This window comes from Atractosteus spatula, chromosome 22, assembly GCF_055471065.1.
Source record: "Atractosteus spatula isolate fAtrSpa1 chromosome 22, fAtrSpa1.hap1, whole genome shotgun sequence".
Taxonomy (NCBI): Eukaryota; Metazoa; Chordata; class Actinopteri; order Semionotiformes; family Lepisosteidae; genus Atractosteus; species Atractosteus spatula.
In genome coordinates, this window is record NC_142727.1 from 8,029,526 (window position 1) to 8,100,001 (window position 70,476).

The following is a 70,476-nucleotide window of genomic DNA, read 5'->3' on the forward strand; positions in this document are numbered from 1 at the left end:
ACAGTAGGTCTAACAAACTATGAGGCAAAACTGCTAAAGCTGATTCTTTAAAGGTCTTCAGAGTAACAGCTGAATCAGATTATGGGGGTGACTTAGGTAGTATCACCCAAAGAACAAAAGCAAAATTATAAGTGCTGTTTTGTAAAGTATCCTTTTCACCTCTGGTGTAAGACGATGTTTGATTTGTCTTTTTCCAGGCTGAATCAAACAAATGCCATCTTGGACATGTTTCCTGTGTTGCGAGAAGTTTTAAAAATGAGTATCTGGAGATTGTTGTGGTGTTGTTTTAGTGCATTAAAGATGTTTTGTGGGCAGCATGGTGGCATGTGGCACTGTCTGTGTTGCTGCCTCACAGCACTGGGGTCTGGGTTCAATTCCAGACCTGGGTCACATTCTACATGGAGTTTGTATGTTCTTCCCGTGTTCCCGTGGGATTCCTCTGGGTTCTCCGGGTTCCTCCCACAGTCCAAAAACATACTGGTAGGTTAACTGACTGGGAAAGTGTGTGTCTGCCCTGCAATGGGCTGGCATCCCACCCAGGGTGTACCTACCTTGGCCCAGTGCTTGCCAGGATATAGACCCCGGAATTGGAAGAAATGGTTAGAAAATGGATGAAATATCTTTTGGTTAAAAAAGTAAAGGTGTAGATTTGGAGCCCTGGTATTTACATAGCGTTAACATTAATGTTTTATTAGTATCATTGAAAACTATGGAAAAAGTACATATTACTAATAAAATGCTAGTCCTATTCAAACTACTCACATAAAGATCATGCATGGTGGGGGAAATGAAGTGTCTCGCACTTGTAAATGGTATTAAAGGGCAGGAACAGCAGCACAGCCAAGTTCAGCAATGCCCTCAGTATGTGCTAGTGATTCTGAGCCACGGTGATGCCCTGTAAGCGCACATGTAGTTGCATATAGAAACATTGCCATTGACATGCATCCTCACCTCCTTTTGTGTCCTACCATTGTCCATGGGAATGGCTCTCTCGTGCTTCCATTTCTGCGTACAGTTGTCACAGACCAACTATTTAAATGGGCATAAGCACCGTCCCCAAGGAAACAGACTGAATAAATCAATAAGCAATTGATACTCCTGCTTGAACAAGGCCTTTGAATGCATTTTAGATATACAGGCTGACAGAAACCAACATTAAACCATGTAACCTTCTTCCTCTTATAGTTCTCCAGTGTTAGAATGCAATGATGAGCTATAAGAACAATTTGTAAAAGTTACGTGTACTTATTGTAGGTTAATAGGATTACAGGTAAGGAAAGAAGACATAAGGATAGCTAATTTTAAACATGGTGTCCACTTGCGAGCATTTGTGAAAAGGAAAAAAGCTATGAGCTGTTGAAGAGCGGTGATCTCCTTGCGGGAGACCACCATCTACCCCAAAGCACAAAGTCAGAGGTAAAAAGTTGGTAGCAACTGGGTTCACCTGTGCAGAAATCCCCTCTCTCCCAGTCTCACATGAAGCCTGTGGAGATAAACAAAAAAATAGCAGCTCAGGCTCAGGAAAAGCAAACGATGCATTTAACATCCCGTGAAGAGCTCCATTATTCTCCGATCTAGAAAACAGATCAGTCAACACAGTGTGAGGAGGCCTGGCATACTGGGGTTTAAAGTCTAAGTGGCAGCAATGGAGTCTGGCGTTGCTTTCCTAATGGAAAGATGATATTCATAAGCTGGATTCCATGCTTGAAAGCGCTTTCTCTTCAAGGCAACTAAAACTCTGGCACTTAAGCTGTTTCCAAAACAAAGGACTGCTATTTAGCATATCAAGGACCCTGAGTGATTAAGCAATGTTCCTTTTTCTGTAGCGCAGACAGCATTTCTCTAGTTAGGGTATCAGGATAAAAAAAAATCTATTAATGGTTTAAAAATAACCATTTATGCTCTGCTTTCAGAAACCTTTCACAGCTAAAGTCGTTCGGTTAGATTTTAACATAAAAACACCAAACTTCCATGATTTAGAAAGACATTTCACAAGCTCCAATTTCTCGGGGTTAACTGATCAACTGAGATTTACGTGATGTTTGTTTCTGTCCTTACATTTATACGTTATATCGTAGCGCATTCGCCTGGCGCTGCGGCCGAAGAGCGCCCGGTTGGGGTACGCGGAAAACCGCTGATCGGTGCAGCTGACCTACTGCAAAACGGGCGTACAGTGTGATGAGATCGCCCGCATTCTTGTAAATAGTTCCCTGGTTTCACACCCGTTATACTTGTATCCAATTGCCATCCTATTCCTGTGTAGCTACCCGAATAGACCCCAGTGTGTTGCTCGCCCTTGCTTCTCTCCGGCGCTTGCTCGTTCTCTCTCACTCTCAGTCTTTTTCTGTGCTGGCGTGCGGGCTGTACCGAAGTTCAACACAAGCGCCGTTTTCTTTACTCGACGAGTGTCAGAGTCACTGAGTCCGTCCTCGCCGAACCCAGAACTATTACAATATATTTCATATATATGGTATTCCTGTGCACACTGAGCTTTATTCCTACTTTTTGTGCCCAATGTTTAAAAAATAGCAAATACAATTTACAATCCTACTTAAGAGACTATGGAGGAGAATATGCGGTTCACATCGATCACATTATTAATCTTATTTAAGTAAATGGGGCTCATTCCGGCCACATTATATGGCTTTTGATCAGACATAAAAAAAAACCAAAACCTTTGACCTGGCAAAATGCTGGAGTCGTATTTTAATGTTGGCAAATTCAACCCATCCTTGTTAATTATGCCCGGGTAACACAAATAGTAATGGTACAATGTTTTAAACGCAGTAATTTTAAAGTTGTTTAGAAGAATCGGTGAACCATATTGAGGTACTACTTCAAAGCAAAGTACTGGAATGTGAAGATCATGTGATCAGAAAAACCAACGAGGCTCTTCGACGTACGAGTGTTCATTAACAACGGTGTGTTGAAGTTTCTTCTCAGTTTATACTCTAAGAAGGCAGCAGCCCCAATTTCAGTTCCCTTACGCAGACATACACGAAGGAATTTCAGTTGGAATTAGAAGAATTGTATTAGGAAACCACTCATGATTAGACACAAGTAGCGCAGTCACTGACTGACGACAGATGAGGCCTTCAGACCTGTCAAAACATTTTATTGACACGGAGTACAACAATTTATCTTCTGCGCAAAGGTTTCCTTCAGGGCATTTTTATTAATTTGTAGGTGTCAGTGGTGGCGCGGTGTTCAAAAAGTGTTGTGTCGCCCGTGTCGTTTATCAGATTTATTTCCGCTCATGTCCAAGTCCCGTGTCGTGGGTAAATTCGTCTTCAAACACGTGACAGCTTCACAGGCTTGTGAAGGGTGCATGACAACTTCAACACATTATTTTATTAAAATGTTAATATAACGATAACTTAATTTTAATATAAGTAGACACGCCCTCGTTTTTAGATTAATATGGTGTTTTTTTTAGTGTTTAAATGTTTAATACGCGATTGGAAACGTTAATATATATACAGTATATGCAAGACGTGCCTCGGCCTTCACTTTAATTATACAGTTATCAAACGCACTTGAAAAAGGACATCGAATAAGGCCTTTTAATGCATTTAAGTTATCTAGCCAGACAGAATAAAAAATAAAACCATGTAACCTTCTTCCTCTCATAGTTTTCCAGTGTTAAAATGCAATGACAATCTCTAAGAAGAATTTGTCAAATTAAAGTGTATTCATTGTTGGTTTATAGTATTGCAGGCAAGGAAAGAATACCCAAGAATAGCTTAGAAAAACGTTACCTTATATCGACGCTCCTCAGCTCCGTAGTGTTTTCGGACGGTCATTGGCAGGAGACCGGGGCTGGACTGTTAAACTGCCAGGTCATATGCCCGTGGGAGTGGTTATATACGGCGGAATTAAGACACGTTTAGTTTCAGTAATGAAAATAGTAAACATCTAGATCATTTAGTGTTTGAAAGCACTAAAATAGACATAAGCTGGTTTGTGCTAACATTTTGGTGGATTTGAACACGGGTCGCCTTGCGCATCTGTTGTGTTATATGGACAGTTGTGGCTTAATACTTTATACTTCCGACAGTTTTCTTTTCAGCGTCACATTCGATTGAGAATCCCCATTAGCTTTAAATCCCCATTGTTTAAAAACGATTCGGTGTCTATTTCTGTTCACTGCATAAATTTACTATAGAAGTGTTTAAAACGTAAAATCCAAACGATAGTTTCGTCAGCGCCGCAATTTTGTACTGGGATTTAATGAGCCAACAGAAGCGGTGGCGTCTCGTTGCAGGAGAGCTGGAGGTCGGGGACTCGGCTGTTTACCTCACACCCGAAGAAGGCTCCACAGCCGAAACGTTGTTTCTTTTCTTCTCTTTTCAGCATGGAATAAACGTTTACTCGTTCCTTTGCAGCCTACGCATGCTGACGGAGCTACCTACTTCAACTACCTCTGCTGTTTTTTGTTTATTGGAAGCAGCAAAAGCTGCTACGACCTCCCGGTGCAGTTCAAGCACCTGGCTATTTTTCAAATGGCTCAATCATGACGTGCACACCTGTGTCGAGGGAAACCAGAGCTTCTTTTACTGTCATCCAAACAGGAACTGTGGAGAAAGGTGTATTTTAATTTCAGACAGATGGCAGTTCATTACTGTTAATGGAGCTGCCACCAGCCTTGTTACCATAAGTACTTAGTAAATTCATTAATTCGCTTTAATTATGAATAATAGAGTAATTCCTTACAGTTATATAGCGCTTTTCTGGATACTCCACCTGAAGTGCTTTAGAGGCAATGGGGACTCCCCTCCATCACCACTAGTGTGCAGCCCCATGGGGATGATGCACCAGTACTCTCACCACACACCAGCTCTCAGTGGGGTGGAGAACAGAGTGATGAAGCCAGTTCATAGGTTGGGATTATTAGGCCATGATTGGTAAAGGGCAGGGGGAAATTTGGACAGGACAAACACCCTACTACCCTGTGTAACTGTTTCCCAGACATTGTTACTGCAGTGAACAGCTGATGTTGCTTCCTGAGCTGTATGTGACAAACATGTTTGAATAAGAGTGCGCTCTTTCTTGTCCTTTCGAACACTTTCAGAAAAATGGCTCGGCAGGCTGGTCTTCAAAGATACAGCTTTATTTGCGAGAATCTAGAGTTAAAAGACACCGAGAGATGAGCAGAATTGAAGCTGAAAAGCAGCACACTGTCCAGCAGGTCATGCCGTCTCTTCTTAGGTGCTGTCGTCAACAGCCAGGGCGGAGGTCTGTAATCACGAAGCAGAAGCAGACTGTTTTAACCATGCAAAGGGGTTTTTAGGTGTGGCTTCACAAAGATCGGAAGATACAAATTTACGGGTGTGTGCATGCATGTGTTCCCACTAATTCTTCGGTTCTGTGAGCTCCTTATACAAGCAGGGCTGGTTAACTTCAACTTTTTGAAAGGATTGTTTTAATGGTTGATAATCAAGTGCTGTACAAGGTTAAAACCTCTAAGTCCACTTGTGCTTTGGGGTAGATGGTGGTATCCTGCAAGGAGATCACCACCCTTCAACACCTCGTTGCTTTTACCTTTTCACAAATGCTCGCAAGTGGACACGATGCACCGAGTGGAAAAACAAAGATGCTATTGTGTTTGGGGGAAAAACTATGTTGAACTGACCAACAGTGTCTTGCGTAGGGTTGGTCAATGCAGTGGCTGAGCCCACACCCATCCCAACCCTCTGCACTGTCCCAGGCTCTTTATTCTGTGTCCGAAGCACATGCCCCCCCCCCCCAGTGCTGTCCCATTCGGGTCCACCCATTCACCTCTGTCCCTCTGAGCGACCGAGACTGAGAGACAGCACCTTGTCTCAGCCTGGAAAACAGAAAGCACTATTTCAGAAGCTTTGCTTTCAAAAGGCAACAGCGGAATTAAAAAAAAAAAAACCTGGCGAAAGGCCAGCGGGGTGAAATCTTTGATGTTTAAAAGCCAGTCGAGTTCTTTCTCCGCGGGTCCTGCCTGTGGGTGGCTGTTCTCAGGGACGGGCCCGAGTCAGTGGACTTTCCTCAAGCCCTTACAGAGATGTAGTATGGAGACCTGAGGGTTGTTCACAACGCAGATTAGAGCAGCCCTGCAAGAGACTGGAAACACCGGATCACTACTTTATTTGCTAAGAAATTACTGGTGCTGCCTTGTAGCACTGGGAGCCTGGGTTAAATTCCTAGGGTGCTGTCTGTGTATGTTCTCGCCCATTTTCATGTGGGTTTCTTCTATGTGCTGTGGTTTCCTCCTACAGTCCAAAAAACATTCTGGTAGGTTAATAGGTTTCTGGAAAAATTGACGCTGGTATGAGCGTGTGTGTCCTGTGATGGACTGGTGTGCCATCCGGGGTGTAACCTGCCTTGCTCCTTTTGCTTGCTGGGATAGGCTTCAGCTCCCCTGTGACCCTGAACTGGTTAGAAAATGGAAGGGGGGAAGAATTCTGGTTCAAATCTCACGCAGCCTCATTTTTGAAGGTTCTAAACCACTTTTTTTCTTTTAACTGAACCTTCTTCACAGAACTTTTTTTTTATGCACCACTTTTTTTCTAGTTTCTTGATCCAACATGAGTGGATCTTAAAGACATCCTGGCGACAGTCTTAAACCCACAGCTATCGCTAATGTGCCAAGGATGAAACTTAGATACATTTTCACCTACATGTTTTGTTTTTTTTTTAAAGTATGATCTTCCCCAGATTAAAGATAAGGAGACTCTTTAAAGACTTTTTGAGTTTTTTGGGTGGTAGGATTACTGTGGGTTTGGTTTTCACACCAGCATAAGATTTTTTTTTTAGTTGCAGTTGCAAAGTATGTAGCAAAACAAAGAGCCTTTCAAAGTTATTCCTCTGCTGAACAGGCGTTACTTATCTTTTTTTTTTACAGAATGAAACACATCTGAGCCTGAAATCAATTTCCATGGGCTCAGACAGCTATCAGAGGCTATGTTAAAATGAAAGTTTCTCGGAGGCAAGGAAAAAAAAACACTAGCCAGTGAAAGCAGGGGCAATACTGGAGAACACAGCCTAAACCACATTCCCCTGTCTGACTTGTGTGCATAGCTTTCTGTGTAGCAGTAAGCTAACTTCCTTGGGAACTCGCTCTGCAATTTAATAAGGCAAATTTTACAAATGTGGTTCGGCAGTTACTTATATAAAGACGGCTGACCGGAACACAAACTGCAAAGACATTTTGGTTTAAACAAAATATTTATAATAGGATAACTAGAGCAGTTTTACTAAGATTGCTAAAACAGAATTGCACTGCTTTGTTATGAACCAGTTTGGTATGATCTCTCTATTTTAATATTTGCCTAGGAATGACAACAGCCAAGAATGAGGGGTATTATAAGGTTTATTGAGTGTTTTAAGTTGGAATAATCCTGCTTAGCTCGCTTTGCTGAGGGCTGACCCCCTGGCCAGACGAGGAGACTGGGACCCCCCCCCCCCCCCGCAGACTGAGGAGTGACCAAGGGGCAGCAGCAGAGGTGGAGCTGGGATGCAAAAGATGTATGTGAGGGAAAGAAGGGGATCCTGAATGGTATTAATACTGTTTAAGTGAGGAAATATCATGATTGATTACAAATTACAGTTAGCTGAGGGTTATTGAACTTCGGCTGTTGTCATCCCTCCCAAACGTTTGTTCTATAAACTCTAATCTAATTCCTTATATGTGGGCCCCCACATTTACTGAAGGACTACAATCGATAATTCTCTTGTGAGAAAATAAACTTTTACCTTAGCCGTCTTTGGTTCAAAGACTTCCTTTCTCTGTTCCTGGTAAAGGCATTGGTATCCCTTTATAAAAAAACCCAAGGCAAAGCAGTGACCACGATACAAAGCTATAAATCATAAGAACTGTGAACCTGCATTCTGGAGAACTGGAGTCCCTGTAAATTTTAATAAGGGGGCAGCTGCTGTCTCGACAGTGACAAGTCTGGGTCAGGACAGGCTTTTCTCTGCTTCGTCTCTCTTACTTCAACGGCTTTCTAGGCGACCTCTCAAGTTAACACAAAGGATTGCTTGCCAAGGCCCGTAAAGATGAAAGTGAAATGGAACCATCCGTTTCTTTTTCTCTCCTGCTCCTTTTACAACCTTAAGAGAACCTGCAGTGCAGTGGAGTTCATGCCGTGCTGTGGATGGTATTTTAAAATGCGAATCCCAGCTACCGGCACCCCTGTGTGGCTAGACAGAGTCTACCGCACAGGGAAGGAGTCATCTCTCTGGGGTGCTCCTCACACCCTTGGGGTCACCATGAATGCAACTACAATATGAAAGAGCAAGTGGAAGTTTATTCCATGCTGACAAGAGAAGAAAAGAAACAACGTTTCAGCTGTGGAGCCTTCTTCAGGTGTGTAGGTGTGCATGTGTCTTCACACACAGGAAAGCTCCACAGCCAAAAGGTTGTGTTTCTTTTCTTCTCAGCTTGGAATAAACCTTTTCTTGTTTCTTTCCAGCTTACACATGCTGACACAGCTACCTACTTTAACTATTATGATACAAATGTTCACATAGTGTGTAAAGGTAAGTAATTTTGAGTTTGTCGAAACTACTACATATGTACAGTGATGTTGCCTGTTACAGTATATGCATTTCTTTTTCTACTGGTAAAAACTGGATGAGTCAAATGAATGCTATATTAAAGCATAAATCACAAACTATCTCCAAGCTGCATTCCAAACCTGGAATCTTTTCCAAGGCTTGGGCCAAGGATACTGAGCCTCGAGTCCCTGGAGGCCCTTAGCATCCAAGGAAGGCCTTTAGACACTTAAAGGGGAACTGCAGTCCCAATTTCTGAGTTTTTAAATCTCGGTAAGAAAATAAATATATTGGCCGTATCGGCAAAGTTGAGAAATTCTGAATTAAGCACAAAATCGTGACCTTTATGAATGTAACGCATAGTCCATTTTGTTGCACATTCCTGGTCTCACCACGGGCGAGAACCAGAGTTTGCACAAATTACGAAGTGAAGTGGCCCTTCCTGCTCGGTAGTCACTGTAGTGACTATTGTAATACGATCTACCAGTGAATGAGTCCAGGTTGTGCAGCAGACATTTCACAGAAGTGCCCCAATGTAATCTGCATGCAGAGTTAAAAAGTAGTATTTGTCAGCAAAACCATCTCAAAGTCAAGAGCAATATTTCTATTGGATTTAAAGAGACTTAAACATGCAGGCTCGTGAATGCAATGTAATAGCACTGCACACATCACGGGACGTTTTGTTGTCTTGTTCCGAGTTGCAAAATATGGCTCTGCGCATATCTGGGAATTTAGTCTATTTTGTAATGTCAATCAGAGGTTTTACACGTTACTGTGTACATTTTACTTTCATTGTGGTTTGAAATGAATCAATGCTGATTCTTTCTAACCCCGAAATATAAAGATAGCATTGCCATTCCCCTTCAAAGATCGAGACCACGATGAAAATAGCATGGAGATATCCATGGAACAAGTAATAGGTTTATTCCATGCTGAAAAAAAAGAAGAAAGAAAACACAACGTTTCGGCCGTGGAGCCTTCTTCATAAACCCATCACTTGTTCCTTGCAGCCTACGCATGCCGACGCAGCTACCCACTTGAGATATCCATTGTCAATTAAAAAAGTTTAAGGAACATAGAAACGGACTTGTATCTATATCTAATAGTTTTGTTCTACCACAGGTTGTTTAGAAATCAGCTCTTCATTTTTCTCGAAAACAAACACCCCCACTGGATGCCTTAGTCATATATTATAAAAATAAACTGAAACTGCGATATCCATTAAGAGAAACAGGTGTTCATGTGAAGCATTATTCCCAGAACAAAAGAAAAAATACTTTTCGGTTCCACAGAACAGAAGCTAGGCTTTTTTGTGAAGCTTAATTGCATGTTGGCAAAATTAGACGTTGTGCATTACTTAATATTAAACTCAGATCTCGAGAAAACACATACTTCTAATAACTTCAGTGTGCTGACAGCACCTGTCGATGTGTCTCCTACATCTCTCCCTGTTGATGGTTAGGAAAGAAAAGCTTTGTTTTGAGATACTACTTTGCCACAAATTATCGCTCTTTAATTGGGAAGATAAAAAAAGCTCCTTTTCGTGTAGCACGATTCTAATCGTTCCTTTAGGCAGTATTCCCACGAAAATGAGTGAAGAAGACAGATTGCTTTTTAATCTGTCATCAAACAGTTCCGTTTGGGTGGCAGGGCTGCAAACAACGAATTCTTTACGTGAACTGTACAGTTAGTGTGCATATCCACCGGCTCAATTCCGTTGCCAGTACTGTGTTAACGCACCTGGATTACAAAGATTACCCAAGAATTTGTTTTCTAAGCGTCTGGTTTTCTAATGCTAGTAAAGGCTTTACGAATTAGCAATGAAAGTGTGTGTTTGTGTACTTACTGGTTACATGAAAACAAAAGGAAAAGCTTCTAAAAACCAACACGGTGACCTAGCTAGTCCTCAATATCGCAGGCAGTGCGAGAGTGCTACAAACGTCATTTATCGCCAAGAAAAAATTAAAAAGCATTCCCAAGTGTTTTTGCTTTAGAGCACTCTCCTTGCACACAGCAAAAGGGGGCACCAGAAGATGTCAATGCCTAAGCGCTGTGTTGGGACTGAGTTCGGGACAGTCGTCAGGGGCCGGCTGACAGAAATCACCCCGAAATAACCCCCTTGGCAGCCTCCCCTGGAACAAATCAGCGGAAGTGTTACTGCGTCGGCTGGCAGACTCGCTTCCAGGTGCTGCGTCGGCTTCTCCAAGAACGGTAACACAAGTAAGATCTTTAAACCTGCAGATGAGCAGACTGCATATGGGAATTTAAACATTCGGAAAAAGAGCGAGTGGGTGTTGGGAGCAAAGCGCAAGGAAGAGAGGTGGTGTGATTTTGTTCCGCGCAAAAAAAAAAAAGTTTGTGTCACGATTCGTTAAGTAAGCTTCTGTTCTCGGTGTCTGGTGCGGTTTCTGGAGTAGGAAGGGAAAAAAGAATCAGTGCAACGCAGTTTGGCTGCCTTTTTATCAGGGGAACTAAAAACAGGCGCTTCATTCTCCGGCTTATAACAACAGTCTCCCACGTTTCCTAAAGGCCTGCAATTTTTAGAACGGAATCCTATTAATGAAAAAGGCCACCTTGTTCGTGGGTCGTCCGTGCACTTCTGCTAGCGATGTTGCTCTCGCGTTTCTGATTGCCGGTGTGCTCTTAGGAGCTCTTTTCTCTTCTTCTCACCCGGCTCTGCGGAGGAGGTCCGGTCAGAGGGAGGTGTCTCGTTGGTTCTAGCTGTCTGCCTGTGAAGAAACAGATTGAAAACAAACTCCCCAGACACATCTGGAAGAAGCCCTGCATGAGCAGGGGGGTGAACCGACCAGCGAAAGAGCAACAGACTAACTCCTATAACAGTCAGAAGCACAGCCCAAAGAAAATCCAGCAAAACGCTACATGAGATTTTTTAAAAACGATCCTATACTTATTTCATAATTGATTGCATGTGGTGTTGTTGATTCATTAAATGAGGATTATTAACTGACGTTGGGGACGGATAACAGTGACAAATCGATCTCACACAGCTGTACCTAATCACCATCACCATCACACTGAACTCCACACACTGAACTCATACAGTACGCCTCCCTTCTCATTCGTCTCCACCTTGCAGCTGCCCCTGGGTTCACTGTCTGAATGGGGTTCCAGCACCGCTTTCCTCACATGTAGCTTATGATTATTATTACCAAGCTCCCTACTTCTGATTGATTTGCCTTTTACTGGTTAGCCTTCGTTGTTGTCGTTTAAGTGGTCGAATTGTTTACTCCCTTTTATACAATTGTATAATAGAGGCATTGGGCGAAATACGCAGGACAGATTTTTTTTTTAACGCACTTCTGAGGTATTGCTCTGGGTTTGTTTCTTTTCCGCCTCATGCACCTCAGTGAGTCTGTAAAGTTTCGCTTGTCGCTTTGGTTCAGGTCTCTGCCTGTGAGCTGCTGGAGCTTGCTGGACTGGGAGACCACTGCCCCCATGTGTGAGGATCTGGTTAGTGCAGCATCACCCTTGCTGGAACCGGACAGAACACACCAGCTGTGACCTTTGTGTTCAGAGCAGGCAGCTTTAATTGTATACGTCTGCTGGACGACGATCTCTACACCCTAATGAACAATGAGGCGGCAGGGAAGTGTCATGTTGATGCTGTTTGCGTGACTCAGGCTTGAGGAGGTCCAACTTTCATCCGAAATGGGCAGAGCCATAAAGAAATTATGGTCAAGACCTTTGCACCTGTTCCCATGTTTCCAAATTCTGTTAAACATTTGAATCCTAGTCTCTCCGGTGATAACACAGGGCCGTTGTGTGTGACTAATCTGAAATAAAACACTACTAGAGGTACAGGAGATAAAGTGTTTCAGTCTTGCAGAAGGGTCTGTCTCCCAACTTATGGCCAGCAGCCATATCACCCTGCAACTCACAACTGGCAGCCCACTGAAGCTCAGCAGGTGTGAGCCTGGTCAGTACCTGGATGGGAGACCTCCTGGGAAAAACTAAGGTTGCTGCTGGAAGAGGTGTTAGTGGGGCCAGCAGGGGGCGCTCGCCCTGCGGTCCATGTGGGTCCTAATGCCCCAGTATAGTGACGGGGACACTATACTGTAAACAGGCGCCGTCCTTCGGATGAGACGTAAAACCGAGGTCCTGACTCTCTGTGGTCATTAAAAATCCCAGGGTGTTTCTCGAAAAGAGTAGGGGTGCAACCCTGGCGTCCTGGCCAAATTTCCCATTGGCCCTTACCAATCATGGCCTCCTAATAATCCCCATCTATGAATTTGCTTCATTACTCTGCTCTCCTCCCCACTGATAGCTGATGTGTGGTGAGCGTTCTGGCGCACTATGGCTGCCGTCACATCATCCAGGTGGGGCTGCACATTGGTGGTGGTGGAGGGGATCCCCATTACCTGTAAAAGCGCTTTGAGTGGAGTGTCCAGAAAAGCGCTATATAAGTGTAAGCAATTATTATTATTATTAACTTCAGGAAATGCAGACAGGTATGGCTTTGTAATATTTGATTACAAAAAGAAAAATAATGTGATACTTTTTCTTAGGTGTGCAGCATCTTCAAACCTGGTTAAACAGCGCTTAAAAGTCTCCAGTAGAGCAGTTCAGAGTTGAATGTGACAGGGGGCTGCAGAAGGTCTCCTTGGAACTTGGAAGAGCTGTATTTCCTGTGACAGGAGGCCTGGCCTCTTGGCGTTTGTCTGACACTTGGCTGAGAGTGGCTAGGCGACAGTCCCAGCAGGGATTGTCACAAAAGGACTACAATGCAGAATTGTAACAGGTGTTTCTCTTGTCCAGTCCCTTTCTCTGTGGCCTAGAATCTCCCTGACTACCATCCAGGGGCTGAATCTCTTTTTAAAGGGGAACTGCCGTCCCAATTTCTCAGACCAGTTGTTACATTTCAGTAAGAAAATAAATGATGGTATTGGTAAATTTGACACATTCCGCATTAAGCACAAAATCGTGACTTCGTGAAAGTACTGTCGCGAACCCATGGTCTCACCACAGGCGAGAGTAAGAGTTTGCGAAAATGGTGTCGTGAAGGGGCCCTTCCTACTCACTAGTCAATGCGATGGAGGAGCAGATAAGTCCAGGTTGTGCAGCAGATATTTTCACTGCAGAAAAGTTCCAACATGATCCGTATGCAGATTTTAAGTTGTATTTGTGGGCAATGCCATGTTGAAGTCATGATCGATATTTCTATTGGATTAAGATAAGATTTTTATTGTCCCCTGAGGGAAATTTTTTTATGGACACACAGCACTCCTGTACATTTTAATATAATGCAAACAACAAAAAAAAAGAAAAACATTGAACATTATTCTATTACAAAAAAATAAGAAAGAGATGTGCTCACAAGCCTGCTTGTTTACAATAATAAGCCTGCTTCACGGCACCAGAAGTTCTGTTGCCTCGTTCTGAATCGCAGAACATGGCGCTGCGCAGACCTGGAAATTTAATCTGTTTTGTGATGTAAATTGGAGGTTTAACACTTTACTGCATACATTTTACTTTTATTGTGGTTTGAAATGCACTGATCAATGCGGATTCTTTCTAACCCAGAAATATAAAAAAAGCATTTCAGTTCCCCTTCATGCCCCAGTTCAGCTGAAATGCCAGGCACTTCAAAGAAAAATCTCCTCTCCTGAAAAAGGTCTTTGTTCGTGTGAACAAAGATTAAAGGGTTCTAAAACACACTTTGGAGAGATGCACACTGGCACACTATCTGTGATGTAAAATGTAAAAGTTCAGCTTGTCTTGTGTCTTCTCAACTCCTAAGGGGAAATGGTGAAGTTCTGCAGTCTGTCAATAAGATGGGCTATAGAAAATGCAGAATTGTCACTTAATCAGGGATTGGCACTTGCTCTAAGCTTTAGGAAGACTATCACTGAACGTGAGATATAAAGAACGTACCGGCAGTGAGCCGAACTTGATCTGGAATTAGGGAAACTCCAGTATTGTCTGCACTGCTAGAAAAATGTGATTGTTAATTACAACGCAGTGCCTTAAAGCTACTTATGTAATACCTGGCACCCAACACAAAGAAGAGTGAAGCAGGGATAAAGAGTGAAACAAATTATTTTAATATGAGGTCTATGCTGATTTTCTTTCCTCCTCTTTAGGTAAGTCATGATGAACGTGTTCCTCAATGTTCGGTATTATTAGGACGCTGGACGTGGTTGTTCCACTCTGGCCAGCACTTGCTTTCTATTTACGATTCCTTAATGATCTCAACGGAGCTGCGGTTCCCTAGGACATCTCATTGGAAAGCAAATTTAGTTCCCGGAGGAAGGGAAAAGTAGAACGAAATACTTGGATCTCTTTTTAAAAACAAAAAACCGTACCTGAGCCTTTTGCTCAGAAGCTTAAAAAATAGAAAAAAAATGAGGTTGGTTCAATCTTCCAGACAGACAAAATTTAAGTGCCTCCTGACTACACACGTCTGTTTTGACAGCTCACATTCCTCGTCAAAGGTAGGGGTGTCTGCGTTTTCAAGGGCCTGGGGGCATGCATCCTTTAATCACGGCTTATTTTACACAATTAGCAAGAAGATAGGTTTCTTTTCATGAGCAAAAGCAGATGTTGCCCCCTCACTCATGCTCTTTATGACATCTACAGATTTTTATTATGAACTTTTCCGATAAAGAGCCTCAGAATCTGTGCCTGGGAGCTAAAATAAAACCTTTCATTTCTTGTGATATATTTGGCTATATATCAAGCTAATGTCTTCATATCATTGTAAATGTCACACGCTGGCATTGAGTCTGTAGGTAAGCAGCTTGAGGACTTAATCACAAACTCACAGCTCACAAGCAGGTTTGAAGAATCATGTTCTGTGCAAAAGGTGTTAAAAAGAAGTTTCAAACTATATTACAATAAACATTGCACTATGTGTTACTCACATGCTTTACTTATTAACCTGGATTGTGCAGGATTTACAAAGTAATACAAGATGTATGAAAATGATAGTGTTTTGGAACTTGGAAATGGAATTTGAATGTTTTCTCATCTGAACTTTGAACTTTCCATTCTGTACATTTTACTCTTTATTCATAACGTCTTAAATTATGCAGTGGAAGAGTGTAAAACATTCTTTGACAAAAACATAAATCAATATCAATCAATATGTAATAGGAACAAGGACCTACATAGGCTGTCATTATGTCATACAGTTCAATTTAGTTTGAGTTAATTTATTACAGGTTTGTATTTTGCCTATAAAAACGTGCCCCTGATTAGTTACTATACAATTTGAACATACAAATGTTCACAAGCATCAAACAAAACAGAGAACAAAGTAAGGTCCATTTAAGGTTTCAAGATCAGAATCCTGTAAACTAACAGATTAACATTGTAACACAAAATAGCAAGGATTCAGACAACAAAACCAGACTCAATGCACACCTGTGTAGAAAAAAAACACATGATAAATGAAAATTATATCCCTGCTTCGGTATTCTTCCTGAGTTTAAAAAAATATCATAAAGTAGCTGGAGCAGGCTTGAGATGAACAGACATCCTCCTCTTTCTTCTCTGCACTCTTCAGATCTGTTTAGGTATGAAAGGAAGTGGAGTCTGTTCGCGGTTCAAGAGCAAGAGGTGGAGTAGCAGAGCTCAAGCAGTTTGCTCCAATCCCCACACGGGGGCGCAAATCACGCACTGTGACACTTCTGCAGGACTCTGCTTAGACTGCCTAGATCACTTTTGTCATGTGGTTTTAAACCATGTCCAATATTTAAAAACCACAAAAAAACATTTCTAGATAAAAGAAAGATTAAAATAAGATGATTTCACCAAACAACAACAACAACAACAACAACAACCCTCTCTTTTTTTATCAGACTAAACCGTTTGATAAAGTCAGCTACAATATATATATAAAAATGTCCTGGTGTGGACCAGTGAAATTGCCACAGTCCCAATTCCAGGATGCAGAGCTCATTTCTAACTCTTCACCACAATGCCATGGTGGATCATTCCTGTGGTTGACTAGTGACAGCACAAGCTTAAAGCTGTGTTAAACCTTTCACCTGACCAGTATCTGATGGATCCTGTTCTCATTATCAGCACACGTGGAAACAATGAAAGGTAAAAGTCAGAAAAAAGTAAAAAATAAAATAAAATAAAAGGTCCCTGAAGGCTAGGAACAGAAATGCAGTAGTAAATCACTGTAGCCGCGGTAGAAGCGGGCAGCCAAATCAGGACGGTCCTGCTCAAACCAGACATCTACAGTCTCTGTCCACAAAGGACCAGAGTGCTCGGACCTGTGTTCACAGCCACAGGCCACTCAGCCTTACTAAACTGACTAAACTGACCTGACAGCTTCCTTTCCCACATCTGGTCTCACCTGGACTGAGGTAGGTAGGATACAGGGAGTGACACACAGCAAAGGACGAACAGCACTCTTCTCTATAACAACACATGAAGCGCGGCGACCCAAACAAATCAAATCATTCAAGGAGAAAAATAAGAAAGAAATCACCCCTTGAAATTCACCTGAATCGATATTTTCTATCCTGAGTGTCAAAAACATCCTCAAGAAGTTCCTAAAAATGACATTCACCTTCCAGAAAGTGATTAAAAAACCCGCAGACGCTGGGGGACAGAAGCAGACGCGAAGAAAAGCCTTTTCAAAATGGCCAACGGCGATGATTTTCTTCTGGCGTTGACGCGTCGTTTGGCATCTTTAAAAGCCACCGAAGCAGACAAAGGTGAATCGTTGAATTCTTTTTTCGCCCTGAAAGTCCTCTCGAAGACATCCGCTCGGGGCGTCGGAGCTCCTGTACGTCCGTGGGAGGGCGGGAGCAGAGGAAGTGAGGCCGCTCAGAGCATGCCTGGTTTTGTCTCAGCAGGAAGGGGGGTTTGAACCAGCACGACGAGGCTGGAGACTGAGGAAGTACGCTTACAGACAGTCACCCCCTTCGCTCTGGACACTAAATCCCACGGCCTGCACAGCATAAGCCCCACTCTAGATGGTCTGCTTAAAATTCCCAAATCGGATCACCAGATGGGATCCCTGTGAAAATGAGCAAACAATGAGACACGGACTTGAACGCCTGAATCCCTGGTCACCTTACCCCGTCCTTAAAAGATGACGATTCCTGGCTAATTCTTCCACATCTCAAGACATTTCAAAGGACAGCAAAGAGGAAGAAGGAACCAGAGAATAAACAGATGATTAAGGTGAAGTAGGTGGATGATAGCTGGTGGGGAACTTTAAAGGCTAGAGTGAGTAAATGTTGTGGTTCCTTCACTGGAACAGACAGATACGGCTCAAGAATCTGAGCTGGAAGATTTCAGATTCGAAAAATGAATTTGGTTTCATTGTTCAAAAAAGTCGCTTTCTACATTTTTTAGGAAGATGTGCCAAAAAAACATTCTTTCTTTTTAAAAACGGACATGGGCATGTTCCTAAGATGTATTCAGTCATGAAGATGAACTATTCCCAAAGAAATATCTTAACCTGTGGAAGCAGGCGAGAATCATGAGCACAGCTGAGAATCTCAGCAAGCTCTTAAAAAATCAGAATACAATTAAATGAAACACTCAACATTTCTTCTCAAACAAAAAAACTGTCTGGCCTTTTATTAATTGATCACACTAATCAGCAGGAGGACTAAAGCACAGACGCGTGAGCAGCACCTAGGCAGCAAAAGAGAGTGACGCTCCAGCACCTCAAGAGGAGTTCTTCAAACCTGTTTGCATCACACAAGCAATCTGGCCTCTTGAGGGTCTGCTAAAGCAAAGGGTGAAATGAGAGCCTTGCAGAAGCTGTGTCGGCCAGAGCTGAGAGAACAGTGAAGCACAGAGCAATACCAGAACAGGCAGGGGTTGAGTGAGCAAATATTATGTCTCTATATCCAGCTGTGCACTGCTCAAGTCAAGAATGGTACCCTGCCATACTCCAATCAATGAGTAGGAACAGAAATATCTGCTAGTGCTAAATCAAGCAAGTGAGAAGGTGAAAATAGTCATATTTTTGAATATCTAATGTAGAACTTGTGCCTAGGATTGCACAATGGCTTGGTCTTCCTCAATTAAAGATCAATTATTGTTAGAGGAGTGCAGAAGTAATATTTTTAAATCTTTACAAGCACAAACATGAGCACACCCCTACCCGGGCAGACCCAGGCAGCAAGGGGTTGCATGATGCTTTGTCACAGCATGTTCGCGTCAGGGACCATCTTAAAAAATGTTTTTACTTGACTTAAGTGAGGACACTTTAACCAGATGATTTGTTCTAGAACATTTCTGTGTGTGGAGGTGTGTCAACCCGGAGGAAAACGGGATGAAAACGTTGTGCTGTTGCAGAGCTGGGCCTCTCTGGGGCAGCGTTATTCTGCCACGGCGGGCTGTGAGAGAGGGCTCTTCGGGCAGGTGAGAGGGTGGGCGCGTGGCGCTAGCGCTACAGCCAGGGAATCGCGTACTTACACAGCACCACGCTGGCCCGTGGGTTTGCCTACTTCTTCTTCCCTCCTAATGACATATTTTCAGTTTTTTTCTTCTGCGCCTCGTAGAACAAAAGACACACCTTTATGTTAGCATGTGAGTCACTCACATTACCTGTTCTTTCAGCCTGTTCTTTCAGTTCAGGCCAGGAGAGACATGGTCAGGTTGTTGGCTCAGACATGGAAATGTGAGTGCATTGAAAGTGGGCATAAAGAACGGTTATTGTGAAGGATTATTTAACATTTCCACATGGCAATGAGTGAGATTGGCATATATGCTGCAAAGACGCACATCACAGACATTGAACATTTACAAACCTATGGCTGTCAGCTGATTCAGAAAACGTTTTACCACCCATTTATAAATGTCAGGCTGGAACTGAAGTGCACCCACAATGCAGTTCACCTCCGCTACGCATGCGGATGTCAGGATGTGACGAACAAGGTTTTTTGTGGAACATGTCACCGCGTCGACTATGTTACGGTATAAAAATAATAGCAGAAGCCCTGACTTACCATTAATCAGGGAGATCCACATCATCTGCTGTCACAATAAAGCCTGATCCATTATTCAGGATCCCAGCCATCCCAGTCACAAACTGTTCTCCCCCCGTGAGCTCTAGCAAGCGGTACCACTACCATTAAAGCACGGACCACTAGGCTTAAGAACAGTGTCTGTCCTATGGCAGTACACGTCAGGAACAGCTAATTGCACAAATCTTCAGAATTCAGTGCACTTCTGCACTCTGCACTTTTTACTTGGCTGCCACATATCTGTTGTCCTGTGTGTTCATTGTGCTTATTGTTCTGGAATACCCGCTGTGTGTCGTTGTGCTACGCTGTGCGCGATCATTATTTATTACAGTTTTCTGTCCTGTGCACATGGTGTGAAAGTGGTGTTTATTGTACTGTGCTCATCCTGAGAGAACAGCGTGAATAAGAATCCCAATGTACATAGAACACATTAAAATCCCTCCACTCTCTATGGGTAGCAATGCTACCCAGAAAGGGTGGTCAGTGGAGCCGTTGGCCTCACTGCAGTGCGCAGGAGAGCGACGGCGGTGGCGAGGAGGGGGGGTTACCTCGGTCATGGCGTCGTCGATCTGCTTCAGCTCCTCGTAGTGGTCGCGGGAGTCGCGCAGGGGCTGCACCATGATCTCCTCGATCTGCGGGAACAGCTGCCCGGGAGCAGGCGGGACAGAAAGGACGCGGTGAGCAGGGGCAGGAGGAGCAGTTTGCCTTATGTTTTGAGGAGTTTTTTCTTAAAACCGTGGGAAGCACATGGAAGCATTTACTGCCAGTTACAGCCAGCAGAAACGACCAGCAGTCTGTGTCTGACATTTCTCTGGCGAAAGTGTTTCACTGGTAAGGAAAAGTATTTTTGACTTAATGCTGGTGCCTCTGCCAGGATGGATAAAGCTAAACCAGGCCAACGAGTCCAATCAGTATTTCTGTCCATAGTGTGAAAGTAACGTCCGCATCTGTCCCTGCCAGCTCTTGCTCCAGCACTCTGGGTAGTGTGCAGCAGGGAAAGAGGTATCCCACTGTCTTTCACGCCACGCACCTTCATGACAGTTTCGAACATGGGGATCAGGACAAACTTGATGAAGCCGATCTGCGCCGTGGGCTTGGTCACCTTGTCCCGGTCCATGAAGGGAGCCACTGGGAGCCCCTCCGACTTTTCCCGGTCACTCTGCAGAGAATCGGGAAAACAGAGTGAGATACATACAGACGATACCACGAGATGAGGCCCAAAACAGCCAAGGTGTTGTGAGCCTCTGTGTACACCAACTAACTAGTAAGACATAAATATTGCTGATGCGGAAAACTCAGGGTCTGCAGCAGATGTTCATGGTCAGAGTTCTGTGCCAGAAAAGCTTTTAAAAGCAGAAGGAGAGCATTTTTGTTGAAATGCCCTGAGCAGCACACAACCAAGGCATTAAAACATACACTATAGAATCCTAATACTCGTTCTGTACAGAAGGCAGTGTGTAGGAATAAAGGATGTCAAGATGCCAAATAGGTCACTTAACAAGTAGCACAACGAAAAAAAAACTCCCAAAAACAGACTTCAGATCCTGAGCACCCACTCTCCTTAGAGAGCACGATTTCGTATTGATGCCACTGCTGGTTAGGATTTCGACTCTGTCCCATTCCTGGTTTGAAAGTGCTCGGAAGAGAGAGGCCGCGGGAAGGAAGGTCCGTCGGGACGCACTGACCTGCATGAAGTACTCCTCCAGCAGGCAGTCCACCCAGGGCTCGGCCACCTCTGTCGGCCTCACCTCGTTGGAGATGTCACAGCACTTGATCAGCACCATCTTCAGCTGGACAGGGGAGAAGCACAACCGACCTTTTCAACCCAGCCAGGGACTGCCTCCACCCCCTGCCCTCACCTGCGTACGACCCCCTGCCAGAATATGTCTGGCATATTCGGCATCCCACTTTTCTATTACAACACGTCATGATGTAGCACTCAGTGTCCCATGACTAATACCAACTGGGAGTCCAGTGCTACCTCCTTTTAACCGTTACACAAAGACGGAGTTGAAATAAAGGATCTGGGCCGTAACTGCAAAAGGTAAAGATATTGCAAAATGTGCTCCAATGTGATTCTGTTTGCTGCAATCTTTGACCCACATAATAACACCAGCTGTCGGTACTGGATACAACAAATACTGAGTCCTGTCCTGTACGTACGCAGGTCACATGCTCCTCATTGGTGAAGTCAAAGTTGTCGACCTTCTGTTTGAAGGAGTCCAGTATCTCGCCATGCCGGGCCATGTCAGTGGCCAAGATCAGCGTGATTATGGCCTGCGAGGGCAAGTAAATAAGTAAGCTATTACACATGTACTTTTCATTGTGCTGTTCTATAACAACAATAAATCAAATCAAAAGCAGAATATTATCCACAAATCTTGGAGATCTTTGAGGAATTATTCTCAGTTCCTTTCTTTCCCGGGTGGTGTAAACATCTGTAACAGAATAAATTATGAGAAGATCAAACTGTTCATCGTCTTTAATTTAACGTTTACTTATTTTAGAAGACTGCAAAAGGGGACCCGATACAAATACAAACCACTGACAAAGTGGACCCCGAGGACTTCTTCGAAATGAAGCAGAGGACACAAATGAAAATTATGGGGAAGTGCATTTGAGAGTGCGAGAGTAAAGTGTCCTGAAAAGATTACGGAGTATTTAGTGAACATTTGGCTGAGCCCACTTGGCTGTGGGCTGACCTCCTGGCTGGGACCCCCCTGCAGGGTGAGGAGTGACCAAGGGGCAGCTGCAGAGGAGGAGATGGGGTGGAGAAGGGATGCAAAATAATGTACAGTATGTGAGGGAGAGAAGGGGATTGTGTGTAGTATTTATAGTGTTTAGGTGAGGAAATGACGTCAAGATTTATTACAAATGACTGACAGCTGAGTCTAATTGAACTTGGTTGTTACCATCCCTCCCAAAGCTTTGTTATAAATTCTACAAAGAGGCACCGCTTTACGCAAAGAGTGATGGGAGTATGTAACAAGGTGCCCAGCCAAGTTGGTGAATCCTATTGAATGAGATCTTTGGAACAATCATCTACTAACTACTAAACGGGCTAGAGGGGACAACTGGCCTTGAGCTTGTAGCTATTCTTAAGTTTTAATGTCATGTTTCCATCAAGGGAATCTTAGGAAAACGAAAGATAGCCCATTATTGGTAATGTGAATGAGAAGGGCAGTGATCGATGAGGTGCTGGGCCAGTTCCGAATGGCGGGGCTCTCTCGTGCGTTCCCAGATAGCTCTCTCCCTGGACGAGCACGCGAGCGGGCCGGCGATGGGATCCGCTGTCCCGGGAAGGAGAGGCCTGCGGAAAGACGGCTGCCCTCACCTGGCGGATCTGCTTGAAGACCTCGGGCTCCACGTTGGCGAAGATGTTGCACTCAGGCTGGGAGAGGATCTGGAAGGCCACGGCGCAGTGGTGGTTCTCCAGGGGGGAGATGTCATTGTAGCGCACGGCCAGCTCTGTCCGGGCATTGATCTGGTAACTAGAGACAGAGAGCCAGCAGGTGGGCGTGTCGCCAACGCAGGGACCTTCGGTCTGTTCACCTTTATATGACAACATATGCAAAGTTGCAGGATCACATGGATCTTCCATTTATGATACTCATCTACGACAGTCCCTCTGCAGTTTTGCAAAATAAGGAGAGTGATTTTGCCTTTCTGAAAAATACATGTAGTGAAGTCAGCACGATGACCTATCCTATGTGAATGTGCTTTTCAATGCACACTATGTAAAGCACATGTCTACATCACTGCTGGAAGGAGTGGCTCTTACTCTGTTGCTCTATTATGGATACCTCTGGGGAACAGGGCTCACATCCTAACTGGGGGGAAGGTCACCCTCACGCTGGTCAACAGAGCACGGGCACGGCTCCCTGTACTGTCAGGCCCACTCACGTGTTGTTGTAGCCTGGATGATCCAGGTCATGGCACACCGCTGCGGTCATGAGGATGCCCATGTCTGTCAAGGTCAGCTTCTCCTGGACAGTGCAAACAAGGCTTGTTTTGTTTTTTTATTCTGTGTGCGCTCCAGACATATCTGGAATCTAATTCACGCAATGACATTAAACAAATGACACATTTTCTGCTTCTAACAGACACTTTCTAACAGCAAAGTCTGGGCCTGAGCTTCCGCTTATTAAAGATATAGTGCTAAAGACAGTCTGAGAATGGCTGCATTTAGCAGGGCTGCTGAGATTAGGGTTGGGTCGTTGAGGAACTTTTGGTGCTTTGTTTCTGCATATCCACGAGAAAAAGGTTGCCTGACAATACCAGAGGTTACAAAGGAACAAGTAAAGGTTTATTCCATGGTGAAAAGCAAAGAAAAAAACATAACAACCAAAAACTTCTTTTCTTCTCTTTTCAGCATGTAATAAACCTTTACTTGTTCCTTTGAGGCCTACACATGCTGACGCAGCTACCTACTTGAACTACTTCAATACCAGAGGTTAGTCAGGTGCAAAGCCAGGGACGTTTTCTCTTATGAAATCCACCAGTATTGAAAGAAAAATAAAAAAAAATCAGCAGGAAAGCAGAACTATCTTACTGTGTTTTGGGAATGCATGTCACATGACAGCCCTCACCTGAAGATTGCACAGGTGGATCATGCCATACATCATCTGGCTGACGCAGAAGCAGTGTCTGAAGTTGTGGAAGGGGTTGTTGCGGTAATTCTCCTGAATGCTGATCTGGAACAGCACAGACACAGAGCAGAGCAGTGCACAGTGAGCCTCCCAGCCTTTCCCCCTTGCAATGAGTCCTTTCCTCTCAGCTTCAAATAAAAAAACATGGGCAAAAGAAGTGGTTTGTGCACCTATAGGCATATTTATTCTTTGAAGTCCAAGACCCTGATGAATTAGACGTCACAGAGGCTACTATCAATGAATCTCTGCAGATAGAGAACATCTTAACAAGATTTTTTCACTTGCTTTGGTGTTCTCTTGCCTCAAAGGCTTAATGACAGAAAAATGCATATTTTTTTCTCTTTAGTTCTCAGGACCAGTTAAACCGCTCTCTGCTGAAGACAAAGGCTCATACTGTAAGTGTAAGAAAGCAATCTTCAACAGTGGGACCGGGCTCCTGCTGTTGGATCAACATGAAAGACCCCTGCTTCCATGACCAAAGTCCCTCGTTCTTCTGGCTGGGTTTGCAATTCAGAGCTCACACAGTACTGGCGCGTTAAAGTTTAGCAAATTCTGAAATCGCCTCTCAGCTCCTTACCAGCCAGCGTTTGAGCGTGATGGGGTTCATGTTGAACTCCTTCACCAGGCCCAGGTCGTGATACATGTACTCCAGACAGCTCAGCATCTGAGCCGCAGGGTCCAAGCCAGCAGGGAGCGCCGTGCCATAATGTCAAAAGAGAAAAAAGAAACAAATGTCCTATCTTAGCCAAACTTTACTAGCAAAAGAGAAGGCACAAAACATGCCAGATACATAGAGAAAGCTCCCCTTTTCTCCTCCTCTTCTGAACACCCAAATGGAGAGCATAATTCTACCACTACAATACATGACACCCCTATTAGTGACAGGAAGATCTCTGAGTTTTTTTAGCCACTCATGGGAGTTACAAAGAGGGGAGTTGGGGTGTGCTATTAGGGTGTCATACAATACAAAGCCTGTCTTTCTCAAGGGAATTTAATTGAAACAGGTGCAGGAAACTTTTTTTTTAAAAAGGGGTCAATGCTTTAAGTGCAGCATGGTGGCACAGTGGTTAGCATTGTAGCATTGTTGCATTCTAGTGCTCTGGGCCCTGGGTTCAATTCTGGACCTGGGGTGCTATCTGGGTGGAGGTTTTATGTTCTGTCTGTGTTTCAAGTGAGTGTCCTCCATGTGTTCTGGTTTCATCTCCCAGTCCAAAGACATGCTGGTAGGTGAACAGGCCCCGGTGTGAGAGTGTGTGTGACCTGTGATGGACTGGCGTCTCCACTATGATGTATCCTGTCTTGTACCCATTCCTTCTGGGGATGTGCTTCAGCTTGCCAGCAGCCCTGAATTGGATTAAGTGGTCAGAAAATTGATGGATGGGACAATACTCTAGGTAAATGAGCCCTCGCCCTCCTGCCCACTCATGAATGGGTTCAACTAAAGACACAAGTGACGAAATTGTAGACAGATCAGAAATCGGGATTCTCACCTCATTGTGCTCCCAGTGCCATACGTCAAATGTTGGCTTCTTCAGCGCTTCTATGGTTTCCTGGGATAAAGTGTACTGTCGGAATAAAGAGGAAAGGAGGTCTTTAAGCAGAATGGTGTCCATCACAATTAAAGCTGAACTTACAGAGATGAAAGAGAGTTTGAATTAAAACCTAGAACCTAGAATTGGAACCGTTCTGAGAGTAAAGGACCACCTGTTTTTTTCTGATTCTACATTGAAAGGAAGAATTGCAAGACCTTCTTCTTTGTTCACGGTACAGGCTCTTCTACTGCTAGCTGGGTTTTAGGAGTGTAAGGTACTGCTTTCTCAAACTTTTTTTCTCCTCATCTCTGAGGAAGTACTTTGAGAATGTCTGAGCAGTTGCAACACCTGGATGCCAAATCCATCCCCTATCAATCCCATTCAGCTTCTGGCAGTCTACACTGGCCAAACACAAGACCCTGCGTCCTCTTTGTTTTACTCTTCGAGTCTACTTTTAAGGTACTCGCACACTGTGAGCAACTGATCAGATTTATTTGTGTGTGGAAACGTAACCTTGGAGTCAAGGAGAGGAAACGGGGGCCGTGTTTTGAAATTGTAAAGGCGCCTGTTGAGTTCTTCAGGTCACTATTAGGTACCGTGGTCAGAGGTCGTGGATAGTCTCACAGGGAGAGCTACTGGAGCTGAGCTCCTGCACGCTCAGCACTGGCTGTAGTGGATCATTCCTTTGGTTTAGAGACGGAGTCTAAACTTCTCGCGACAGTAACTGTTTCAAACTTTGAAATGCCCTTGTAGACCAGGAGTCTATAAGACATCCGAAACCCTGCAACAACTTTTCTTGTCAGTGGCCACTTAACCCCCCCCCAGTTTAATCAAGTACCATGTTGGACAGGGTGAGCCAAAGTATTGATTTATTTCTGCCCAATCCCAAAAGGAAACTAATTTAACAAACATTTCCCTCACAGATCAGTGATTCACATTTAGTCACACACATTATATACATTATATTTTTCTATGTACAAGACAAAGCAGGCACACAAGAAACACCCCAAGTTCATGTTACCTTGGGGTAACTGGGGACATCTCTTCTGGGGGTCATTTTCTTGCCATCGTCGGAAAAGTTGTATTTGCAGGGGCAGTTTACTCTGAAGCAAAGGAAACCATAGTTACATGCAATTGTTTGGATGATGCAATGAAATTTCACCTCAAGCTTTTTTTTCTACAATAAATACAACCAGATGAATGGTACCTGTATATTAGCATAGGAAATGGGGAGAGGGGAGGGGGCATTCTGTCGGCCATACAGCGAAAGATATGTGTCAGAAATGCTCTGTCAATGTTCTGGAACCTGATTCATTGGAATCCTTTAGGAGCATCTTGGAGAAGGTGTGGGATCAATGAGTTATACAGTGTGTAACCGTGCTAAGACTCCAAGCACAGCATCTGCTTCCTGCAGTAACTATCCATGTTGTCAATCACGTCCTTTTGGAATAAGCACACGCTGATCCCGGGAACCATGAAGAGATTTGAGAAATGCCTGCGACATGGACCATAATCTTTACATGAGTGAGGAGTCCATTAATGCCTCATTTAGTCTAAGTAGCTACAGTAAGTGAGCTAAGGATCTCATCCACTTGTTAAAAGAAGAGCTTTTAACAACAGGGATGGACAGTTTGGTCCATACTCCCACCACGCTTTGTTGTAAGAAGTATCTTTTCTAATCAGTTGTGGAAAAATGTGCTTCTCTCTATAGGTTATAGTATTTGCTAATGTGTCTAACAACTTTGGCAACCTTCACGGCAGCTGTAGGCTCCCTGCAGAAGAAGGAAGTCCTGCAGTAACAGCAGGAATCCCAGGTGAGTGGCTTTGCTGGGAGGGACCCGTCTGTTCAAGGAGATCCTTGTCATATTTGAGCCCTGGCAGTCCCCCCCCCCCTCCCCAGGCAAATGTAACAAAGTGTTGGAAAAAGCCATCAGAAAGCTTTTTCCAAAAAGCATGGAAGTAAAATCAATGGAAGCTACTCTAAAAATCCAATAGGGTCTCAACATTCAGAAGGGCTTGCTGCAGAGATCTGTTGCGAATAGCCAATGTCCAATCCATCTCTATAACATCTCAATGTACTACAGTATATAGTACGTATGGCTAAAAAACATGAGTTACCCTCCCTTATGTGAATATTTAAGTACTAATGCATTGGCTTTATGTTAATTACAATAACATTGATCGGCCAAAAGAAATAGCAATAATCACAAATCAGTAATCAGCTAATACAAACAACACAAATCTTTCCTCCGCATCCAGCTCGCACTTTCACTATGCTTCTATTATTAGCACGTCCCACTGTATTTAAAAGAGCAAAAAAAACTGACAGGGAGCCTGTAACGTTGTCTCCAGCCTGTCATTCTGCCAACACAGAACCTGGAGTGTTCATTATAATATAAAAACAAGACCAGCTTGACCAGCTTGGGAACTTGGGCCGACGGCAGGCAGATGCTCATTTTCTAGCTAGGTTTGTCTCAGGATCCTATCCTGCTGTGCAGCTAAAGTGAAATCTGGAGTGATCCACCTCCGGCTAGTTTTCAACCCATACTGCTCTTCTTTCATCTCAGACCCGTTCATCCATAAGCAAATTTGAGGATGTCGAGTCCCTACTGCATACTATGTGCCTGTCAGGCTTCAAGAAGAATATCGCATGCAGGTGTGAAGAAGAAAATCACTGCAGTGGACAGAGTTCAAACAGGAGTCCATAGATGCATGTCTGGTTGGATCAGCTTTCTTTCAGGAAGTGGCTGGAGAAGGTCCTTGGGTGGCCGGGGAATGGCCTATGGCCTTCCTTACACTCTTACTATCCCAGGGTTACTGCGGTCTCACCTGCCACCGCCCCTGGACGTCATCTCGTCCCGCAGCTTCTTCAGGTCGTTCTTACACTTCTCGATCTCCACCACCTTCAGCCCCTCCACTGAAACACAAGCATTGGCGCACGATGCTGAGTCCGCCTCCTTGACCTCATGGTCTCACTGCACCGTGGCCATCCAGGTCTTACTGTGCATTAATTGCCAAGCACACTCACTGATGTCACCACAGCAAAATCAGAGTAAGTCTAGTAAATCACTCAGAAACTGGGGAAAAACACAGAGGGTGTGGGAAATCCGTAATACAATACAGTACACAAGAATCTGTGGCAAAGATAATTTGCAGTATAATGCAGATGTGCACTGAGGATTTAACTGCAGCTGGAAATCTTAACATCACACGTTAACAATTCAGTCGTACACTGACAGCGCTGAATCTTTTGCTGCTATGCAATGAAGAAAAACTCACACTCCACTCTCTTCTCCAGCATCGCCAACCTGTTAGTCACCTCTGTCTTCAGCTCGTTGATCCGAAAAGCCCTGCAAGACAGACCCAGCCTTGACTAGGAAGCATCCACAATGCCAGCAGCCACTATGTTAGTCTTAATTTCAATTCTGTTTTGTTTTACTTGTAAGGCTGTGCTTAGATGTTTGCTTTCCCCTAAACCCAGTGAGCTAAAGGATCTAGATTAACCAGAGAAATGAGAAAAGCTTTAATTGTGCTGGAACTGGGTTCAAAAAGGAGTTGGGTGCAGATTCTGACATGGAAAAGAGAAGGTAAGCAGCCCTGTGCCTGGAAAGTACCAATATAAACTATGACATGGGGAATGTGTAGTCCACAAGTGGTGAGGGTGGGCACCAACATATCCTCTACGCTGACTCCAAACACTGGAGCCCCCCAAGGCTGTGTAGTTAGCCCTCTCCTCTACTCCTTATTTACCCATGATTGTGTTGCCAGACATAACTCAAACTCCATCTTAAGTCTGCGGACGATATAACAGTCATCGGCCTGATCACAGATGGTGAAGAGTCTGCGTACAGGGAGGAGGTTAAAACCCTGGCAGCATGGTGCCAGGATAACAACCTCTCTCTGAACATCAGTAAGACTAAGGAGATGATTGTGGATTATAGGAAACATCAGGAAGGAGGTCACACACCTTTCTGCATCAACAGGACTGCAGTGGAGAGGGTCAGCAGTTTTAAGTTCCTGGGAGTTAGCACAGAGGACTTAACCTGGTCTCACCACACCAACATCGTGGTCAAAACAGCACGGCAGCGCCTATTCTATCTCCGCAGGCTAAAGAAGTTTGGCATGCCGTCACATATCCAGACCAACTTCTACAGGTGCACTATTGAGAGTATCCTGACTGTCTGCATCACTGCCTGGTATGGGAACTGCTCCGCCCTGGATCGCAAAGTACTGCAGAGGGTGGTGAAGTCAGCACAGCTCATTACCGGCTGTGAGCTACCAAACATCCAAGATATCTACTCAGCAAGGACCCCAGTCATCCCAGTCATAAACTGTTTTCTCTCCTACCATCCGGTAAACGGTATCAAAGCATTCAGTCAAAGATCAACAGATTACGAAACAGCTTCTACCTCCAGGCAATAAGACTGCTAAACAGCCAAGCTGCAGTCACATTCAGCAACCACCCTAATGGTCTTTGTTAAATGGGCAGGTTACATGGACATACAGTTTTCCATTGTATTTGGCACACTGCATATTGCACTGTTTGGACATAATGTATTCCATACACCCTGAATATGCAGCAATAATATTTATATTGAGTTTTTTTAAATTCAATTTTTATTGCACTATTATTATGGAACCTTACTCTGTAACTTTTAATTTTGTGCTTTTTATTTTTATTTCCCCCTGGTGAGCTCGCAGAAAAGACATTTCATTGCCAGCAATTACTGCTGCAGGCTGTATTGTTGTGCATTTGCTAAATAAACTTTGATTGATTGATTGACTGATGTGTATGAGGGGATTTCAGAGTCATCAGGATGAAGTCTGTCACTCCTCTTATACCTTATTCACTGGTTACATGCTTCTACATCTCACATTTATCTCCAAGTCAAGGCTTTAGCTGATACTTTGAAATTAGCCTTCATCACTTTGGGCCAGTTAAGAACTCAAGTGGACTACACTCAGTGACACAGATCACAGAAGCCTCAGATTTACAGAGCCCAGGACTACTCCACTCCAGTCAGCACCAGTCCACCCCAGCTCTTCAGTAAAACCAGACCCTGCATTACATAACTGAGGCAATTAACAATGAATCACACGACTGGGGTTGGTGGTGATAATACTTTGCAGAGTAGTAGGTTGTAAGTTCCAGTGTTTGACTGACAAGGATTTAGCCTTTAATTAAGCAGGAAACCGCACTGAGGCCATCAGCATTTTGCAGGAGAGGCCCAGCTGTGGGAGGGTAGCAGGGGATGAGAAGGGTAAGATTTTATCCCCTCAAACGTTGCCGATTTCTGCCTTGAAGAAACGAATTACCTGCTGAACTGCTCGGCCACCTGAGACAGTACGTTCTGAAACATGTCCTCCTTCTCTGCGAAACCAAAGGTAAGAACCCAGAATTACATTCCAACAGAAAGTTCGGTGAATTCATTGAAAACATGCATGTGTAGTGTTTATTTTTTATCAAAACTTTATTTTGTTAAAAACTCTTCACGGGACTCATTTTAAATTTTAAAGAGCATGTGTCAGATTTTTCCTACACGTGTACCTGCGGAGAACAAGCATTAGTAAAAAATTACCTCCCAGCTGGCCACCAGATAAAGGAACAACTTTGTACAGAGAGCTGGAAAAAGAAAAAAGAAATCCCAGAATCAGTACGATTACTAACAATCAGGATGGAAACTTTGCCCCCAGCGGATGTTTTTGTCAATATTGTATAACAAAGGCTAAATCCCATTTTCTGGATTTCCAGACTCTTGGAAGAAAAAAAAAGATATTTCTCTGTTTTTAGGATGTAAATATTATTCCCCTAAGGAGACACCAATTTTAATTCTGAAGAGTGACACGTTCAAAAATGCTTGTAATTTCTTGTAAACGTCTTGTAAATGAAATTACATTTTTCTCTTGAGCAAACGTGTTAAAATGTAAAACAGTCAGTGCCACATCCACTTTGATATAAATCTGATGCATGCAGTTGGTCAGATGTATCCTTATGTACTTCAGTGCTGTTTCTTCAGCACTTTCACAGCTGTTCACAGCAGAGGTTCCTGTACTGTTTATTTCTATTAAATTTTACAGAAGAAAAATGCTGCACAAAGAAAAAAAGGCTGTTACCAGCCCATTTTTAGAAAAATCTGAGAACCGGGTTTCGTGCCAAACTAGCAGACCCCATACCTCTGAGAGTTAGTGGGCATCGTGGGGTCGATGGAGACAATGGCTCCTTCCTGGTCCACCAGCATGATCGCTGTGTTCCTGTGAAGAGAAACAGCCCAGTTCAGTGCAGGTATCCATCCAATTGCCAGTCTGCTGAACCAAGAGGCCACTTTCCATGAGCCAGATCACATTCGATCTGTGATCTTTCACAATTGCTGCACAGTCCTTGTGTTTACTTCATACTCACAACTTGGAACCTACAGTACCTGTGAGGTCAGGCTCAGATCATACAGACTTCAAAACCATAGTTTCTACTGAGACACTAAATGAATAATGTTACAAATGTTCATGGAGGAACGTTATAAAAGGGCCCTTTCACCCATCTATCAGCTAGATTCTGTTCCAAAGAATGGCAGGAAGTGTCATTATTATCTGTACATGCACAATGTTGCCTCTATGGTTGTCTTCCAGAGACACCATGTTTGAGCCTTCCATGAAGGGATGTAGACTCCCTCATGTGAAGATTTTTTAAAAGTTCCGCAAATGAAGACTAGTACTAAAGCACTCAGCAGTCTACTTTTTTGCCTCACAAGTCCATACCTGCGCTCAGTCAGAGAAATGTCACTGACCTGGGGATATTGGAAGAGGAACATAGCAGCTCCTTGATGTCACAGGGGCTGCAGTGCCGACTGAAAACAACCTGAACAGATAGAACAGAGAAGCATTAATCTGCCTGCTGCTGAGACATGCCCAAGACCCTCGTGCCCTTGATATTGAAGTGCCTGAAAGGATATTAGATAGTGTAGTAGGGTTGATCTCAAACCTGCACTAAAACAGCGATACACCAGTGAAACAAGTCCATAGCTGGAAAGGCACAGCACGCCACACCACACTGTTCCGTTATGTGATCTACAGAGGCGCACCACACACTTACAACATCATAGCTTGAGCGAGTCACTGTGACAACTTGAGGGGGAACTAACAGCTGGAGTGAGTGTGAAGGGTTAAACCACAGCTGTGACAGTACTACACATAAACCCGCACTCTCGCCAAGGCGGCAAGATTCTTCCTCCTTGCTGGTGATCAGAGGTAGAACTTCCAGCAAACCAATGATTAAAGGCTTTGCTCAGCTCTGCAGAAACAAGAGGGAAGGTCTCGTAGTCTCTAGTCCAGTTTTAGGGTTCTCAGCTCTGCTCCTGGAGAGCCCTAGTCCACCAGGGGTTAAAGGTTAATTGCTACATCATCGGTTTCTCAAGATTTGGAATGATCTCATTGTGAATACTCCTGTGATTGATTGGGTATATTATGTAATGTGGAATTCATCTGGGACCAAAATCTAAGCACGTTCACGAGGACTAGAGTTCCCTTGATTGAACAGATACCTTGCACACAAGTGTTGCCAATCTTTAGAAAAGATGACCTGAGGGAGACTTTCCAGGACCACTGTTGGACATCCCAGCACTAAAACTAGATGAGGAATAGAGTCCCGTCTAGCGCTGTTATTTTACTGAAGCAAACAACATCAATAACATCAGTAGGCGCAGAACGACAAAATGAATTAGTCATAAACTCTACCATATCCATATCAATCGAACAGAAACACCTGGGTGCCAAACAGCGCCAGATGATTTCTAATTCATTCCCCATTGGATGGAATGGCGAATATGTGAAAAAGCACCTTGCATGGAAATTGATGCTTTTGTCCTGAACTTGATAACCATTCACTGGCAGATCCAAATGAAACTGTCGGGCTGTTAGAAGTTCCTTTGAAGCCGGGTCATTTTAATTGAGCAACCAACAAGCTTGTTTTTTCTAGGTCTATGACGCTTCTAACGGTAACCGTTCACGGAAGGCAGGTTTGTGCAATTTGTGTTATGGAAATAAACATTACATTCTCTGGTCAAAGACAGCAGAGACTGAAGAAGTACGCAGATGCTTGAATACACCTATGGGAGAAGGAAGCTTGAGATAAACAATGGGCTCAGCTAAGACAAACATGGACATGCTAGCAGCAGGTGTCACAGACCCCAACTTATGTCAGCAGCACCTGTGACTCATGCACCCCCTGGTTTATTTTTAAAGCACTGATGCTACAATTGTCATGCAATGTGCAACTTCCATTAGTTTCCCACAGCAGGTGAAATAAGAAATAGGACTTATAAAGTGAGGAAAGGAAAGAACAACATAAAAAGAAAAAAAGTGAAGCAAGTCTTTAAAAGAATGCTATCCTTAAAATTTACATTACATTTATTGCACTATACCTTAATCTAATGTCTTTACACAGCTATGAGCAGAGTGTGATGATAAAAAGCTCAGATCTTGCTACCTTTCAAGGAAAAATGGTGCTCTTAGTTCACAGACATACCTGCAGTAACAGACTTGCTGTGTATTTGAATACCTTTTGTAGACACACTTCTTCTGAAGCAAATGCTTTGGTTAGAAACAGTCGCATGTGAGCAGCAGGAAAAAAAAGAGTGATGAGGGAATATGATATTTACACAAAAAAAATGGAATCAAGAAATTCATATTGCAGTACTGCAGCGGGCATTTTGGAAATAACTGAGCTTTTCAGTGGCAGAAACTGCCAGAGAGAACAGAAATGGTAAATGAACAAAATATGTATTGATAACCTCCTTCCACTGGCCTGCAGAGAACATCTTTAATCCCGTTGTCATGTTCCTCCATACAGCTGCCTGTACTTATGTTCTAATCAGCGGACACAGTGATTCTCGGCCACAGTGCAAACTTTATTTCTCGGAGAGATTGCGCCCCATCTGTTATTCTGATAGTTCCAGCTTTTGTGCATTCATAATTTAAAGTCTGCCATAACCTGTACGGTACCTCTTAGCACAGGACCTCCAGTGTGAAATAAAGTGTTCTGAAATATACCTCCCTTTTGGCTTTAAAAGGACCCGCACTGCTTTGTTTAGACACCACACTGACTGCTCCACGTGTCATGCACGACGCTTGATTTTTAAAATGGCTGCATAGAATCCGTGGATTTGGCAAAGACAGCGGCAGCATAAGTTTAAAGTATGGAGCACCAACCGCGGAAAAAACTCATTCTTACACCGTCAACAGGAGAGCTGCTTAATGGCAATTACCTTCTGGAAAGGAACATGTGAAGGTTTATTCCATGCTGAAAAAGAGAAGAAAAGAAACCGGCTGTGGAGCCTTCTTCGGGTGACTCCTGAAGGGAATGGACAAGAAGGGAGTTCTTTGGGTTGATGTGCCGAAGAAGGCTCCACAGCTGAAACATTGTGTTTCTTTTCTTCTCTTTTCAGCATGGAATAAACCTTTACTTGTTCCTTTACTGACGCAGCTCCCTACTTGAACTACATTACCTTCTGGATTTTACCGTCTACATCCAGATAGACGGTTTTGGGTGCGTAGGAGGAAGATCCAGATCCCATTTCCTCTGTTTCCCGTTCCAGCCTGGGGAATGTCCTGAGCCTCCTCTGTCCACACAACAGCGATCACCAGGGGAGGTTTTTCGAATCAGGATCTCAGACGCACGGCCTGACCCAGATCCACAGATCTCGGAAAAGCTTCAGAGAACAGGAACGACAGTGTCTATCTCTTATCAGAGCACAGCAAGTGGCTCTTTACTCCAAATTTTAAAGGGCACGAGTCAATGCAAACCGTTTTTCTCAAATAGAGCAAAAAAAACCTATGTCAAAAGTATGAATTTGCTAAAGTCTAAGAGAAAAGGTCAGGAATTCGGGCTTGCCCTTGTCTGACTGAGATGAAGGTCTTTCTAAACAGCAGTGAGAGAGGATAAAGAAAAGAAAAATCAAGATATACATATATTCAGTTGGTGGGAGGACACTAGGCAGCTCTGCAGTGCTGGAAGAGTCTGGGAATCGTGCTCGCTGTGCAGGAGACAAGCAGGTTAATTGGGTGCTTGGCTTGGAGAGGTGATTTAGCAAACTGCTTTCAAACAGGGTCACAGGTTACCATGCCAGCACTTGAATTCTCCAGAGTGCCACAAACAAACAGCAAAAATACCTCTCTCAGCTAGGTGGAGAGACAGAGAGGTATCTCCAGCAAAGTAAGAGAAACAAGACAAAATCCTTGTATTCCTTGTTGAGCTTTTTTGTTTGCTAATGTCCAGCCTCTCCCCCACCCACAGTATTTGCTGAATGTTTGAAAAGTACAAACAAGAGTTATTGGGATGAGACCATAAGAATCCAAGTTTAAAATCGATAAATCGTCTCACCTGGATCACTCTTTTGCTTGTAAGTGAAGTGATGATCTTCCCTGGGAGTTTCCTGAAAGAACCCAGGGTATGGGCTTTTACAAACAAACAGAGAGCCCAGATTGCAAGTTGTCACTTGATTTGTCCCACCTGACAGCACAGCATCCCTCACCTCTAATCAGAGCGACGCACCTGCTTAACAAAGTCATGGAGTGAGCCCAAAGTCATGGCATCATACAGCCCATAGAGCTCAAGACACAAATACTTGCACTCTGTGTTTAAAATTAATTCACTTTAAATAAACACACACATAAAAAAGTAATATCAGAACAAACTGTTTATTACTTTTAATAAATCAGCTAAATAAATTTAATACTTTGTTGCTTTTGCATTGTTGTCTGAATGAAAAACTATTGTTTTTTATTCCTATTCTTGTGTGAAAAGGTTGTAATCTTTTTGTAATTGTTTGACTCTTTTCAGTGTTTTCCTTTCTCATATAGAAAGGTCATATTCTACAGATACTTCTATTGTTTTTGTTTAAAGATAACAGTTCAAGAATTAGACTTTCAGTTTTATGTAGATATGGAGGGGATTTCTGATATTTCAAATAACACAAGACTTTTTAGTAAATTGCTGATGCTCATAACATGCATATATACAGTATATTAGCTCCTGCTTGTGTCCAAGATATTGGCACCGGAGAATAAATGATAATGAGTTTAGCTTTTTTATGTCATAACGTCATGGATATAAGGACACAAAGCTGCACCATAAAAATATAATTTGCATCGCATGCCTAAATTATGTTGCATTTCACCTACGAAACTTTTCCAGTTAATGAACAATTAAAACACTATCACCTGGTAGATTCAGTACAGTAATTTTTATGTATTTTATTACTCACCTATGTTTCTGCTCCTAAACCTACTGTAGTGTAACCCAATGAATGACTGTCACCGGAGGTGTTATGCATACCTGTGTTTTCTAAGAAACCTTCCTTTTCCCAAAGACAATGCACGGCAGAGCCTGGGATCACCAGCTGTTGAAGGCTTCATGCACAAAGCAGTTTTAAATCTTAGAATGCATTAACTGAATACAAAAGCTGGACAGTAGCAAAAAAAAGTTCAGTGTGAAGCAGAGCAGGTGGAAAGAAAGCATCCTGACCTTAGACATGCAAAGCTAAATTTTTAGCCAGCTTTTCCATTCATTTCTAATTACAAGGAGTGTGCCTTTTGAAACTGCTGGGTAATTAACTTAGCAAGCCCATTGCGAAATGACACAACCTGCCTTTTTGTAGCTTTACCTAAAAAAAAACTTGGTTCTTCATTACTTACTGCGTCTGTGATGCTGTCTTTGTCCGGCTGTGTCCTGCGGCTCACCAGGTGCAGCTGATGCCCAGCGACACATGTGAGAGGGAGTGAAGGAAGAGCCTGGCAGAATTTGAATGCGATGGCCATCGGCCGTTGCCAAGGCACGGTTGCCACGGTGAAGGAAGAGACCTGCCCCTCGCTCATTATTCTTGGGTTACTGTGAGCCAAGCACAGCGTGGTTGAATATGCACCTAAAAAAATACCTCACAAACAGTTCCAGGTGTCTGCATGCGTATGATATTTGATTTTAAATCATTAACCGCTTCAAAATACGGGCACTGTAGACTTTCTCGTTCGCAAGCTGGCAGGCCAGGTTGTTGCTGAAGCTGAGAAGTTGTGGTCACCTGATTTATCTGCTGCTTTATTTTTGATCTCGTCAAATTAAGGATTATTATTAATAAGTCATTCATCCAGCAACGTGAGTGCACACACCCTTGGAGCTGTGTACAACACAACAACACAGTTATAATCCTCTTAACAAAATGTTGGCCTGAGATACCACTATAATGAGTTTTAATCCTGGACCCCAGCACACTACAGCTGCACACTGAAGCTCTGGATATCTAATGAAGATGCTGTGTCCATTTGAAAGAGACTCCTTCTGAGTCTTTATTATACAAGGGCTCCCTGATGAAAGTCCAGTACCGTAACTGTGCTGTGTATCGGTTTATCAAAGGAATCGCTCGACTGCTGTGCCTTTCTCTGCTTTGAAGGGTTACTCTGTTCTTTTTGACACATCCCTGCCCTTTTCCTACAGTGACCAACAGTCTTGAAGCCACAAGCAAGTCTTGAACCAGCCATGCAGCGCAGGAGCAGGGCCGACTGAGGAACATGGAATTGGGGACTATCTGACAATAAAGACCAACTTGGAAAATGGTTTGGATCAGGAAAACAGAGGTGTTCTTATTGATGTATTTATGCCAATGGCATTTCAGCATTTGGGAAGAAAGAGGTGATCTCCAGAATGTGTTGCTCCTCTAGAATTAATCCATGAAAGACCAACCAGATGCATTCTAGAACTTAAAGGAATGTCCTTCTTTGACAGGCTAAAAAATTGACCCTTTTTAGACTATATAGAACTTTGTGAGGGGACCTGTTTCATGCACTCAAAACACGGATGCAGTCAACCCAGCAGACTTCTTCAGAATTAACAGTGAAACATGACACGGATGGCCAAAGTGGAACCATATGGAACTGTATTTAAAACCAAGATCAGGAGGTACTTCTTTACACAAAGGGTTGTGGGGGTATGGAACGTGCTACCTCACTAAAGCCGATACCTGAAAAAGCAACGAAATTCATGGAAAAGTTAGTTACCAAATTCAAACTCAAACCACTTTATTGGCATGACCAGTAAATTACAGTGTTGTCAAAGCAACTAACGATCAAACTCGCTAGATCGGCCAAATGACCTTCTCTCGTTTGTAACCGTTCTGACACAGTAATCATTTTGTAAAAACCAGACAGAAAATTCGCACTGCATGTGAGGACAAGACTATTCTAAACTTCGAAATGAAAATAAAACTCCCACAGTTCTGCTGCTGGAATGGGGCTGACATCCGCTGACCGCGCTACATTTTCTAAGTTCAGGGGTTCTCTGAAGTAACGCTTTTTTAGCGAAAATCAAAAATAACGACGTGCCCACAGACGAGCAACACGCCGCTGGGCTCTGGCACGCTGTGATTTGCAATTAAAGGTTGAATAAAACCGTATAACGGCCTTTCATCGATACCAAATTAATTTGCGCCTGTGTTTTTCTTTGTCTGTGTGCCGGGGGCTGCATGAAAGCACAGTTTCGCGCTCGCAGCAGCCTCTCTCAAGCGCTCTTCTGCAGGGCCTAAAAGAATGGTACCTGCACACGACACTGGATGGGTGATAATCGGGTCAGGCCGATTACTGTCACCTCCCGACGAAGGACAAGAGCCCGCGGAGAGCTCGAGGCCACAGATGGTTCAGTCAGAGAGAGGCCGTCAGCGGGGCTCTTGAAAGAGCGCGCCGCCTCCAGCCAGCCTCATTGCGGTAACCGGCGAAGCTGCTCAGAGACTACCTTTCGCCACTCCAGGCTCGTATTGAACAGATGCGCTAGGAAGATATCTTGAAAACATTTTTTTTTTTAAACAAAAGTGCCGCACGCATGCAGGGAGCAGCGCACAGTATGGCTCTGACACACGTGCGCCAGCAACACGTTAGGAGAATCCCTGAAACCTGGAAACCAGAGAGAGCTGGATCCCGTCTCCCCTCAGCCCCGCGTTGAGATCATCATTGAGCTGACCATATGTGCAGCTCTCGCACGCTTTGTGTAGTTCCTTGAACTATCTGAAAACAACGACAACGCCAAAAAAAAAGGAGATTCGCCAATAATGAATAATGACGACTGTAAGGAAGATGAGCTAAAGAACGTCTGTCTGTAAGCAAGAGTTCGTCACAGGACTAATTGATACCAATTTCCAGTTTTGACGCTTCCGATGTTATTTTAGATTGTGTTGTGACTTTCCTCAGTTCACACTGTTATGTACCATTAACCCAGATACGCAAATTGGCACAGAATGCAAACCGAGTACTTGCCCAACTGCAACATTACTCCCATGATATTATGAGTGGTTTACAGACCGGGACTAAAAAAAAAAAACAACTATGCAAAGAAATTCCCCCAGGAGCGTCTGAGGCAATGTAGCAGAAGCCCTCTGCACCTGTAAGCACGCAGGGACAAGAGAAAGCTTGTCCTGAGAGTTTAATTGAAAACCTTTGCGCTTAATACAAACCTCTTTAATTAAGTGCAGAGGAGAACAACAGCAAAAACTTCCTTCATCCTTATTCAGAAGCAGCACCATGTAATTGAAAACAAAGCCTAGGACATAAATAGAACAGTTGTTATACTCCCTAGGGCATAATTACAAGAGTACAAAATGTTATGAACATAGTCATCTATAAGCCAATCCTCTTAATGCACACAAACCTTGCCCTACCAAATCGATGCAGAAATGTACGTACTGTGGGTCTGAGCCGTCCTGTTTAATGCAGCAGAAATCCACTATGGGGTATATCCCATGATTCCTGCCACGCTACAGGAAAGACTGATGCCAGGTGACCTCACAGGAGGCATGATCGTTGGCGGATGTTTCCTGGTGCACCAGGGAAGCCAAGCGCACAAGTACACCAAGTCAGACAGCCTGAAGGCTGTACCAGCAGAAGCAGTTCCCGTCCTCCTGCTAAAAGGGCTATCCATTAATATTTAGGTAAGGCAGCATACACAGAATCATACAGACGTACGCAATAACAGTATGTGCGTACTAAACATATACATCCACATGTATGCATTTACGGATGGGTTTCCTTTTCTACTGCTGTTTATGCTTTTTTTAGAACAGGATAGTTCTTTCGGGACAAACCCCAGTGATTCTACAAGAATACTGGACGGGGTGCCACCACCACACACGTCCTGCGCCCTGGCTTCCTGTTCTTGGACAGGTTCTGCAGCCAGGGTCAGAGAGGCAGTGCGGTGGGTTATCTACGCAAGCAATGAATGCATTTCACCTTCCGAAAACAGGGCTGACTGCGCGGATTAATCAAGAGACAGAGAAACACATTTTTAGTACAATTTTAATGATAAAAGAAATACAAGGAGAGATCAGAGAGACATTAGTCATTAGAGCACTCAAGTGTTAATTATGAAGGCTTTGCCGCCACGTGTACAGTCCCTGACAACTGGGAGATGACAATATTGATGGTTTCTTCTTTGGCTCCTTTAATCTCATCCCATCTTCTCTTTGTACCATTGATGTTTTTTTCGTCCCAGCCGAGTGATGAAAGTCCCTTATTTGGTCATTTATCTGCTTGTCCTCTGTACCTCAAAGGATATCCTGTAGAGGAGGCACTGACATCAAAGCTAGATGCCTCCCCGGTCCCTTTATTTTCCCACGTGTTTTTTTTGCCGTCGTTTTATTGTTCCGTGTGTGTTAGCGAATCTTACTCCTCCACTGATCCAGCCATCAGATTTCTTTAAACCTACGAGAAATAAATGGGGGGGGAGAAAAGTTACTACTTTGTATTTTTGTTTCTCCAAAAAAAATTAGTCTGGGGGTTCCTACCCACCCTGAGACTGGCGACTCATTCTGTGAAACTTGTGCCTCACTCTCGATCCAGAGCCCTGTCTATTAAATGTTCCAATAGAAGATTACAAAGGCCCTATTTTGAAAGGTGGAGTTTGTAGCACAAGCTGAAAGGGAGGCATCTCTATTTATAAACCGGTAACCTATGTTTCCATTGTTGTGCGGCTCTAATGGCGCTGATTTTGCCCCTCTCTCCATGTAAAGCACAGGTTGTTCAAACTCTTACCCTCGCCAGGCTGATTAGAGAGCTTCTATAAACAGAACCTGGATAATTGCTCAGACTGAAATGTTCTATTTATGGGCACTGTTCTAGTATGACATAGGTTCAGTTTCCTTTATTAAAAAAGTGAAGTCATTTTATTTATTCACCTTAACTAATGTTAACTTTTCTTAATCTGCAGAGGCCGAGACTGACCGACAGGTTTAAAACAGCAATGGATGTGAAGGGGCTTTACAGATGTCGTAAAAGTCTTATGATTTTGTTTACTGATGAATTATGGCCAGTTGGAACATGATGGTGCAGTTTCAGATAGCAGCAGTGTTTTCCCTTGTCAGTACAGTACGGATTTTCAGTGAAAAACATGTTTTCATGGCTTATCTCAAAATTGCCAACAAGGTTTAAAAAACGTTACAGTAACAATAAGTTAAAAAAGCAAACGGTTTTTGTTACTGTTCAACCAACCAGGTTAAGGGGAATACAAGCCTGCATTCAGTGGATGTTACTTTTAAAATATTCAAATGGCCTCACTTGAATATGCCAAAGGAGTAACATTTACATGCAAATTGCGTGCACGCATGTGAATTGTGGAGAAACCATGCAAATTCTACACTTCTAAAAAAAACATTCCTCTGCAACACTGCCAGTGTGAACCCTGCCAGCGATCTTATGAAAGGTCTGAACCCCAATTCCCCAGACAGATACGCAGGAGGCACTTACCCTCTCTGTCTCGCGTTGCTGCCACACCACCCTCTCACCTCCTTGAACACGAGTCTACTGAGCAGCTGGAAAGAGAGCGATGTTTTAGTACTTATCAATACAAACACACCGGGCAGCACTGAGGAGGTGTGGTCAGCGCTCGGTATGCATAACTGTAAGGGTTAGATCTCAAGTGGCACCGCTGCTGTACCTTTGAGCAAGGTGCTGTCACTCAGACTGGTACAGTAAATTATGCAGATGGATTAACAGGTGCAAATACCTGTAAATGCAAGTTCTCATATCAAATATGATCTCAAAGGAAATGAATACACAACATACTATTAGCACAGCTTCACAGAACTACCTCTCCGTAGGGGAAAGCAGACCTGTGGGGCTCTGATACAAATCACGAACAACTTCCTAACGGAACAGTTCTCGATTTTAGCCCTTCCCAATGTCCTGATTATTTACAACACCTCACCTCAGAGAAAAGATGGAGCAGCACACTCTAGTAACCTACCAGGCAGGCCAAGATATCGGCAGTAATTAACATGTAGAACACGTTGTTCCAGCCGGTAGGAGAGATCAGTCCTGCTAGCAGAGGTCCCAGAGCAGCACCTGCAGTGAAACAAGGGAACTGCATTTCAGTTCAGAGCTGCAATATATCAACAGATCACAAACAAACAGTTCCCTTTGAAATGACATCCTGGTTCTGACTTCTGGGCAACTTGCCCATTCAGAAGCAGTTAAACAAGAATAAGCTTGTAACTTTCCAGCAGGCCAAAAAATCCCTTTTCCTGTGTTATGCTCAACTTTATTTGAAAATAAACGCTTTTTATCCAACAAGCACAACAACCTTAAATCCACCTGCCTCAGAGAACTCAAGTAAGCAACTAGCTTATCAGCAGTTTCACCTGGGTGCAGATACAGCCAGCAGGTCAGGTCCATGAAACTGGTGAAGCACAGGGACACTTCAGACAGCTGACTGAAGTGTCCCTGAAACTGAAAGCTAAGCCACAAAGCAGAGGAACACACTGAGGCAAACAGCCTACAATTCAAGCAGCCCTCAATCCAGTGAGCGACAACGACAGTCAGAAATAAAACCCAAGTTGTAGGCCTGTGTCCCTGCGAACGAAGGGTATTAAATTTGCGATATTCAGCCCTTTGTGCCAACCCAAAATCCACTGACCTATGGAGCCAGTTCCATCGATGATAGCGGTTACCGTCGACAACGCTTTGGAGTTCCCTCTCAGGCTTTCATGAGTTCCCTGAAGAAGAAAGTAAAGAAAGAAACTGAGCATCTAACAGTGGTTAAGTGAAGTCATCGCTGTCTGAGCTGAATGCAGGAATGCAGTCAGGACAGGACACTTTTAAGTGTGCTTTTCCTTCACAAGCCACTGTCAATCATCTGTGGCTGCCAGAGTGCTGGATTTCTTTGACTCTGTCAGCTGTTGTAATCCTCTTTGTAAACCCGCTTCTATAAAATGTATTTTCTTTGTGGTGAATCACTTCTAACTTTGATTGCTTGCAGAGAATGCAACATCAACTCTTCATTCTTCCTCCGTATTTATAAAACCACTTAGGTGGTTCTCTTGTGAAGTAGAGCACCTGAACTTTTCCTTTCAGGAGAGATACTATATAAGAAATATTTTTGGTCAACAAAATGCAAATCGCTATAGATACTGCAGGCAAGAAAAAAAACAGTGATGCATCAAGGTAGTGCCCTTTATCAGCAGAACTCACCAGGTCCGCGGACACGGCAGTGGTGATCAGGGCATAGGGGCCATTCACCAGCCCACCACACAGCATCAGCATCCCTGCAGAAGGACAAACATTCATATTGACACCACTGAAGCACCGCAGCTCACAGCAAGAAAGATCGCCATGCCACTACTCAGTCTCCCTCACATGATGGAAACAAGACGGCTCTGGGTGCACACTAACAGAGGTACGAGGAACGACCTCCAGCCCTCTCAGATGCACCAGTAGGTGTCGCTGTTCTTGCAGCGGAGCACAAGAGTCGGTGGCACTTGTAGAAACACGGCAGGTACAAGACCAAGAGACTGGCGAACCTCTGAGCAAACCCGCCTTTCCATCAACTGCCAGAACAATCTTTTCTTTTGCTACCATGCAAGTGTGCACCTGCTACATTACAAGACCAAAAAAACACTAACGAATGCACTTGCACAGAGTCCCACTTGGCTGTGGCTAAACAAGAAGGCGACAAGGTAGTCCTGTCCTGAACTCACAGTTACATACATCCGAGGTGAGAAATGTGAAGACCGTGTTTTTTTAAGGACACAAAGTCTTTGATACACAAACTAGTCTCTTACCTATTGTTGTCCCCAAACCATTCTGTCCCACATGATTGTACAGAAATAACTGGAAGAAATAAAGAAGGAAACTTACATTCTTGCCAGCCCTTAGCAGCAGAAATTTCAAAGTGCTAAACTTTTAAATCTTATATTTTTTGTCAATAGACAAGGTACATCTACAGTTCTAGTTAGGAGAATACAGACTGACAACAGCTCCAAGCTAAGGCTCACATATGGTTCCAAAAGCAGAGGAAAGTCAATCCCTCAGACTGTTCTCTTTCCTGAAGGACAGGGCCAATTTGACAGGAGAATGAAATATCTCCAGAGAAACCTGGGAAAAATCAAACATGGTAACTAAATACCTGTGTCAAGACCAGAGCTTTATTGTAAGGAGAGGCAGTTACATCTCATCTGCGTATTTCACACTGCTCCCTGAACAGGATGTCAGCAGGCCTCTCGGCTGTTCGACAGGAGCTTATCTACGGGCGAGCCGCAGTAGCGCAGCTCTCAACATGACTCACCATGGGCGCGGCCACGATGAGCATGACACAGCAGGTTGTGGCCCGACCCCCCGTGTAGTCCGAGACGACGCCGGCCAAGATGCCCCCTGTGGAAACGAGAGCAGACCCTCTGAAACCTCGAGGTCGGGGCAAGCACGAGCCGAGCTACCCTGCCCTCTCTTCACAGGGTCTTCACAGAGGGGCGAGACGGCACCCACAGAGCTCACAGTTAAGACAACCACTGGAGACAGCTTGGGACGTTTAAGCTTTTGAAAGAGAAACATGACGTCAGCAAGAAATCTTCTTCCATTCAGAAAAAGGGTTTCCAAATGGCCTTTTTTAAACCAAACCCAAATTAGTAAACCTTTTTTAGCATATACCGTACACACACTGTATGTACTGTATATATATCAAACAAAAACCACCTTTCATGGTTACGTTGTCTTTTAAAGACAGTCAGTATGAATTATGATTATGGCTAGAGCTAAATTTATATTGTTATTACTACAAGATCTAATTAATATTCAAACCCACAAGACACGGGTACATGCTGGGAGAGATACAGCATGATACAGGATAACCAGGCGAGATATAGCAAAGATTTGCAGGAATTTCTGCCATTGTACAGCAGCTTACCCAGAATTCCTCCCACGTCAAACAGCGTGGACATGTCTCCTGCAGCCTTGGCTTCAAAGTGAGCTGGAATGAGACGATGGGTACCGTGAGCTACTGCTGTTTTCTTCCAGTTAAACGAGAAACTTTTCTTCTGCTGATCATGAAGAAACAGTCAGATCTTGCTCTGCAAGCTGTCCTTACCAACATTAGCAATGTAGAGGGGCAGCCAGTAGAGGAAAGTGTAGCTGACCAGCTTGGCGAACAGCAGACACAAGGAGAACTCCACCACCCCCTGGAAATACATGAATAGAAAACGTCACACTGCAGCTATCAGTGGTGTAGAGCCTAAGAAGAACGAAAGATGACCTTTCCAGCCAGCCTTTAACAAATCACACAGGCTCGAGAGACGAGTCTTGTGGAAACGCACTGATCAGAAGTTAATCGACAGAACCTTCCTAAACCACGGTGATCACTAAAATGCACACAGTGACGAGATGTAGAGCTGGAGGCTTGGCCTCATTCTGTGGCATTACTGGTTTCATCTGCTTCTAAGGAAAAGCCTCCATATTAGTGGGTGTCCCTTCTCTTCTACAATAGATTAGACTAACTAGCCATCCATCCACTTTTGTACCACTTTATCCAATTCAGGATTGTAGGGGGTGCTGGAGCCTTTCCTGGCAAGTAATGGACGCGAGGCGGGGTACATCCTGGATGGGATGCCAGTCCATCACAGGGCAGACACACACACCAGGTACAATTTTCTTAGAAGTGAATTAACCTACCAGTGTAGGGGGGAACTGGAGCACCCAGAGGAAACCCACACAAACAGGGGGAGAACATACAAACTCCATGCAGACAGCACCCCAGGAATTGAACCCAGGACCCCAGTGCTACAAGGCATCAATGCTACCCACTGCGCCACTGTGCTGCCCTCAAACTAACTAAATAACATGATTAATGTTCTGCCCGTTTTTGCGGATATAATGAAACCAGCACTGTGCAGGTCCCGGGAGAGCCGACTCACTGGAATTCTGAGTGCACCCATGAAGCTGATAGCCTCTGGCTCCTCGTACGTGGATTCGGGGGTGACTGGCCCGTTCACTGGGCTATGTGTTGGGCTCCCGAAAATCTCCTCATTGGTGCAGCAGCTCTGGAGCAGCGGCTCCTGCTCTGGGTTGTCCTGGGTAAACACAGACACGTCAAAGGACTTTTTAAAAGCACGTTTTCCATCTTTGGGTCAGCACCTCAAGGAAACTTAAAGAGTGTACCGGAAGTGTACGTCTGGTACTTCAAAGGAACAAGTCAAACTTTTACAGTTAAAGTGGTTTTCATCACAGCTTCCAACCAAACGACATCGCCCTTGAAATGACTTCAACTGGAGGTCAGTTAGAGCTCTTGAGAATCAAAGTGAAAAACTACTGCCATCGCCCTTTTAGTGGCACACATGATGACGCCTTCAGACGAGCAACACTCTCTCAACACTCACATGATGCTGAGGAGGGTCGCAGTTCACATCCTCGGGCTCTGGAAATGAACAAGACAACGTAAAAGGGTTTAAAAGTTCAGTTTTATAGTACTGGAAAAAAGTTCAGACAGTACATCACAAACCTAAGTTTCTATTTATGCAACGTTACTGGTTACTGTAATGTTTTCTGGTTACAAAAACTCTCATTCATGCAGGAACAAGAGTGTCCCTGGAGACATTCCAGGTTTCCATTCCATTTGTTTAGAAGCAAAATCCCTAAGGGCAGACGGTCTAAGAGTGCCGGGATGCAGACAGGATATTGAGGAGAACTCACTTTCCACCAGGAAGAAGAAGCAGACCAGGCCCATGAAGCCAATGATGATGCCAGGCACGATGAAGGACATCCCCCAGGCTGAGGACACAAAGACCCCTGCAATCAAGGACCCCAGAATGTTGCCCACGGATGTGTGAGAGTTCCAGATGCCCATGATCAGCCCTCGCCTGCAGACAAAGTAAAAGGCAGAGCTGCTTATCCCCTGGACTTTTCTTCTTCACTGCCCCCTAGGGAGACAGGGCCCATGCCACCTGCCAGATATCAGAAGAAGCTCACTGAACAGCTCCTTGAGGGTTTTTCAGCATGCATAAACTGTACTAATGAAATAGCACAGTACAGATAAGAAGATTCACCATTTATTTAACTCCACAATTATAGGTGAGCAGGAAACAGCACAGGACAGGTGTGAGGTGAGTTACCTTCTCCTTTTGCCTACCACAGACCGGTAGTGCTATTTCTGTGCTATCGCTATATAACAGTGGTTTCTCAAACTGTGGTACGCGTACCACTAGTGGTATGTGGAGTGCCCCCAGGTGGTATGCCAGAAGACCCTGGAAATTTGTTGTGTGTACTGAAAAATTGGGAATTTAAAAATGTATAATTTAATTTTTAATCTGTAATTTACTTCATTAGCTTCAGAGACGGGTCTTCATATTTTCTATTTTAATAAAATTAGTTTGTGTCAAATAGGCAGCCTACGTACTTAGCTACTTTGATACAGTGTGCACTAATACTTGAGCGTTCATACTCCTCTAGAGCTTTCAGAGACGGAGCTTAGCGTCACATTCACCAGCAGAACAAGTGATCGAAAATGAATACCTCGCAAAAATCAAGTATTATGTCATGGCTGAAAGGAACAGACAACCAAGAGTAATGATGCCATCATGTACACCTGTTGAGAACGAGGATTATACATCGACCACTGACACTAGCTCTGCTGCTGAACCTGACACAGACAGCACTGCTAATAATAATAATAATTGCTTACACTTATATAGCGCTTTACAGGTAATGGGGATCCCCTCCACCACCACCAGAGCAGAGTGATGAAGCCAATTCATAGATGGGGATTATTAGGAGGCCATGATTGATAAGGGCCAATGGGAAATTTGGCCAGGACGCCGGGGTTATACCCCTACTCTTTTCGAGAAACACCCTGGGATTCTTAATGACAACAGAGAGTCAGGATCTCGGTTTTACGTCTCATCGGAAGGACGGCGCCTGTTTTACAGTATAGTGTCCCCGTCACTATACTGAGGCATTAGGACCCACATGGACCGCAGGGTGAGTGCCCCCTGCTATCCCCACTAACACCTCTTCCAGCAGCAGCCTTAGTTTTTCCCAGGAGGTCTCGCATCCAGGTACTGACCCGTCTCACACCTGCTTAGCTTCAGTGGGTTGCCAGTTGTGAGTTGCAGAGTGATATGGCTGCTAGCTAGCGTCGGAAAACGGCTACAAGGCGGTACGATCCAAATCATCTAAGTGCTCAGTGCTATTTTTATTATGTGTGAGTGTGTGCACGCGCTCATGTTGGGCATGGAGATTTTCTGTGGTTCCTACGAGAAGATGACTTGTAGGTGGTACTTGGGATGCTTTGCTTTGATCAGGGGTGGTACTTGGTCCAATAAATTTGAGAACCACTGCTCTAGAATAATTCCAGAGGTCTGTGTTTACAGTACTGTTCCCTCTATCACTGCAATCACCGCGGCTGTCTTAAACAACGTGTCTGAGATGACGACACTGCCGATGACCGAAAAAGAGAAGCACAGAGTTCCCAGCAGCCTGGGACAGGCCCTGTTGCGAAACCAGCCTCCTGCATGTGCTGCATTTATGGACACGGAGACAGAGAGAGAGATGCTGACTCAGCTGAGCTCCTTCTTACTTACTTCCCCTTTCCGAACCAGTTTCCCACACAGGTCACCACTGCCGGCCAGCCGGTCGTCTGCACCAGCCCGTTCATCACCTGGAGGAAGAGACAGCAGGCATGAGGATCTGTACCGCACCCTCGTCACCTCTCGCTAAAGAGAGCAAGCAAACCGACACAGCCTTTCCGTACTTCTCCTTTATATCTCTAGGCAGGGCCCTGCACCATGGAAATGAGCAGGATGTGCGATCCAGATACCCAGCCTGTGTCGTGGCAGCTGGCACAAAGCTGTCATAAGCACGTGACGCCTGTGCATGAAGCATGGCTGGACAGCGGGGGACAAGAGCCCTGCAGCCCTGTGGGCATCCTCGCCTCCAGACCCTCACCTGGGCGAAGACGTAGAACCAGATGCTGTGGATGTTCCAGTAGAAGCCAAGGCCGAAGAGGGCCGTGAAGAAGCCGCTGAGGATCATCCCCGAGGAGAGGTAGTAGCGCAGGGGCAGACGCTCCCCGAAGATCCCGCTGCCGGGGAGACAGATGGGCAGGGTGAGGCCGAGTGCAGCCACGCGCAGGGGCGACACTGCTAGTGCCAGCTGCACGCCGGGCAAAGACTGAGAGCCCACAGGGGGCAAGAGCTCTCCACCCTACTCTCTTAGCACCTCCCCCCCATACCTTATGAACATCCCAATGGCGTAGGCCACCAGGAAGGAGTTGTCCAGAGCCCCGAACAGCTTCTGGTAGTTGTCCTGGTCTGGGGGAGAGAAAAGGGAAAGTGAGGTTACTCATCACGTGATGATCTTTATAGAAAATCTGCAACACTGGGGGCTTGGACAGCCGTGAAATGCAAGAAAAACTCCAATGGCTGGCCCACTGATAATGAGGTAAGGAGTAGCTGCAAAAATCCATCCATCCATCCATTTTCTGACTGCTTTACAGGACGCCAGTCCATCACAGGGCGCACAGACACAAACACGCACACACTCACACCAGGGCCAGTCTTCCCAGAGGCCGGTTTACCTTCCAGTATATCTCTGGACTGTGGGAGGAAACTAGAGCACCCAGAGAAGCCCACAAGGACACGAGAACATACAAACTCCACACAGACAGCACCCTAGGTCCAGAATTAAAACCAGGCCCCAAGAGCTGTGAGGCAGGGCCCATTGGCAGCACAAATGTGCGGGAAACTACAAGCAGGACCAATAGGTGAGGATGCTGACGTTCAATGCAAGGTCAGAGCTGGACGCTAAATTCTGAACAGTAAAAACGCAGGTCAAGTCAGGGAAACCTCCGGGGTGAAGGAACAGGAGACGCTGAAGGCTGCAGTGCTCAGGACACACCAGGCCTTGCTGAGAGAACCCCCCAGTGACCAGGTGAACGACACTCAGAACACCAGCCTGAAATCACCCCGTCACGCCGTGTTAGGAGGTGCGGGTCAGAGGTCAGCCTTACCGAACGGCGCCCAGTCGCACCACGTCTCATTGTTGGAGGCGTTGAAGTCCGGCGGACGGATGACAAAGGAGCAGTTCCTGTGGAGCTCGCTCTGAGGGACAAGGGGAGAGAAGGGGAGTTAAGCCCGGCGACACGGCACGCAAGAAACTGCTCTCGAAGTGCCCCTGCTGCTCCCGCCTACAGCTGGTCTCTCACAAGGCCAAGAAACTGCGGGCTGGTCCGGCGGGGCCTCGTTACCTTGACGATGCTGATGGGCTTTCGGGACAGGTGGTAGCTGGTGTAGAAGAGGAACGTCAGGAACAGAGTGAAGCCGCGGTACCTGCACACAGAGAGGGGGAGAGGGCTTGTCAAACTCCAGGCAACCTTTTTCGCCTGCTTTGTTCATGCCGCTCTGTCTGAAATCCACAAAAGGAAAAAAGCAATCCCTCATACTCTAGTGAGACACGAAGTGGGTCGGCTGGGGGTTCGGGCACAAGGAGGACTTCACGCGCGTTAAAATGAAGCCACTCTCACAATACAGGGATATTTATACGTGAAAGTACGAGTGTTAACTCCTCTGGATGCAAAATCCACCATCAATAACACCAGTAACTTACCAAGCCTGTGCACTGCCACAGCTCATGGTTTATTAAACTGCACATTGGCTTGCAGACTGTACTTGCTGCAGGCTGAATTCCACATACCTGATTTACGATTTCTTGCAATTATCTGACTGTATGGCAGACAGGAAGTACTGGAAATACAGGACTCCGTACAGCTGAAATATAGTTACACTGTAAAAACACTGCACAAACGCTGCAGGACTCGTTGAAAATGCGCTTAGGCCTCAGAGCTGCGTTTAAAACTGCACGTTGGCTTCATGGGACTTTTTTCTTCTTCTGAAGAGCATAACTCCAGGCAATTATTCCATTATGAGTTACTAAAGAACGATAAAGCACAGCAAAGTACTACTACGACTTCTATCTCATGTCTCTACTCTACAGACTAACAACAGGAAATAGTGGTTTTCATGATTATATAAAAGTACCTAAGACGATGCTATTTGTACTTTTATCTAATACAACAGGGAAAAGTGATGATAAACATCTTGTTTAAAACACAAGCAATAAACAGCCTGCTGAACAGCAGACGTTACAAGATATGAATAGGCCTGGAATTAAGTTATTTTTTTCTATGCCTTCCTCTACATGACTAAATTTCACACAGCTGCTCTTCAGTTGTACTCTAACATTGGGCTTAGGGTTATAAACAAGAATGCCTGCCTAAAAGCAGCGCTGCTTATGTTATTAAGGGACTTTCGGTACAATTAAAATGTTGAAAGACAACTTGTTAAAACGACATGCTGGCAGACTGCCAACAGAGAGCAGCTGAGTTTTTGCATCCCAAACTTGATTTGCCTTCTTTAGTTTCGATATCACCCGACATATAAAGCATTTGCAAAGACTGAAGTCTTTTCTCTCCTGGATGAAGTCACATGCCACCCCCAAACCAAACTGGCAGCATGCACCGACGCACAACAGGAGTGAGGTCACCCGATACCAGATAGCACGCTGCAGTTGGCCTTATCTGCACCTTCGCTGCACGGTTTCTGCTACAGGAAATCCCAAATGCAATGAAGCTGAAAATCCAGTCCTGGAGTTAAAGTTTATATAAAATTGGATACATGCTTGCTTTTTATCATCGCACTGAAGCAAAAATATTCATTCATATTTTACATATTTTAAGTGCAATGAATACTTGTATGTCGGGGAGGAAATTGATAAGGTGGCTGTCTTAAGTACCGAGCTGGCCTCCAAAAGATTTATTTTTTGCTGCTTGGTTAACACAAAAATCAATCTGAAAAACAAAAAAAGCCTCAAGTAGAGACACTGTGCTAATGAAGTCTGTATTTGAGTGGCCTTCAGCGGCTCTCGCTCTGAAAGCCAGTCCACACACTGTGGGTCTCCCCTCAGATAACAGGAAGGCAGGTGACGAACAGACACAAGCTTGTCTGCGTTGTTGACCTATTTTTGACTTCCTGAGAGAGGCAAACCATTCTACCCCGACAGAAACTCTTACAAAGACACCCCTGCAAGACCAGGAGGCCCTAGCTTATAAACCAGACCTGTTCTAACACCATTTTAGCTGGTACTATCCTACCCCCCCCCCCGCCCTCTCCTCACTCAGAGCTTGGCTTTACTCTGCCGCTATAATCCCAAGAGAGGGACCAACACTGCTTTCTTCACAGCTCAATTCTGGAAACAAGGTGCCAGTCCGCCTGAGCAGAGTAAGCAAGGAGAGACGAACAGATGTGTTCTTTGTATTACACCGTGCTATGGAGAACCTTAAACACAGCCTATATTCAACTTAAAGTATTATATACTTCTACGGGAAAGATATTTAAAATTACGCTGGGTTACAGTGCCTAGTCTTCTTGGAGGCGTACAAAGATTTACAGATCTTATCTTCAGACGTCGGCAGGGGACTTTTTTCAGGTCTGCTCTTGTCTGTAACTGCGAAGAAATCCCCTGAGCTGGGACTTCGTGATTCATGACGTGCACAGAATAGAGTAAAGTATTACGACAGTAGATAAATTCTAGCTTGAACTTTATTTTCAACATGCAAAAGGTCTCGTATCATTTATTCGTCCTCGTCTGACGCTGATAACTTGTAAAACAATTACAATAAAAAAACGATGAAAACAGCGTTTACTTCACTTATTTTCAAAGCATTTCATTGTAATCCAATTTCCAGCACCAACCCAAAGCCCGACTGCAATCTCTCGGGCGCGGAACAGTGTTGCAACGCTGGTTTTGGAGCGGGGAATGTATGTTTACGAAATCTCTCGGTTAGTAGTGATTTGCGGTATTGATTTAGCCAATCTTTGTCAGACCTGCACGGATGACGTTTTGTTCTGCAGATCTTCGAATTATCAGTAAAAAAAAATGTACTTGTTAGCTCTATGGCGTTGCAATAAACCCCTTGCAGCCCCAGTTAAGATAATCTGACAATAATTACCCTTTCCCCTTCAAATATAAAGGGTCTCTTACCAGCTCTCTCTTGAAAAAGACGTGATGAGCCTGATCCCAGGCGCCAGCGAAGACCTCATTGTCACTCGATGTGCTTTGTCAGTTTTCTTCAGAATGAAAAAAATACCATCCCGGTGACATTTAAGCGCGTCAGTAGAAACACAGTATCCTTACAGTCCAAAAGCAAATTGTTACCAATGAGGCACAAGCTCGCCCAGGAAAGAGGGAATAACACAGAAATTTATAGATTATTTACTTTTGATACAAAACTTTTAAGTTGATATTGTGCGTAAATACAATTGCACGGGAAGGAGAAACTGGTAACAGCAAACTGTGTCGATTTAGTGTTGTTGATGTAAACAAAAGCGTTTAAATTTCAACACCGGCTTTTCCCTTGGCGGTTTTAAAATCCCTGCTGTTTGTGTCAAAGCAAACCTGAGATCACAACCGCACCATTTGTGCGGCGATCCACAGCTGCAATAAATAAACGAAGAACTGCATAGCCATTTAAAACGCAAAGAGGAGGTCCTTGATCCTCTTCCCTTTATCCAGCACCAAAAAAAAAGAGTTATGGAGAAAATGCCTCAAATTTCCATGATGAATTTATCTCGTCCCATGACCGTGGTCTGGAAAATCACCTGAGGGGGTCGGTAAGCTTAATTCTACCGCTATATTTTCCTTTTCGCCATCACATGATTGTTATTCTTTGCTAAAACGTTCACCGGCTCCGCGTATTTTTTCCACAAAGCTCCGGCTCCAGGCTACCGCAGGCTACGGGCTGGGTAAGCAGACTAGCATGTGACGGTGACGTCATCCCAGGCCCGGTTAACCCTCTCGGCCTCTGCAGCGAGTTGAGAGCGCCGCCTGGTACATCCACGATGAAGACAGGGCTCCGCGAGGGATGAAATTAAAGACGTCGAGTGTGTTGTCAGCAGAAAGGGATTCGATTGCATTTCAGACCCGAAAGGCCCAAGTACTTTTCTCCACAGGAGGAAACTGCTTTGCCAACGCATTTAAAAAACATCATTGTCTTTGCTACGCAGACTTAGTAAAAATTTCCGAGTGCCTAGAGAAGCAGAAGTCTGAAATCCATCACATTTGCAAGAGGTTATTGAAACATACAGAAATGCACTTAACGAGTTGGTTTAGGGGAAACCGTGACATGGTGCACTCTATACACAGATGCACAATCAAATGTTATTTCTTATGATGCCCAGCCTCGATAAAAGATAAATGTCATGGCCTCCTATTTGTATGCAGGTTTTGGTAGTTTCACTCTCTTAAACAGCATCTTGAACAGAGCTGCCCGTTATTCTATTGCTCTCTTTATTATGCTGTGAATGTACAGTATCTGGGCTGTGAAATGTCCTGTTTTATTAAAGACAGTTAAAAAAAAAATTGATACTTCATAGAAGGAACAGGTAAATGCACAGGATGCTAAAACACAGCAAGCAGCTGAGCAAACCCGAGCCTTAAGCGCTGGTTATCTGAAGCTCCTGCAACAGGACACACATAATCCCAGAACCTCTGCAAGGATCAGACTGCCATTTACAGTAATCCTTCAGATTTGTGGACAACCGTGAACAATACTGAAGTATTTTGAGTCCCTCTCACCCCAGTCTGAGTCACCTGGATGTAGCAGCTCTGAGAAACACACAGCAATTGCAGTTGCTGCAAGAACCACATAATTATAGAATTAGAGGCAAGGAGAGGGGAACGTGACATGACTTCCCATTTTGACTTAGGGAACTAAAACTGCTCAGATAAGATTCATATTTTCCACCAGACAAGGCCAGTAAGCGGGACGCTTACATCCCTACATGACAATGGTTGTAGCCGCTTAGTTATTTAGATCTAAGTTATATCCTGCCTATAGAATGAAAAGACAGAATGATGCATTTTTTAATTTTCAAACACTTTTTTAGATTTACCTTAAATATCCCTAGGTTTGCTGAAACAAAGTAGATGTACTTTACTGTATCTGCCTGTTCTCAATTTGCGTTTTAGATGATTTACCTCCTGTAAAATCTGACCTGTCTCACACCCCCAGGGTGGCTGTGTTTCCCAGATTAAGAAGCACTGCAGTAAAGGGAGTAGTTCCACGTCTTGAATTGTGTTGGTCCTATGTAAAATACATCTGCTGTTTTGTAAATATCCCTTTGGGTGACTGAGAAGCGTGACTTAGATTTTCAGATCAAGTTTGTGACACTGGGAAGAGTAAACACTTCTAGCTTCAAAGCAGAGAAGATGTGTGCCGAGGTCTGGGGAGTCCCTTAAGCAAAAACAATAGTAAAGTTGATCTAGTATGCCTAGGCAAGTTGTGGATTAAAGACTGCAAAGGAGCAGGGCAGAAAGACTCAGTAGAAGTTCACATTAAGACAGCAGTAGGAGAGAGAAAGGGGGAAAGAAAAAAGAAGAAACAAGGAGAGCAGGAAAAAGGAACAGGAGCCCAGAGGAGTTGGGACTTGAAGCTTGCGCCAGGCGAGAGCCCCTACTTCTTGATCATCCAAAACAAAACCTGACTGGACCAAAGTATTTGAACCTTATTAGAGCATGCTATTCTGCGTTTTTAGGGAACTTGGGTTTCCAGTTAGAAATGTCTTTCCTGATAAGGGTGCATTTTATGGATAGGGATATAGGCTCTCATTTATTTTGTGGCATCCAGGGTGCATAAAGAGAGATCTCACTGTAGGTTGCATTGTATTTAGTTAGAAGGCAGCTCATCTCTTGTGTGGCCTCTGTAGGCATATTAAGAATTTAGTGCTTAGTAGCAGTCTGGGGCTTTCTGGGTGACCAGAATGATAGGCCTCTGAAACACCTTGTCTGTAAATACTGTATATAATGTAACTTTTATTATTACTCCTCTCAACAAAGCTGTGGCAGAGAATAAAGAATTCACAAGCCTCTAGTTATTCCAGCCGCTCAGGTATATGGTTAGAAATCACGTACAAGTTGGGGGTTATGAATAATTGTTTCACTGACTGACTAAACTGCTTGGTCAAATCCTGAATTTCACCAGTTTCGTAACCCCCACATTTATAATAATATTTTTCAGAATATGGGAAAAGTAAGAGGCACAGGGTAAATTTGAGATATTGCTCTGTCAGATTTCTGCAATAAAAGAAAAATAAAAATTAAGCAAAAGGAGCCAACATGAGTCTACAAGGCTAACAGCTAAGAGAACAGAAAAAAATGAAAAAATATTATCATTACTAAAAGAGGGCAGAACGGCATTATCTGTTTTCACAAAAAACACTATAAGAACCACTTCTATAAAAATGATCTTCTTTTTAATAGATATTGAATTTTTGAAGATTTAAACAAAACCAACAACACAAAAGCTTTGGCAACTATTTCACAAAACACAACAAGCAAAGAATACCACCCTGATTTTAAACATTCATTAATGATGGGAATTTCTTCATCAAAATGAGTCTCATAGCTTCATATAGCTGCAAATGTGCAGATGCAGCGTTTCACTCTCGTAACAGGAGGTGTTGATACATGTGAATTGTTTTTGAGATTGTATTCTGTATTGGGTATCCTTGTGTTCACCAGTCCCTTTCACCGGACCAAACAAAAAATGACCAGCATGAAAGAAACAAAGTATTAAATTCATTTCTGCTACATGTCACGCGTCCATAGTCAGAATTCAACATTTCTAATCCACCACATTCGCAACACATATCAGGTTTACAGTAGTTTGCACTTTTAGTTGCAGTCTGTTTAGTTTAGCAATCAACAGCAGACTTTGGTCACCAAACAAAGGTGTTGTAAAACTTTCAGTGATAACAGAATTTATCTACATCTTAGTTTCCTTAACTGGCTTATGAATGTTTTCAGGTTCTGCGGCTGTTACATGAAACACATAAATAAACAGGTAATTATATATCACTCTACTACAAAACTAGAGCATTGTCCTAAGAGATGGTCAGTTCACCCACAGCACACACGGTTATGGACATCTCAACCAACCCATAAAATGCAGGTAGTTTTTTGCTACTATTTGTGGCCTGATTCACATTTCCTTTTGTTGATTTCATTTTTTATCTACCAGTTATTGCATGTGAACCGTTTGAGGCTGTCTGAAGTGACATATTAGCCAGATATGCTGTTGCTTTCATCAGCATACCAGAGGCACAGGCACCAACACTAACATCTTCTATCCCACAGCGCAGCACACTGAGGAAATGGCCTGGTCTCCTACTACTTTACAGCCCTCAGAAACAATGGGACATAACGTGGGCTTTTCCCTTACTTTTACATTTTGGTATGAAAGTGGTTATATTACATATTAAGCATGGAGACCCTTTTCCTTAACAAGCACATTGACCTTAAGTGTTCAGATGCTCTGTGAAATAAACTCCACAACCTGTTAAAGGGAAACTTAAGGAGTTTTCAACACAACTGGCCACCGGAACTCTCTAAGAGACTAAACAATTGTCTCTCAGTAGGTACTCCTTCACATGGTGTGGGCGCTCCACGATCAGTCTAGCTAACTGGCGTGATTCCTCTCCAGCTAACAGCATCAAAAAACGGCCTCTTGAGATACATGAGTCTCCTATTAATCATCCTAGAAAACAGGAACAAGGAAAAGGTAAAACTGGATGCAAACACAACTAAACTAAGACAAATTGGTTCATTAATACACGTCCGACAGTCTTTGTCCCTTCTCAATGAGGGAACTGACCATGACGTACCACCTTTTCCCAGGAGAGTTGGGACCAACAGGGGGTCACAAGGACAATGCTCTGCCATCGGACCCATTCACTGCCCTGACAACGTACATGCTGGGGGTGTTGGGAGTAGGAACCTCAAAATCGTTAAAGAAATGGTTCAGATTACAACAAAAAAGAAGGAATCTGAAATGCCGTGTCCTGCGCACTTGCCGCAGGCCGGTTTTTACTGAGACGGGCTGCAGCCCCATCCCTGCTCCAGAGTCTACTTCCTGGGGGGCTGCGCGTGCACGGAAGCGATCCTCCTTGCCGACGCTCGCTGGCCTGGGTTCGCCTCCCACAGATCACAGCAGGACAGCACCGACTGCAGCGCTCGGGCATAAGCTGGAAGGGAGGGGGGAGAAGAGGTGCAGGTTAGCTGCTGTGGGGGGGATTGACGACACGGGTCTGTTTTGGAACATTTGCCCAACCTACTCATGAGAGAGGGAATCCACTGCTTCTGATGGGCTCCATGCAAATTTAGGCTTTCACTTACCACACATGTAAGCCTGGAGATGCACTAAGATTTAAATGGGTTTCTTAGGGCAAAATGAGTTTGGAGAGGTGCACTTGCATGATTTTGTGTGTAATAGTGACTGAATTCAGATCGATGTTTTTGTGTTCTGTGAATCCTGGAATCCATTTCCAAGTGGGGCTAATTTACAGCATTCACTGTACACCTTGTCATTTGACTTTAAACACCCTCCAGTGATCAATCCAGGCCTCACAAACTCTAGCAGGGGCCAGGCTAAGTCATCTAATAAAAATATCCACATCATTACGTAATTTCACACTTACTTGCTGTTGAATCATTGAGGGAAGATTGTGTTGCACAAGATTCAGTTCATCAAATTGGTACGATTTATCACATGTACCTAAATAAAATATTTCAGTATCTCTTTTCTCTTCCAGTTAGTTTTTATCTTCACAATCACATTTCAGGAGCCAAAAACTTTTAAAAGGAAAAATAACATAATAAAATAAAAATAAAATACAAGCTTAATAGTTTAATTTTAAAGCTACAGCAGCTGCATTTTTTACACCCACTGAAAAAAGTTTTATTACCTCTGTAATAAAAAAAGTTTCATTACCGCATTGTAGAGGCAACGTTATTTTATTGCTCCTGAATGATATGTTTTATGGAATTACAGTATGTTGTCACAGTGACCAAATGTAAGGAGGAAACAGATCCGTTTAATTAAAACAGCAGCGCAGCACAACGGGGATACTCAAATTGCAGCCCATCCAATCGACTCCATGATTAAATGTGGCTACAGCCAGCTCAGACCTTGTAGCTCAATCGAAATTTAGGAAGAGCCATTGAGGAGCCGGTTGTATCAAAGTACTGCAGTATACGCAGAGTGGACTGGAAGGGCTGCAGTTTCAGTAGCTCGGCTGTGCAATACGATACAAGCTGTGTGATGGGAACCTGACAATTTAAATTGGAAGAGGTGTTAGTGGCAGCCCCACTGAAGCAGGTGTGAGCCGGGTCAGTACCTGGATGGGAGACCTCCTGGGAAAAACTAAGGCTGCTGCTGGAAGAGGTGTTAGTGGGGCCAGCAGGGGGCGCTTACCCTGCGGTCCATGTGGGTCCTAATGCCCCTGTATAGTGACAGGTACACTACACTGTAAACAGGCGTCGTCCTTCGGATGAGACGTAAAACCGAGGTCCTGACTCTCTGCGGTCATTAAAAATCCCAGGGCGTTTCTCGAAAAGAGTAGGGGTGTAACCCCGGCCTCCTGGTCAAATTTCCCATTGGCCCTTACCAATCATGGCCTCCTAATAATCCCCATCTATGAACTGGCTTCATTACTCTGCTCTCCTCCCCACTGATAGCTGATGTGTGGTGAGCGTTCTGGCGCACTATGGCTGCCGTCGCATCATCCAGGTGGGGCTGCACATTGGTGGTGGTGGAGGGGATCCCCATTACCTGTAAAGTGCTTTGAGTGGAGTGTCCAGAAAAGCGCTATATAATTGTAAGCAATTATTATTATTATTATTATTATTATAAATACAACCCCAAAAATCTGTTATTGCCTTATTCTCCCTTACAGGTTTTAGGTTTAAATGACTTCTGTACTAAATATCATGCTAGCATTGATTTGATGATCATCATAGATCACAAAAACACCTGACAGAGACCCTCAGGTATTTCCTCTGACTACGGCAGGCTTTGCGAAGCTCCAGCAAGAACTACAGAATCCACATTCCAGTAAAGGCAAGGATTTTTAAACACCTCAAGACATCTCACATGGGGTTGACTTGTTTCCGATGCTCAAACCAGCATGAGAAAGACCGAGAGAAATAGAGAGGGGGAGGGGGTCCTCCTGTTTTCGGATTTCAGCGCAGCTGGGGGGGGTGGAGTTCGTCCCTCCCTGCTCCAGATGACAACAACGGGAAGGACTGTACTTGGCCCTGACTGTACCTTTGGGGTTCCTGTAGAAGACACAGTTGTTGGCACATGTGTCGGGGTGTGTATCCCAGAAGCCGTCTCCACAACAGCAGAGAGGGGGCAGCTCAGCCTTCTCGAGCTTCATCTTCTCACTCATCTGAGCCCGCAGAGCCTCCATGAACCTGTGCCAGAGCAGAAGCGGACTCTCACTAAACCAATTTTACTTTCTGGATTTATTAGAAAACATGCCAATGACAATTCCTTTATAACCTCCACCAATCTGGAACAGCTTCCCAATATTTAGTTTTGATTTAACAGTCTAAGATGACCCATCACCCAAGACTAAACAGCAGATGTCATTTTGTTACCTTTTGAATTAGTTCATTTATTACAACATCTTTAATAACCACTTGTTAGAATGACCGAGTGCTCAATGATCAAAGAAGAGGTGCAGTTGACATGTAGCTCAACTAACCATGTTAGCATGAATAAATTAGTGCACAGCTTTGCTTCAGATGCAGGGGGAAATGCATTATCATTGCACAGTGACATTATCAAGCACAGTGCCATTCACTTTCAGATGGCTAAAGCATACCATTTGTGGTTTTAACTGAGAATCCCTAGAAACCATGCTCAGCCTTTGTGGTATCAGCCTGAAGGACTCCCAGTTGACATCAAGTAAACTACTGCTCAAGCAAGGCTACTGCATACCTCCGATACCGAGCACTTGAGTGCTTTTTTAATTAAAAGAATAAAGAACTCATTGTACCCCCTTCAATTATGTAAAGTTAAAGTTTCGGAGGACTGCTGAGGTAAAATCAATGTTAACTGATAACTTCATGACTTGATTTAACATATCAGCTGCCAGCACAAATCAAATACTAAAGGCCTTTGGAGCTCAACAAAAGCAAAGATAAAGCTGTTTTCTTGAGACAGACGTTGAGTTGTTCATGAGGTAATTATGAGGAAATCATCTGAAGCTGTGGACTTCCTAAACACTAGTAGTACGTTAAGGCAATAGAAACACAGATTAAAGCCTAATAATAAAGCATTAATAGTCTCCTATAAAAATGGGATTTGCTTCCCTATAATCTTATGCTCTGCAAATTTCCCTTTGCATTTTTCCCCTAATAAAACATTTGATAAAGACAGTTTTATGCGTTAAGTTGATGATACATCAATTTTCCATAACTGATTTCACTGTTGTAAGCTTCTCAGCTATTAAAAGGTTAAATAAGTGCATACTCAACTTATTTTATAGCACACTTGATACTGTCCTCTTAAGAAGAGTATTAACCAGTTTAGGAATAATATATCAACACCTGTGTCCAATCACGTACAGTATAACATGCCAAGTTACATTTCCACTTAAATTTCCCTGGTTGCGTTTAATTTAAAGATAATTCATAAAGGTCTTCATCATGTTATTTTAAATCCCAAATTAAAGGTTGCTGTAACTAATTTTAAATAAATTCTCTAGGTGAATAATAATAAAAAAAAATCCTCTGGAAACTGCACTCAAAGTGCTTTACAGGTATTGGGGATCCGTTCCACCACCACCAGTGTGCAGCCCCAGTATGCTCACCACACACCAGCTCTCAGTGGGGAGGAGATCAGAATGATGAAGCCAGTTCAGAGATGGGGATCATTAGGAGGCCATGATTGGGAAAGGCCAGGGGGAAGTTTGGCCACGACACTGGGGTGAGTAATAATCAGAGTTTTCTACAGGCAGGGACTGACCAGGAGGTAGTACTGATCCTCCCCATGCCAAACAACAGGGCTATGGCATCTCCTGTGACTGCTCATTTCCTGTGACTGCGTGAAGGGGTACCTGGTGACCTCCCTGTCTTTCTGTGCTTTCTCCTTCCTCTCCTTCTCCTCCTGGGCCTCCTCTTCCTCCAGCCTGAGTCGCTCCAGGACCTCGCACTCCCTCTCTGTGGGGTCTCTCCCCTCTCCTTCGGGCTCTGGCAGTCTCTCCATTCGCCTCTCCTCCTCCCTCCTCTGTCGCTCCTTGTCTGCCTTGATCCTGCAGGAGCAGAGAAGAGGCTCATGCTGAGATACTTTTCACAGACATTTGTTAATTATAACTGGAGCAACACAAAGTCTTGACTTGAAGTTCACATTTCAGATCGAGGGGCCAGGATGATGATTTGCCCATGTAGCTAGATGGTGAGAGACAAAGCAACTTACACAAAAAATAAGCATCAAACCCCTATTTTTAGTGCTGTATCTATCACAAACAAAACCATTTTCAAATGGACTATTAATATGCAGCAACCATTAATATGACTTACTTTAACTGTCTGCATTTAGTGTATATTTTTCAGTTTTACTTGTGACTCGTGTCACTGTACAGTTTAAGATTTAATAAACTATATCTCTAAATCTCTTATATCTCCATATCTTTAAAGGTTTTCTTTTCAGTTCCACCATATATACAGTATATATTGCATGCAGCTCTAGTATTCATCTATGTAAAAAGGCAGCATAATTTATCACACTGATTGTCACTCCTCCCCTCTAAGAGAAAGGGAGAAGAGAGCACGAGATAAACAGGGTTCATTGCAGAAGTTGATAAAATGCAGGGGAGGGGGTGGACACGGGTCTCTGGGATGTGTTTAATAATAATTCCTTACAATTTTATAGGGCTTCTCTGGACACTCCACTTAAAGCACTTCACAGGTAATGGGGACTCCCCTCCACCACCACCAATGACTAGCCTCCACCTGGAGGATACGAAGGCAGCCAAAGTGGTGCTATCAGTAGGGAGGCGAACATAATGATGAAGCCAATTCATCGATGGGGATTATTAGGAGGCTATGATTGGTAAGGGCGAGGAGGAAATTTGGGCAGAAGACCAGGATAACACCCCTACTCCTCTCAAGAAATGACCTGGGATTTTTAATGAACATAGAGAGTTAGGACCTCAGTTTTACATCTCATGTAAAGTTCGGCGTCTTTACAGTATAGTGTCTCCATCACTAAACTGGGACATCAGGACCCACACAGACCATACAGCGAGCACTCCCTACTGGCCTCACTAACACCAATTCCAGCAGCAGCCTTAGCTTTCCCAGGAGTCCCCCATCCAGGTACTGACCAGCCTCACACCTGCTGAGCTTCAGTGGGTTGTGAGTTGCAGGATGACTGGCTAATGTTTTTCCTTGCTCCTTAGACCTGTCCATGTAATACCGAACCAGTCCAATTCAGCGGAAGCTGTAGGGCAGATTATTGTGTAAGTACGACACTGCTGTTGAGGGGGGAAACGTTAAATACAACTGTGGATGACCCCACCTAGCAATTCTCTGCAGGTGCTCCCTGTGGCGCCTCTGCTCCTTCACCTGCTCCCTCTCCATGTCCATGAAGAGGCGGCGGTACATCAGGAACTGAGACTGACGCTGGAAGAACCAGAGATCTGCTGCTGAGGGACGATCGGGGCTTTGTTTTCAAAACTTCTCCTTAAGCTTTTGCCTTCTTATATCCCAAGCAGTATGGCATGGCACACATGGCCTGGCCACAAAGAAATACAGCTGTCATCATTCATGACACTGTGACAAACAGGACATGCAAAGCTTCCACTGACACCAGGGCTTTGTTTGCCCCTCTGAAGCAGGTGTGTTCAAGTAAAGATTTAGTAAATATAAACATTTTATGGAACATCCATGTAAAAAAAGATGCAAAGAGACTGCAGTATTAAAGCCAGAGCATACTAAATTCTGTAGGTCCTTCATTATTTAGTATTTCCTTGCTTTAGTATTTACTTGTGACCTGCAGGCATAATGGAAAAAAAAATCTTTAGCTTTACAGCATACACATAACTTTACTGATACTCAGAGAAGGAACTGAAACAACTCAATTATAAAAAAAAACATCTGTGCCTTCCGTTACTCATGCACATAGGAGAAGGAACTGAAATAGATGATCTCTTGTTATTTTTTTATATGCATTCAGCAGCACACATATTAAGGAAAATGTCAAAACCCTTCAATTGAGATCTAGTTTATATGACTTTCCTAGGCTGAATGACTGGACAGGAATATCAGGGCTATCAGCTTGTCCTCTGGTGTTAAGAGGACTGAGAGCACATGATACCTCCCTTGGATGGGACCCTGTGTTCCATTGCAGGGTTATCCCAGCACTGCTGACCCCATAGCCACAGTCGGGAATACTCTCACCTTTCAGACTCAGACTGAGCCCCTTTTTGTGAGTAATGGGGAGCTGGAGTAGTCAGGTTAGAGAGAGTACAACAGCAGTGTCCAACTCAAACCCACTCCGTCAGTCCAGAGTAAGGAGTGGAGCCTGCCTGTATTTACCTGTCTCTTGAGCTCCTCCTGATCCTCTCTGGGCCAGAGGACCTGGGTCGCTCTGTAGTCTGTGCTGAATCCCGGGCTGGGACCAGTGGGATAGGGCTCTCTCAACATCCGCTCACATACCTAAGAGACAGAGGAGAGCAAACTCGAGGGGTCACAAACAGGACTAGCAACTAGCAACACCATGCACTGCACAAGAGAGAAAGGTGGTGAGTCTAAATGTTTAAAAACTGAATTCTGTTTACATACCAGTGTTAGTTTTCCAGCTTCTCTGAAAGCTTTGAAACCCATGCATTTAAATTTGAAACTTTCCCTTTTTATTAAAGCCGGGTCATCTACAGTATGCATTTGCAAGTGACTTATTTACCACACAAAGGGAAGAGGCAAATATTTTAGCCGCTGCTGGTGGTGCTGTGTTCTGGGAGCCCTTCCAACCCGAGGATTGAGCAGATAAAAACAATCTCACACTTATTTCTGAAAGGTTTTTAGAATTGGAGTTTGTAAGTCGCAGTGCATATGGACTTGAACACCCTGTCAAGTTGCTGTTGGTAGCCGTGCCCAAGTTTATCAAGTGTGATCTAATAGCAAACTATATAAACTGCTGAGGCGCATCAAACCAAAAAAATAATTAAGAACATTGTGTGAACTGAAAGGCATGTGTGTCTGCTGGCACAGAGCCTCAGGGGACCCGGACAGCAGCCCTGTCCACTCACCTGCTGGCTCTGGAAGGTGACCGTCTTGCCACTGTGGCCCTCAGGGGGCCCTGCCTTCTGCAGGCCCAAAGGGAGATCATGCTGGCCACTCAGTGGGACCTCCTCCTCTGGCTCCTCCTCCCCTTCTCCAGCAGGGGGTGGCAGACGGGATACTGGCTTCTAGACAGTGCGAGAAAGATGCCAGCAGGTATAAGCTTCTTGCAAGGCATTTTCTACAGCTACACTCAATTTACCAGACTGAAAACTGAAAATCTCCTTGGAGCTGCACTTTGGCTGAATTTCAACTCAAAACAAACAACAAAAAGAGTATTGTGACAGTAGAAGCATAGGTCAAGTAGAATAACCAGGAGCAGCATTATTAAAATCATGGTCGCTGTATTAAATTCTTAGAAAAAGTCTTTACATCTCATTTGAAAGTAAGATTAAACTAAAGAAACAATCTAATCAGCTGGTCAGTTATATTAATTAACATGAAAAGACCTCAACAGACCACTGCAAAAGAGATCTGTGTTTTTTTGCACACACAGCAAAATGTAAGAAGGGCTGAAGGTGAGCTGTTAGATTATTGTTAGATTAAAAGAAACACCACAACAGAAGAACACTTCTCTAATCCAGGTCAGGGGAGAGAAAGTTAGAAGGAAATGAAAACTTCAGCACAAGAGCAAAGATTAAGAAATGAGACGATCACATGAGAGTGCTCTGATAGGGCACTTGGCTAGCACTTTATCAAAAACTCTTTGCAGATGTTTGCTTATATGCTTACTCAGGAAAATCTTTAGGGGAAAAGCATATAAAAAAGCTGCACTGCACTGAGCTGATGTTTCCGCAATGGCGATTCTAGTTCTATGTTTAGTTGAGTAATACCAGACGATGAAAGAGAATGCAGAATTAATTCTGTGCCCTTAATTCAAAACAAAGAGTCGGCACCCAGCATGCCAGAAAGGTTTCGGGGTGTAGACTTACATCCCTGGTTGGCGAAACACTCCAGATGCCTCCTGGGAGTTCCGATGTTAGCATCCCGGCAGAGATGGTCTGACAGGAAGCCAGTCTGCGCCTGACCTGCTTCAGCACTTTGCTGAGCTGAGAGAGACACAAAAACACATCATATTTCCTTCAGATCACATCTTCACAAGAGATTTTTGCAGCACATCATTCGCTGCGATTCTTAAACAGATGAATCACTTCATTACACCACGTATTCTGTACTAATTTTATCGTTGTGCATCTCACTCAAGACAAATTTATGAGTAACATTTGCCGAGTTACAATGCATTCAACATAAATGCTGCAAGCCACATGTGGTGGTACAGAGGTACCCTTCAGGTTCATTGTTAATACTTCCCAGGATCAGAATTTGCCCCAGGAGTCCAAACCCTGACATATTCCCTCTCTGCTCTCACCTGGTGTTCTTGTTGCTGGAAGGCACCACTGTCTGTGTCGCCAGCCCCCAGGCCCTGGGCGCTCACCCAGCGGGAACCAGGGCCGCAGATGGCCAGCTCCCCCTGGTGGTCGGAGGTACACATGGTCTTGCGGGGGGTCAGGCGCTGGGCAGCATCACATGACTGCTGGACAACTCTTCCTTCATGCTCTGCCTACAAGGCAAGTACACAGAGTCTGAAACACATCCCTGCCAGCCTGCTTCCAGCCCTCGGGCCTTAATTCTCCTCCAGAGGTTCGGGGATTTAAATAAACCAGGGCAAAGGCACTACATAAGACATGGTAAAAACATATTTTTGGGTATTGGTATTCCATACTTTTGGGTTTGGGTATTGGTATTCCATAAATCCCCTGTATATTTGTGTGTTTTGATCCATCTTTCAGCCAAGAAATACAAGTATCAAAGAACAGCTGAAGGAACACTGCCCAGTGCCTGTGGAATCGGTGTTTGTTGGAAAGGTGTGTGAACAACAGAGCCTGCAGTGTTTCGCAGGTTACATAGAAATGACAGCTAATTAACTGCAAGGAGGATGTTAGCTGTTAATTAATCGATACTGTATGTGGGTGGTCTTACCACTTCGTAGGACTTCTGCAGCTGGCGCCTCTTCCGCGCCTGGGCCTGCTGGGCCACGCGGCGCCGCACCTCGGCCTGGAACCTGCGCAGGCTCTCCGTCTTCTCCCGGCTCACTTCCGACAGCATCTCCTCCAGCAGCACGGCCTGAATCTGCCGGGCAGGGGGGGCAGGCATCACCGCGCGCCCAGCTGCGCCAACCATTTTCTCCGAGGCACAGCTCTCGGTCTCACCCAACCGGGAGCAGCTGCATCTCACTGGGTCTCAGTTCCCAGGATGACTTAAAGCTACAAACGGGCCAGATTCCTCAACCCAAATTTCTCTGCTTAAGAAGATGTTGTTGTAACCCGACTCAGAAAATGTCCAAATACTGATTCGAGAACACAACCTATTATCTTTGTGCTGTTTCAAACGATTCCTTGTAACATCATCACCAGAAGCAGTATTTCTTCATGAAAATGATAACTTCCAGAGAAATGTTCATAAATTAAACAGAGACATTGGCGCCTGAAGAAAGAAGAAATGTCTAATGGGCTTTATATGATATTGCCAGCAGCCATATCACCCTGCAATTCACAACTGACAACCCGCTGAAGCTCAGCAGGTATGAGCCTGGTCATTACCAGGAAGGGAGACTCCTGGGAAAGCTAAGGTTGCTGCTGGGGTGTTACCCCAGTGTTCTGGCTAAACTTCTCCCTGGCCTGTACCAATCATGGCCTGTTCTCCTCCCCACTGATAGCTGATGTGTGTAGAGAGTACTGGTGCATCATCCAGGTTGGGCTGCATGGGAGTCCCCATCACCTGTAAAGCACTTTGAGTGGAGTGTCCAGAAAAGCGCTATATAAGCGTATGCAATTATTATCATTATTAATTGTTCATTTGTTCTGATGACAACAATGAAAAGAGTAGCATGCTCTTATAGCACCACCTGTCGACGACTTCTCATGTAGAATAGACTCTACAGAACTGACCAGTATAGACACATCGGGGTTTATTATTATTGACTATTATTGTCAAATGAAAGCCGATTAAGTCACTAAACACGTCTCTTCGGAAGCGCTGAACGCGACTTTTCCATGATGCCCTAATGTCCCGACAAGAACGCTTTCTGTATGTGTAGGACAACCCACCGGTCAAAAATCTACATCCAGTATCTCGCCAGCGAACTGCAGAGACAGTATGAATACGCATTACTCTGTGCAAGTCTTTTTAATACTACATTAGTTTGTTTTCACATGCAGTACGATCACAATTTCGACACAAAACGTGACAACCCAAGCACGGAATATTGACAACATTTACAGCGCAGCACTGAGCTACGGGATGTTAAATCACGTTAAATGTAATGATTTCGACACCACCCCTACCGGTCTCACACATCGATGCCTAATCTCCTGTTCCCACAGTACTTACAGCGGGGTGCTCCTGGTAGTCTTGGCCGATCTCCACCCAGGCTCCCACGGGCATCACTGCCTGGTTCCTCTCGGCAAGCACCTTCTGGTTCACGACCAGTCTCAGTGCTTTGGGTCTCATCGAGGCGGGCTGGTTTTCGCTTTTGCGGCTGTGTACTGATGCCCTGCCAGGGCCCGTGGCTCGCTTCTCGGCCGGACTCATCGTCCGGTCCTCTAAACTTACACTAAGGTAAAGCAGCCTCCTAGCCGGTTAAACCGAAACAACGCCCAACGAATCGGCGCTCCTCCCAAACTAACAGTTCAAACTTCTGCAGGGAAGGACGCCACCGCCTTCGCAACGGGCATAGAGCCCACCTCCTAACGTCTAATTGGTTACAGCTCAGCCATCCTGCCTGTCCATACGTTTTCATCGGTGCCAATCAAAATCAAGCGTCTAAACACCACGCCTACCTTGCGTCCTTGAGCTCTTCTCGAAAGAAACGCTTGTTGATTGATCCTAGTTCCGGAGAACTACTTTAATAGTTTTGTGTTGTTATGTATAGATAACTTGAATATGAAATTGATAGTCGTAAGTTGATTAAGCATTTTCTGTCCAAAAATATAACAAAAGAAAAATAATTTTGTTTAAATGATTGAAATAACTGAACAGCCACGTTGAGGTCAGAGCTTTATTGCTCAGAAGAATGTACAAAAAATAATGTCGCGGTTTAAAATCACTGGAAAGGAGAGTCGTTGTCTTGTTTAAACCAATGCCAGTGAATTAAGCATAAATGTGACATAGGCAAAGCGCTTGCTTTATGATACCATGTTATTTTCCAAGTGGATTATCCAGAAAATCGAATTACAGTATCAAACATAAGGTCAGCGGCACTAAGAAAAGCCATTTACTGGACGAAAACATTGCAAATAATTTTTAAATGAAATGTGTTAAATGTAATAGAAATTAAAACTGTATTCAAGT

At 44.2% G+C, this 70,476-nt stretch overlaps 3 protein-coding genes across 7 annotated transcripts; all 3 read right to left on the reverse strand.

The window, feature by feature from the left end:
- Positions 1-18,964: 18,964 nt before the first annotated feature.
- On the reverse strand, positions 18,965-35,250 carry LOC148816723 (high affinity cGMP-specific 3',5'-cyclic phosphodiesterase 9A-like). 3 transcript variants are annotated; one of them, XM_088939730.1, is made up of 18 exons: positions 35,166-35,250; positions 32,451-32,521; positions 31,843-31,920; positions 31,248-31,291; positions 30,985-31,039; positions 28,948-29,018; positions 28,505-28,585; positions 26,690-26,769; positions 25,627-25,701; positions 24,714-24,800; positions 24,077-24,181; positions 23,391-23,473; positions 22,822-22,978; positions 21,651-21,764; positions 21,173-21,277; positions 20,518-20,646; positions 20,036-20,131; positions 18,965-19,015 (listed from the first exon to the last, which is right to left on the reverse strand). In XM_088939730.1, exons 1-18 carry the CDS (start codon positions 35,232-35,234, stop codon positions 18,965-18,967), a joined length of 1,551 nt encoding a protein of 516 aa, XP_088795856.1. In that variant the 5' UTR covers positions 35,235-35,250. The 3 variants fall into 3 exon arrangements, with proteins under 3 accessions (XP_088795856.1, XP_088795857.1, XP_088795855.1); XM_088939731.1 differs by having other exon boundaries at positions 26,690-26,747; positions 28,498-28,585; XM_088939729.1 differs by having other exon boundaries at positions 26,690-26,771; positions 28,498-28,585.
- Positions 35,251-40,975: 5,725 nt separating this feature from the next.
- On the reverse strand, positions 40,976-54,764 carry slc37a2 (solute carrier family 37 member 2). 3 transcript variants are annotated; one of them, XM_088939407.1, is made up of 19 exons: positions 54,603-54,670; positions 53,986-54,071; positions 51,194-51,275; positions 50,957-51,047; positions 50,180-50,258; positions 49,894-50,029; positions 49,530-49,606; positions 47,644-47,810; positions 47,331-47,368; positions 46,869-47,024; positions 46,046-46,136; positions 45,866-45,928; positions 45,251-45,336; positions 44,748-44,796; positions 44,158-44,231; positions 43,604-43,682; positions 42,935-43,032; positions 42,436-42,500; positions 40,976-41,394 (listed from the first exon to the last, which is right to left on the reverse strand). In XM_088939407.1, exons 2-19 carry the CDS (start codon positions 54,042-54,044, stop codon positions 41,379-41,381), a joined length of 1,506 nt encoding a protein of 501 aa, XP_088795533.1. In that variant the 5' UTR covers positions 54,045-54,071; positions 54,603-54,670; the 3' UTR covers positions 40,976-41,378. The 3 variants fall into 3 exon arrangements, with proteins under 3 accessions (XP_088795533.1, XP_088795531.1, XP_088795534.1); XM_088939405.1 differs by having other exon boundaries at positions 53,986-54,764; XM_088939408.1 differs by lacking the exon at positions 40,976-41,394 and having other exon boundaries at positions 42,432-42,500; positions 53,986-54,764.
- Positions 54,765-57,239: 2,475 nt separating this feature from the next.
- ccdc15 (coiled-coil domain containing 15) lies at positions 57,240-69,732 on the reverse strand. Its single transcript, XM_088939768.1, has 10 exons — positions 69,517-69,732; positions 68,107-68,256; positions 67,496-67,687; positions 67,059-67,175; positions 66,096-66,254; positions 65,386-65,505; positions 64,367-64,470; positions 62,904-63,098; positions 61,106-61,254; positions 57,240-59,024 (listed from the first exon to the last, which is right to left on the reverse strand). Exons 1-10 carry the CDS (start codon positions 69,715-69,717, stop codon positions 58,906-58,908), a joined length of 1,506 nt encoding a protein of 501 aa, XP_088795894.1. The 5' UTR covers positions 69,718-69,732; the 3' UTR covers positions 57,240-58,905.
- Positions 69,733-70,476: the final 744 nt, after the last annotated feature.

What these genes read in the sequence shown, in the direction of transcription:
- LOC148816723 (XM_088939729.1), bottom strand. Translation starts at nt 35,234, where the DNA reads ATGGGATCTGGATCTTCCTCCTACGCACCCAAAACCGTCTATCTGGAT. An exon ending in ATCTGGTGGCCAGCTGGGAG is followed by an intron (nt 31,040 to 31,247) that starts GTAATTTTTTAC and finishes TTGGTTTCGCAG; the next exon opens with AGAAGGAGGACATGTTTCAG. An exon ending in GTGGCCGAGCAGTTCAGCAG is followed by an intron (nt 29,019 to 30,984) that starts GTAATTCGTTTC and finishes TCTGTCTTGCAG; the next exon opens with GGCTTTTCGGATCAACGAGC.
- slc37a2 (XM_088939405.1), bottom strand. Translation starts at nt 54,044, where the DNA reads ATGAGGTCTTCGCTGGCGCCTGGGATCAGGCTCATCACGTCTTTTTCA. An exon ending in TGGGTGCACTCAGAATTCCA is followed by an intron (nt 46,137 to 46,868) that starts GTGAGTCGGCTC and finishes ATGTATTTCCAG; the next exon opens with GGGGTGGTGGAGTTCTCCTT. An exon ending in CCTCTACATTGCTAATGTTG is followed by an intron (nt 45,929 to 46,045) that starts GTAAGGACAGCT and finishes GTCTCATTCCAG; the next exon opens with CTCACTTTGAAGCCAAGGCT.
- ccdc15 (XM_088939768.1), bottom strand. Translation starts at nt 69,717, where the DNA reads ATGAGTCCGGCCGAGAAGCGAGCCACGGGCCCTGGCAGGGCATCAGTA. An exon ending in ACTACCAGGAGCACCCCGCT is followed by an intron (nt 68,257 to 69,516) that starts GTAAGTACTGTG and finishes CCTGCCCGGCAG; the next exon opens with ATTCAGGCCGTGCTGCTGGA. An exon ending in CACCTGCAGAGAATTGCTAG is followed by an intron (nt 63,099 to 64,366) that starts GTGGGGTCATCC and finishes CTGCTCCTGCAG; the next exon opens with GATCAAGGCAGACAAGGAGC.